This window comes from Mastigoproctus giganteus, chromosome 13 (assembly GCF_048544385.1).
Source record: "Mastigoproctus giganteus isolate SK-2022 chromosome 13, ASM4854438v1, whole genome shotgun sequence".
Taxonomy (NCBI): Eukaryota; Metazoa; Arthropoda; class Arachnida; order Uropygi; family Thelyphonidae; genus Mastigoproctus; species Mastigoproctus giganteus.
The window spans coordinates 5,260,072-5,332,160 of NC_143587.1; the positions used below are offsets into that span (position 1 = coordinate 5,260,072).

General features: G+C 39.1%; 3 protein-coding genes and 2 non-coding genes across 5 annotated transcripts; 3 read left to right on the forward strand and 2 right to left on the reverse strand.

The window, feature by feature from the left end:
* The first annotated feature begins 20,302 nt into the window (after positions 1–20,302).
* LOC150075731 (adult-specific rigid cuticular protein 15.5-like) lies at positions 20,303–30,495 on the forward strand. Its single transcript, XM_090388088.1, has 3 exons — positions 20,303–20,412; positions 24,592–24,681; positions 29,876–30,495. The coding sequence occupies exons 1-3, from the start codon at positions 20,401–20,403 to the stop codon at positions 30,323–30,325; spliced, it is 552 nt and encodes a 183-aa protein (XP_090244214.1). The 5' UTR covers positions 20,303–20,400; the 3' UTR covers positions 30,326–30,495.
* An 11,262-nt stretch (positions 30,496–41,757) lies between these two features.
* TRNAT-CGU (transfer RNA threonine (anticodon CGU)) lies at positions 41,758–41,830 on the forward strand. The gene has a single exon. It is a non-coding gene; the product is annotated as a tRNA-Thr (tRNA).
* Positions 41,831–43,141: 1,311 nt separating this feature from the next.
* Positions 43,142–43,214, forward strand: TRNAT-CGU (transfer RNA threonine (anticodon CGU)). Its single transcript has one exon. It is a non-coding gene; the product is annotated as a tRNA-Thr (tRNA).
* A 2,960-nt stretch (positions 43,215–46,174) lies between these two features.
* LOC150075734 (cuticle protein 16.8-like) lies at positions 46,175–49,431 on the reverse strand. Its single transcript, XM_090387855.1, has 2 exons — positions 49,420–49,431; positions 46,175–46,471 (listed from the first exon to the last, which is right to left on the reverse strand). The coding sequence occupies exons 1-2, from the start codon at positions 49,429–49,431 to the stop codon at positions 46,175–46,177; spliced, it is 309 nt and encodes a 102-aa protein (XP_090243981.1).
* A 17,908-nt stretch (positions 49,432–67,339) lies between these two features.
* Positions 67,340–70,525, reverse strand: LOC150075735 (adult-specific rigid cuticular protein 15.7-like). Its single transcript, XM_090387588.1, has 3 exons — positions 70,481–70,525; positions 68,831–68,923; positions 67,340–67,873 (listed from the first exon to the last, which is right to left on the reverse strand). The coding sequence occupies exons 1-3, from the start codon at positions 70,490–70,492 to the stop codon at positions 67,472–67,474; spliced, it is 507 nt and encodes a 168-aa protein (XP_090243714.1). The 5' UTR covers positions 70,493–70,525; the 3' UTR covers positions 67,340–67,471.
* Positions 70,526–72,089: the final 1,564 nt, after the last annotated feature.

Consider the following 72,089-nt stretch of genomic DNA (forward strand, 5'->3'; position numbering starts at 1 on the left):
GATATAAAAATTATTTTTTTGCATCCAGCCCCTTTGTAACCACATCATAATATCCTATCAAATTTGTCAGACAAGACTTTCCCTTAGCAAACCCATGCTGTGTCTGAATTATTGCTGCAGTCTTGTCTAGATGATCCTGCAATGCATCTTTAACCAGTGACTCCATTATTTTACCCGGAACAGAAGTTAAACTAACTGGTCTGTAATTACTCGTGTCACCCTTCGAACCTCCTTTGTGAATTGGGGATACAAAGGAGGTTCGAAGGGTGACACGAGTAATTACATCCCAGGTGATTATAAGGTAATGCATCTTGATTACAGATTCGAAGCCTCGTTTTTGGAAAGACGTAGATCTGTTGAAACAGGTACAAGGAGCATCGATATGTGTCAGGGGCATTAAAGGATCCTCTTACCAAGAAAAGGGTACTAAGCGTGACTCAGAATCTCTTCGGCAAATTTCTTGACTCTGTGTTAGTAAAAAGATTGCCTTCTTACCTCAATACTTTATTTTCACCTTCACTGTATGGTTTTCGACCTTGGAACTCCATGCTTATTAATTCGAATCAGTTTTGAAAGTACCTATGACCAATGTTGACGAAGATTTTCAGGTTGATGTCATCTGTCTGAACTGAGTCGAGTCGTCAATTCATCTCTTATAAAGGCTTATTAGTAAACATGAAACTTGATGGAATATGTGAACCACTACAAATCTGGCTCGAAACTATGTTCACAATAGGTTATTACCAAGTTTATATTTTTGATGCTAATTTCAATATATTTTCTTTGTTCCCAGGGAGCTCCGCCCTTGGCCGTTGACATTTCTTCTCACTGTGCGACCAAAGAAGCCCTTTCTGTTCATATCGCTTTATGAAGAGAAAAAAAAAAACTGTCATAGCAGAGCCATCTAACAGCTAATCATCTGCCCACATGTAATATGTCTATAAATTGATGTGTGTTCTGTGGTCGATTTGCCTCTTTCACTGGACAAAAAAAACCCCTTGCTGTCTACGCCTAAGACCAACTATTTCAGCCACGGAGTTAAAAAAAAAAAAAAAAAAAGCCCATAAAAGTTACTCATCATTGCTGAGATTCGAATCCGTACCTTTGCCACCCGGTGTGGGAAGAACGGCCATTACAACCACTGTTATACCCTCGCAGACTCAAATTAAAGACAGAATAACCCGAACGTTAGGTAATCAGGTAATCTCACCCCCTAAACCTTTGAAGCAGCATAAGATGAACCAGCTGGTCCACCTTATGCCTGCTCAAAGCTGCAACATCCAAAAAACAGCAAGAAATAACTTTCCACAAAAGACATTCAGTTCACACCTTTGACCCCAAATTTGTTTTCAATTTAAGAACTGAAAGAATATCCCCAAGTTTAAGGCTGTATTAAAACATTTTGACCTCGTACCAGGTCACTATCACACCATCAGCTACATCCACCTAAACGACTCCACCTAAAACATAACCTAATCTTCAGAATTCCATGCATCTCATCAATCATCAATCCCCCGCTTTGTTTGTCGGAAGTGCAACCTACAGTGGGGAGAACCGGGAGGTCAGATCATCGCGAATGCGCGAGTCTAAAAAACGGAGGGATGCTCTGAATTATTCATATGAACTGAATTGCAAAACAAGAACACACTTGCTAATCCACGATTTATTGAGGTCCATGATAGTTCTGAGTAACGTTCCTAAATAAGTTGAATTAAGTTCTAATCTCGTCCTAATGCTCAATAAAAAAAAAAAATTAAGTTCTCTTTCTTGACTAATCGCATTCCTGGACATGATATTCCCTACGGTCAATAGATGAGTATTCCGCTCACTTCCTGAGATCTAACTGTGCCTCGCACGTGGATCTGGTGAGCCTCCCTGTTGTTTAGACCTCACAGTTAGACGAGCTGTTTGTTTATTATTATTTTTTTTAAAGCGATAATTTACACACAAAGATTATTTTAGAGTTGAAATCGTACAAAAGAAAATCCATTTATCTCTCGACATCTATAGAAATTCGTCTTTCAGAAAATCTGTTTGTACTCCACCAGAGCTCGCTTCGTCTAAAAACAACACAAGTGCGTCTGTTGCTGCCCAAAACTTTCGGGATGAAATGCTTGCGAGTAGCATTTCGACCGCTCTGCGTACAGTATGTGCATCAACAGCTGTTTCTGTACTTTCCAGGACTTGGTTAGCGATTCTTTAGCAGCTCCGGGTGCAGTTTTCCAGAGAGAGAGAAGGATGGTTTAGTAAATTTCCTACACTTCCGTATGTTATTTTAAGAAATCCAAAATCCATTATACGCTAACTCCATCCTACCACCTCTCCATCTTTAAACTCATTGAGCTTTTTCGTTCGGCATGTCTTTTGTAAATGTATTCTATTCACACAATAATGTTTTAGTTTTGTAAAGGAAGTTTGTGGATATCCTGTATTTAAACCACCAACAGTTGTTGGTTATGTAAATATTAGATTATGTTCTGAGTAAGACCGTCTTCAGTATGATTCTCGCCGCTTCATATTTTGAAGGACTTTGTTTTAAGACAATGCTTCGGGATTTTCGCAGGTGTCTACGCCTTGGGCATTGGTGGACGCTGGTATCCGGTCGGTAGTCTTGCACTTTACCAGTGGATGTTTTTTTTTTATTTTTTTTTTAAGATTCATCTCAAACTTGCTTTGAGCATTTGGTACGGGACAGTCGACCTCGTGGGTAGCACAATTGGTAGAAGACAGTCGACCTCGTGGGTAGCACAATTGGTAGAAGACAGTCGACCTCGTGGGTAGCACAATTGGTAGAATCGCCGTCCTCCCCACACCGGGTGGAAAAGGTCTGAGTTCGAATCCCATCTATGACGTAAAGAATGCGCGTGAAACTCTACCACAACAACGGATAGTCGAGATCCACTACGGTCCAAGCTAAGTTGTGGCCCACCACCTCTTGATATAGACGGAACTAGACAGGCTTTCCAGATGACTGTCTTCCTGATTCAGAAACAACTAATAAACACACACACACACACACACACACACACACACACACACACACACACACACACACACACACACACACACACACACACACACACACACGCACCAAAACATTACACACATTTTTGTCGGTTTTACAGAGTTCTGTACCATCACAGTGTATCCCTGTTCTAGAGCCATGGTGTATATACAGGGTGTATTTAAATTGGTGTCAAATATTCTAGGGGCGTATTCCCCATCGACGAAACATTAAAACAAGTTCATATAAACGTGAGTCTAGAAACACTTAGTTTCTTCCCCGCACGCCTCGATACCTCTATCAAGTCATCTAAACACGATACTAGTAGAGACTCCACTGCTCAGCGGAAAAGATATCTGCAACTAGTAGTAGTGTTTTGTTTTGCTGATTGGCTTTTGCTTTGTTTACAAACATTAGTTGGTTGTGGAAGATATTGCAGATTACTTGGGATTAAAGAAATCGTAAAGAAAATGTATTCGGTGAGTGAAATGACAGAGATGCACTGCACTTATGGTCTTGCAGATGGGAATGCATTAAAAGCGCGTGAACTTTACTCAGAAAGGTACGACAGGCGCATACCTTGTCCACGAACATTCACACGAATCCACCAACGTTTGCGAGAGATGGGCTCATTTGAGAGAAGATCTTTTGACACTGGAAGACCAAAAGAGATACGAAATGCTGACTTTGAGGAACGAGTTGCTGACCTTGCTGTCCTCTCCTGAGTCCAGCTTACTGAGCCACCGAGTGAAAAAGCATATAAACGTTCTGTGCATTATTGATGGGATTTCATTCGGTATGAGGAGGATGATTTAATCACTAGGCTGGCCCTCGTTGGTAGCACAGTTAGTATAATCGCCGTCCTTATTGTGGACGAAAATCCATCAGATAGTACAAGAAGAATTGCAGTAATGGAAGGAGGAGTTAGTCATATGACTATTTGGAACATTCTCCATGAAAACCTTCTGTACCCCTATCACCTTCAACGGGGGCAAAGACTTCTGAGACAGACTTTCTGCCACGAAGAACATTGTGCCAACGCATTCAACAAAAGTGTGCTGTAGTCCTGAATTTCTTGGCATTTATCTTGTTCACTGATGAGGCCGGTTTTACACGTGATGGGGTCTTAAACTACCATAACAACCACATCTGGAGCGAGGACAACCCTCATGCAGCGCGACAGGATAACGTCAACATACGTTCAGTCTAAACGTTTGGGCTGGAAACGTGTATGATCATTTGAAAGAGCCCTATTTTTTACCTCCGCGTCTGACAGAAGACATTTATCTGCAGTTTCTTGAAAATGAATTGCACCATTTAATGGACAATGTACCTCTGAATGTCGTCCGACAAATGTGGTTCATGCACGAACCATATGGCTCCCCGCCCCACTTTAGTCAAAGAGTTCGTCAGCATTTGGATGGCCATTTTCCTCAAAGATGGATTGGTCGCGGGGGATCCATTGAATGGTCTGCTCGATCAACAGATTTGAACCCAATGGATTTTTATCTCTGGGGACATTTAAAGTCCATTGTTTATGCAACTCTTGTACCTGATGTTGACGTTTTAACAGAGCGTATCGTAAATGGATATGCAAATACGCAACACTCCAGGTGTATTCAACAGAGTACGACGAAACATGGAACGCAGGCTTAGAGGATGCATCGAAGCAGGAGGAAACCATTTTGAACAATTTTTGTAACAAAATGTTCTATCTTGTGTTTACTTTGTTTTTGTTAAACTTTGTCTTATTTAATTGCATTGCTTGTTCTGTTTGATTGCTTATTAATTGTTTCATATTGACTAATGTACAAGTTAGTGCAATTGCATCATTTCAGTACATGGCCAACTACTTAGGTAGTTATAAATTGGTATATCTCATATTGTGAACACCTTCACAGCGAGTTGCCATGATATTGCAGTATCTCGAATAAGTAACACTTCACATAGGAGAAGACTATTGTTACTTATTCTCAGCGGATACTCACCCATACGACACCGTTTGAAATATGGTATGGGATAAAGATCTCTGTTATCCTCATACTGTCCCTATTAGACTTAGGAAAGCAAAAAAGATGTAGAAAGGTGATAGTAGGAGAGGAAGAGGAAGAAATGCCGCCGAAGGAAGAAAGGGATAGTTACTCCTTCAACTCACGCCACTCAAAATCTCATAAATTCCTCGAATAGGCAATGCTTCCTCAGTAGAGAAGATTTTTGTTACCTATTCTCGGAAATTCCGTGGCCATCAGGCCCCTTCAGACGGCACCTTTGCGAAGTTTATTGGTTCCTCATCAGTGGGTGGGCAGGTACCTTGGTGTTGCAATGATGACAACCCAGTTGCGAAGTATAAATCCACAATATGAGAGATGCCTGATGGTGTGGAGAAATCACTACAGATGATCCTTCCCCTTTTTTTGCTGTGCTGACAGAATGGCACCCAGTTTAATCGTCAGCTGGAATGCTGCCGCCGTGAAAGGTATAATGAGTTATACTTTCTGAAATGGCTCTTTGGTTACCAAAACTAACCATGTTATACCACATGGTTTGCCTTTTGACTGAATATAGCTTTTCTGTTACCCTGCACGAGTCTTGTCGGCCTCCGCCCTGCCATTCTCATAAACAGGGTGACCAAAGGATTACCGTTAGTTAGATGTTATTTGGTTACTGAACAGAAAAAAAAACATTGTGATGTTAGGGTCACCCCAAAACTACCTCGTACACATATGCTTGTTATTTTCACAAATTGCGTACGTTCTCTGGTCGGTTTGCCGGTATTTTTCGTTGGACGAAAAACTCCAGTTTTCCGGGGGAGAAAATCTTGCTGTCTACACTGACTACTCAGCCACGGAATGAAAGAAGCCCATAAAAATTCCTCGCGCCATTGACGGGATTCAAATCCGGGGATTTTCCACCCACTGTGGGAAGGACTATGATTATAGCCACTGTGCTACCGCGAAGACTTGTTTTGGACAAATATTAGTACACAAGAGACACAGAGGTATGTGAAAAATGAAAAACCCAGCAAAGTTGCAGTTTCCGAGATAATCTGGCGCTGACTATCATGCCGCCTTTAAAGTCACTTAAATATTTCGTCTTTCGCTTTTCCATTCCGTTATGCTCTTATTGAAGTAGTGCTCCATTTCATTAAAAGAGCAGATGTGAAGAGTAGGAGTAGGTATTAGAATCAAAATGGTATAATCATGCAAGGAAATGAACTTGTGCAGCATCTATTAGCAACAAAAAAAAAATTCATATTCATTTCTATCATCAAAATGTGAGTCCAATTCTTCGAATTTCTTTCAAACTGTCTGCACCCTAGCAGACAACTTACCATAATTTCCAAATCTTACTCATCTTTTAATTATTCTCCCTTCAGTCTATAAACTACTCCTGGTTTTCTGCCCCTAAGTGCAATACTTTGTATTTGACAGCATTTGGCAACTTAGTTGCTATTTTACAAACGATACTTGCATTCAGTCCAAATCGTTTAGAAGTAACTTAGTTCGGTTCTGATCGTTAATCATTCTCCAACTTTTAAATGATCAGCAAAATTTGACAACCTTTCCTGTATTCCATGGTCAATATCACTTAGGAAGGAAATGAGAGGGAGCATCTTCTTGTTTCTCTTTTATATTTTGTATCTGAGCGCTGATCCCTGAGGGACCATTTGCTACTCCAGTCCACTCTGAATAATTCCTATGGCCACTGTCTGTCTCTTTTCCTTCGACGGACCTTTAATCCACTGATGGACCTTCCCTATTATTATGACCTGCTCTCAAAAGCCTTACTAAAATCAAGACATATTATGTCAAAATTGTATCTCGCGTCCACGGCAAAATGTACACTTCACATAAAACACATCTTGGCTTTTGATGGCTTTGTCGGAAAACCCTTAAGTAACAAGAACGACAACATCTTCACATCATGTGACCATGCTCAGACTCATTCAGGATGCCATTCTTGTCGTGACGGTCACGCATTACGTCTTTAACCATATACTGTACTCCCTAAACTTACCAACTAGAGAAGTCATACTGGTCTATAATTGGCCATTACTTCTTTGGCCCCTCCCTAATGGATTGGGGGAGATATGGGCACTTCTGAGGCCAAGGAAATAATCTCTGAATCTAATGATGATCTCATTAATTACTATGCATTCATCTGTTGCCTTTTTCCATATACATCGTCTAGTTATACTGAAAAGTGATATTGATAGCCCGCCCGTATATATATCACGTGCTAGCTTGTACTGCCCCATGCTTTTTTCTTTTGCTCAATTAAATCTTTCCGTTCTAACATGTAGGTTATTGCAAAAGCATCATTTTAACATAGCCATCTACCAAAGTAGTTAAATTAATTAATTAAATTGGCATCGTTTTGGTTATATCTCATATTTAATTAATTAATTTAACTACTTTAGTAGATGGCTACGTGAAATGATGCTTTAGCAGGTTAGTGCAAAGCATCATTAGTCATTCTACCTCGTAGCATGAGGCCTTTGCCCTTAAATATTTTATAGTCTTTCCGTTCTTTAATTATGTATTTTGTCATCTTTTGTGGTTCCTCTAAACTAGAACAAATGTGTTTTTGGGATTTATCCTGCAGGATTTCCTTAAATAGTTCTCATAAAGTATTATTATCAAACACATATAGACTCCAGCTAACAGAGTTCAAAAAATATCCGAGTCCACTCTAATCTCTCCTTAAAGCCCTGACATTTCCTTTTTACCACCGAAATCTCCTGACAGCACTCAGTATATATTATTATGATCACTTTTTGCTGAACTCTAATTTTTTGATACTGCTTACTTCCCTAGTGAGGATTAGATCGAAGATTTTTGACCCCCATTCTGGTTTTTCTAACGTGTTAAAATAAACAGCAGTCATCTAGTTGATTCAAAAAACTCCTCCTGCTCCTATTGCATGTCGACAATTTTTATTCTACAAGAGGGAAAGTAGAGTTGCCCATAATTATGCTCTCGCTCCTACTTGCCCACTCAAGTTCTTAAAGAGATTTTTATCGTATTCTTCGGAATCGCTTGGCTTGTAACAAACTCCCACTATCGTCTTCCCTATTCATTTCACTCCACACGGACTAAGCATCTGCCTGGACTCGATGATGCTCTGTAAACTGTCTTGTGGCTTTCAGGCAACCTTTGATAAGCAGCATAATCCCCCGACCCCTTCGTTCTTCCCTATCTCTTCTGAACCCACTGTACACACAGTAATGAAAATCTGTTAACCCCAATCTAGGGGTTGCACCACGTTTCAGCTCTCGCGGACAGTACGGTGGATACACCGCCTTCCCCACACCGCGTGCAAGAGACTCAGTTCGAATCCAGTCAATAATGTGAGGAATTTTTATGGGTCTTTTTCACAAAGTGACTGACTTAGTCGGTCTCAGGTGAGGGTAGCATGGTTCTTTCTGGACGAAACTGGGGTTTTTCGTCCAGAAAGCAGATTAATCACCATGCATGCAATTACAGACAATATACTGATGCCCCATAGCTTTAGTTGCTTGGTGCTTAACCATGTTTAAGTTATTCCTACAACATCTTCGTTAGTTAATGAAGTGGCCACTTAGTGTGCACTACACGGATTTGTGGAGCTGTTGTTTAAATGGTGTAAGCCATGTCTTTTTTTTTTTTTTTTTTTTATTATTATTTGATGTTTTATCAGTGAAGCTTCGCTTTAACAGTTCTGGAACAGCCCTGCCGTTCCTTGGAAATTACTTTTCTTTAATTCCACCTCGCTGTGTGGGACGCAACTGGTTGCCCTCGCCAGCTGACGATCCAGATATCATTGTGTGCTGTGGGAAAATCAGAGAAGTTGCCGAATGTGTTTTTTAATAAATCTTTGGTCATGCGAGAGTTGCGGCCAGAGATGTAGCCCGCTGCGCGTGTCCATTGCGATGAAACGCTTGGTAGCGTCATCTTAAGAATCTTTAGTATTCCGTTGTTTCCACCAACATCCGGCTGCCTGATATTTCCTGTTTTCGCAATGCCGTTACGATAAGATTCAACCTTTTCCCACGTGACACGAGAGTCTAATTCCACAGCGTTCTAATTTATTTCGAATCGTGAGGGGAGTTGCTCGTTCTAATGACTCACTTGCCACGACTCAGCTGGGAATGTGGGACGAAGTAAGGGAAGGTGTTTATGCCCTAATTTCCGTAACAGCGCAACAGTCGACACTGCACTCATCTCCAGGAAAAGGTCACTGAGAATTAATTGCCATCCTCTCAAAATGTAATGAAATGAAATGACGTACCTCTTATCCCCCCCTCCACCTCAGACCAAAGACAATTCCTTTTAGTGCTTCTTTCTGCTCAACCTTTCCCCTGTGGCGATATGTCTGTCCCACATGCAACACTCACGATGTACTCAAGGCCATTTTCTATTAGAAAAAAGTAATACTTCCATTACTTTGCCCGAATTTAAAGAATAATTTTGGCGAATTATTCATTTGCCAAAGGCACAAAAATTGTCGTGAAAGCACCACATTGAAATTATTGTTGTTGTCTAGAATGAAGGGTAAACTGAAACGCTCGCACTCTCACTATGAAGGAGCTGAGTGACATCAGTGGTTGTGTATTATTTTTCAATACAGTTTCCTTGGAACTGCATACATTTGTTCCAGAGATTCTGCAATGCGGTTATAAATGTCTTATTTATATTTGGCAACACCACTAGTTGAGAAGAGTTTACAATGAATACAATCGTTAATAGTACTTAGCAGTCACACGAGCATGAACCACTCGTCCACGTTGGATCCATTTTTGTAGAATGATTTGTCAAGGCCTGAAAATAAAAGTGCTTCTACTGCTGATACAGCGTTTTCTGACGTAGCCCAGTGGTCAGGAGCGAGAGTGCATAGCACGCGTTCCTTGAGTGAACCGGGGTTCAAGCCAGTGACTACTAAATACGATAAATATTTGTATTGACGATTTATTGTAAACTCTACTGACTTGGTTGTCGTGCCGGAGTATAAACAGAAAATTTATTTTATTTTATTGTGAATTTTCGTCAGCCACGCAAAATTTAAGTTTAAGGAACAAAAAAGAAAAAGAAGTCTGATGAGACCAGATCTGAATAAAGTGAGTGCGGAAGTAATTCATACCTACACTGGTGCATTTCTTCAGTCATTGCGATTGCATATGTGTCAGCGAGAGTTTATACATCAGCAATCGCAATGCCTGCTTATTTTGTGAAGATAAACCCCAGTTTTCGGGGAGAAAAAAACCTTGCTGACCTTGCTGTCCTCTCCTGAGTCCAGCTTACTGAGCCACCGAGTGAAAAAGCATATAAAAGTTCTGTGCATTATTGATGGGATTCCATTCGGTATGAGGAGGATGATTATAATCACTAGGCTGGCCCTCTTGGGTAGCACAGTTAGTATAATCGCCGTCCTCCCCAAACCGGGTGGAAAACACCTAAATTCGAATCCCGTCAATGACAAAAGGAATTTTTATGGGTATTTTTAGTGGTCTCTTTGCCGTTTGCTCGATGAAAAATCGGGTTTTTCGCTCAACAAACAGCAAAGAGACCACGGAACACACGCAATTTCCAGTCATCATATACCTGGTGCCATATAGCCTATGTTGCTCATTCGCCTAAAACCCTACAACGGCCGACTAGCCATAAGCACTGTGCTACTCCGAGGACCGTAATAGGTTTGTATAACATACTTCGAAGTGGTGGGCTATGTTCCTGTTGGAACTTAGCCCACTATTAAGGAAATGAGTTTCCGCTGTTTGGATTTCTGCTTTGACTCACGCTGATAACCATGAATCCATATCTTATCTATAACAAAAAAAATTTCCGAATCTGCTTCATAACTTCACAACAATCCTGAGGTCTGGTATTGATCATTTTTCATCACGTGTCACAAGCCTGTTCTGCAGAAACCTCTGATAAATCGAATTCCTTTTTCAAAGTATTTTGTACCCATCATATGCCTATAGCTAGGGCTATTTTGTGAATTGATGAGTACCACTCTACCATCGTCATATCATGAATTGTTTCGATGTTTTCTTGGAAATTAGCCTTTTTTGGTCACCCTCTGCGAGTGTTATTTTTGCTGCTCTCTCTTCCCCGTTTGAATTCTTCTGCCCATCTTTTCATCATAGCATATGATGGAGCAGATTGACCCAAGGTATGTACGATATCAGCATGGGTTTCATTTGACGTTGTTGTTGTTGTTGAATTTTAGGCGCATCAGTGACAAACCACATTGCGCCGTATGTAATATGTCTGTAAATTGCGTGTGGTCGATTTGCCTGTTTCCTGTTTTCTGGGAAATAATAGTTTCCGGAAGTAAAAACCAAGCTACCCTCGCCTGAGATTGACTAACTCATGTTGTGAAAAAGGCCCATAAATATTTCTTGCACCATTGATGGAGTTCGAACTTATGTATTTCCCACTCCGTGTGGGAATGGAAAACACCCGAGTGCAAAACATAAAAAAAATTACGAACTATATTTTTTGTTGAAGGGACCAAATAACCAAACATGATTTTATTCACAATTTCATTGTCAATATTTCTATACGAAAGTTAGCCGACCCTGTACATTCCGTTATTCTAACAGAGCGCTGAGCAGTGGGTCGAATGTTTTGCCAAGTAAAAGGGAATGTGGGGGCGACATCGTGCCACTCTTCGTGAATCAGGCATGACGGGTGTTGCCCAGTCATTCACACTTCGTTTGGGCACAGAGTAATGTAAACAGCGCAGTTGGAACCGCCAAAAGGTCTTCAGCTCGTTAATTCGTGGCCGCCCATCAAATGGTGGGTTTCTCTGCATGTGCGCGACAAAAGTAATCAATTCTGTTAATCGCAAATCTCACCAGCCCTGCTTCCCAAATTTCGTTAGTGAAAGGCTGCGAAATTAAAGTCCGCACGATTGTCTCCTGGTAGCTGCTTAAGACCTAAGACGCTGTCATCACATGCTGATGTCACGCAAGCTTGCATCATTCCTAATTTTCCTAATTTAAATGTAAAACCTCCCTCCCCTTTCTCCTCTGGTGCGATTATCTTCTAAGGAGGGTCTCGATCCGGCAAGGAGCCGGACGTAGTGGTTTGCTGGTATATTCCACGCCTATGTCGTACAATTTGTCCAGTTTAGCACTTGGTGTCGGCTAAAAAAAACCCTGAATATCTCATGGAGGAGCCCTGCTTCCTCTGCCTGAGATCAGCTTTTTATTAATCCTTCGTAGCAGTACAGTCACAGAGGACTCATGAAACCTAATAGTTTCACACATAATGTGAAAAATTGCTTTACGAGAAAAAGTCTAATTATGTAAGGGGGCTGTTTACAAATTATTTTTAAGCGATTTTTAACCCTTTGAATCTCTCCTGTAGTCCTCGTAGGTAGATCAGTTGGTAGGATCGCCGTCTTACCCTCACCTGGTGGAAAAGACCTGAGTTCTATGTTTCCTGTTGAACTCTGTAAACATAGAGTTCCTGTTGCATTTTTAAAACATACTCTTATCATATAGTGTACGATTAGAGGAAACAAAAACAAACAAGAAAAAAAAGCAGAAGTTTCTAAGTCAAAGTTTCAGTGGTTCCCCATCAATCTCCCCAGAGTCTTTGTAGTTTGAATAGATCTGTGCTCGTATTTGAAAGTAAATTTTTTTTTTTTTTCAATGTTTATTTCTGACTTTTTTGAGGTTTGGGAATTCCTCACGAGTAAGTAGCAACGGGTTCGTGGACTGCTGAATGATTTTGGTTCGGCCGAATTACTTTACATAATAAATTTCTTCAAAAAGCGGAAATTTTGCATTCAGCCAAAGGGTGGTTGACTTTTGGGATAAACTTCCATCTGATTTTTGTGGAAGTGGGTAGTTTGAATCAGAAAAATCATGATTGCTGTCTGATAGCAATCATGCTTTTTCTGGAGTGTTCAGGTGCTTTTTGTTCGCATGCACTTCCTTTCCGTGAATTTGATACAGATACCTTATACGGGAAACTGATTGAGGCTTATAAGTTATGAGAAAGAGAGAGAAAGAGAGAGAGTAGTAAAACAAATGAAGGCCAAATTTTCAGTGACTCTACAACCAGGAGGGTGCTGATATCCCTTAGTTGTAGTGTTACTATGAAAATTCGAAGTAAGAGAGAATAATAGTGTCATGTTAGGGCCACCTTAGAACTAAGTCAACCAATGCGCATTACGTGTTGTCTACAAATTGCGTGTGTTCTCTGGTCGATTTGCCTGTTTTGCTGGAGGAAAACCCGGTTTCTGCGGGGGAACCCTACTATCCATGCCGGAGTTTAAAAAAAAGCCCAGAAAAGTTCCTGACGTCAATGATGCGAGAAATTTCATGTTTTTTTTTTCTCCAAATACGCCGATTATTAATTAAATTCACCAGAGAAAGCAAGAAACTTAGAGACAAAATAAATTTGGGTGTTTGACCTGCAGCTCTGCTAACTATAACTTGAAAATGTTTGTAAGTTCCTTTATTTGTTAGCGTGGATAATGATTTTGTGTTTTCTGCAACTGGCTTCGTTGCTCCGTATAAGTAATGTAGAAGTAATGCCATCTTCCGAATTTTGCGTAAAAGGCGGGTCAGACAGCAGTGGCCCCGTTGGAGGAGTGTCTCCCCACAACTTGCTAGTCTGCTGCGATACTTGGGTGAACTGTGCTACTCGCCATAACAATACCGCTATATGAGTAGTCATTCTCATCAAGGACATTATTTTCGCCCGCCTTTCCCACGGTGCACCTTTAATAACTTCATACAGGCACCGTAGACTTTTGTTACATCACGTGAACCAGCACGTCAAGGGGCATTTCCTTTGCCGACGAGGAGGAGGAGGAGTGCAGATATAGAAACGTTGTAATACGAGGAATAATAGGGCAACGTAATTCCTACTCAGGTGTCAATAAATCCAAATTACAATGAGTTCCAGTATTCTCTGTACAGCTGTTTGGCGGTTTCCCATTGCTGTCCCAAGGCGCTGCAGGCCAGTTTCAGGCCCTCGTGGGTAACAGTTGGTAGGATTGCCGTTTCTTCGCACCGGGTGGAAAAGACCTGAGTTCGAATCCCTTCAATGGCATGAGGAATTTTTGCAGGCCTTTTTCACAATGTGGCTGAGCTAGTCGGTCTCAGGCAAGGATAGCGTGGTTTTTTCTCCCGGAAACTCGTGTTTTTCATCCACCAAACAGAAAATCGACCTCAGACCATACGCAATTTACAGACAATATACACGGAGCAACATGGCCTTAGTTGCCGATGCTCCTAAAAAAACCCACCCAACAACAACAGCCAGTTCCAGCTCTGGCTCTAACAGCGGAGAGAGCTGGAACTGGTTATAAATATTTCCAAACACACCGTGTACTTTTCCTACTGCTACGCGTCCCATGCTTGAGAACAATACATTATTTTCGCAATGATAAAAATAAAAAAAAATAAAAATGCTTTAAATGAACGCCACAACGAAATGATTCTCCGAAAACGAGTTTAAAATCCACTTTCACACGCGAAATTGGCGTGTGAAAAAATCATAAAAAGCAATTTTATTTGCTCGAGGGTATTTGCACGTCTGCATCCTGCGCTCCTTGAGTTTTCAGGGTGGCAGCTTCTCCGTCATTTACGAGGTGTTAATGAACTTTGTTAAAGACCCGTACTGGTCTTTCTGCCTCCCTGGTAAAGATCCCTGTAATGAGCAGACAGCAGCAGCCATAAAGCAAGGATGTTGGAGACGCATTAGGTAACCAGTGCTACGGGATACAACCTGGCAGGTGTGTCTTTTCATCGATAATTGCCTGTAGTAGGCGAACTCACCTTCAGGTGGTGCCACGCCTAGCGCAAACAACAGAAACGACCTCCAACTTACACACACACATACGCTTGTAGTGTACTCCTGTTCTTGGTATAGTCGCGTGGTAGTCATAAGAAACATTACTAATTCACACGTTTAAGAAAGAAAAGAGTTCCAGTAGACAATTCAGAAACACAGTACCCCTTTAAAAGGAGAATATATAAAAATAAATAAATGGTATTATTAATCCAAAACTCCATGGGATTCAAGTTCCATCCTGTAAGATGTGAATGTCATTAATGTGACGAATGACAGCCGTAACTGTATGTGAGCAGAATTATTGCGCTGGGAGTTCGAGGACATTTTATATCTCAGAAAAAAAAATCCCAAAAAAAAAAAAAAAAAAAATAGTCAGGTGGTACCTTTGATAAACTGTTTCAAAACTGATATCATTTTTGTTACATCTTTTTTATTTTTTATTTTAATGGTGACTTCGAACGCGAGACGCATTGTATCATACTTATAAGAGGTTACTGTATAAACTGAAACATGTTGGGATCACGGGTAACATCCTTACAAGGAAGAGTGGATGGATTTCTGTAGCAAAATGCAACAATTTATACTCGGAGAAAAGTAACCCCGAAATAACTTATACATGTTGCCAGACTGAATTAAAAATATTAGAAGAACAGAGGGATTTGGGAGTTATAATACGGACGGACAGGAAATTCTCCATGCAGTATAGACGGGCAGCAAGGAGGGTCCACGATGTCTTATCAACGATTTATTGAACAAATTTGCATAGTGCGTTCTGGAAAGCGCAACCGGTGGTTTCCCACATCTGCGCCGTGGTCCTTTGTGTAGAACCTCTGTAAAAGCGGCCGACCGGGCTAGCCGAGTGGGTAAAGTACCTGCCCGGCAACCCGAAGGTCGCGGGTTCGATTCCCGCCTCGGGCTTGGATCAAAGTACTGCAAAAACCTTGGGAGGTGCAATATGGCCACAGAAGCCGATGCGCCAACAACTACCAAATCAAAAAAAAAAAAAAAAAAAATCTGTAAAAGCCAGAAAAAGTGTAATTTTTGGTTTGTGTAAGTGGTGTTATGTTTTGTTGTTGTGTCTCTGGCTACTTGACAGCAAGATCCCTAGTGGGACTCTGCGTTGTCTATCACCACCTGTGGGAGGTGAGCCAGGCTGCTTATCATACTCTGACTGGCCTCCGCAGGATCGCCTGAGCTTCAGGCAGCTAAAATCCCTTCTGGGGTTATTCGTATCCTACCCCGGCTAGGGTTAGCAAATGGGATGTATAACACTCTTTGTGGATAGCGGACGAGATGTTCATCCCTCACTCGAGAATTCCCAAGAGCAGGGGTTTGGAAGAGATGATTCCACACTCTGATAGAAGTGTTAGCAAGTTTCATTAGGTGGTAGTGCTGTAGTCTCAGAGTTTATTGGTACTCCAGTTTGTCTTTGTAGGGTCAAGATCGCGTCACAGAACTTGGATTCATTTTTGCACTTTGGATATTTCTCAGGTGGGTAGTTTGTCTCCTTTGACAAACAGATTGAGTAGTAGCGTTCTTCCGTGCGGAACAGGTGCTCAGAGTTTCGTGGGTTATTTCGAATTCTGGTGATGAGTCTGGTCTGGAATTCATCATATTCAGGCAGAGGTACATGACGTGCTGCTAGGTCTCGTCTTCACCAGAAGTGCATTCTCAACTCGAAGCAGTTGTGCAAGACTTTTTCATCCTACTTTTAACTGGTACTGATCACACGAGTGGTATCATCTACCTGTCATGAGGTCACTAGAATTAACCATTATTCAAAGATGAGTTGTCCAAATACCTGCTGTGCGTATAGCAATATGTACCTATCAAACAGTTGCTATCGCTCTGTTGTTTCTAAATAAACACAATTTATTACTATTACTTTTTTTTTTTTTTTTTTCGCTTTAGCGTATTCAGCGAGATTTTAATGTGGAATTCTTTTAATTCAGACTGAAATGTCCCAGAGATTGATCACTGCAGTAAGAGCTAAAGCATTTGAAAATTCTGTAGCTCAATAATAAATATTTCGGCGGTGGTTGAGGAATGAAATATAAATAAATAAATAAAATGACAACTGGTTCTGTCCAGGATGAGGGCGAGAGTCTGCACGGGAGCACTGTGATTATAATCACCGTCCTAGAAAAGCCAGCCAAAGTGACTGCTTGTTGTGAAGATAAAATCATGCCCCCCCCCCCCTCGCTCGAGACCGATTAACTCGGCAATGTGAAGCAATGTGACAAAAGCTGATGAAAGTTCTTCCCATCCGGCCGGTACACCAAGTTTTTCTATACGGTGTGGAAAAACTGCGATCATAAACACTATACTAACCGAAAGGGGGACAGCTAAAAACAAAGGGAAGCTGGCAAAAAAAGTTATCAAATATCTTAAGATGTGAAGCAAGTTACCACGAGTTCCTTTTTTATAATATTTAAATAAAACGCGATGCTCCCTAAACATTTCTCACTACGGAGGGGTGCTGTTAATTTGAGCTGCAAAAATCGGGTAACCCTTGGAAATGAAAATGGTGAATTGACACAAAATTGGTTGAGGTACTCAGAAAAAAAAAGTCGTTTTTTCTAAGTACCTCACTAAAATAATTCCGTTTCTTTCTTCTCTATAAAGTATTGCAATTTTGTCAAGGAGAAAAACTGGCAAAAAATAAAGTCACATTTTAAATAGCTTCAATAGTCTCTATTTTGATGGTCATTGGTGAAACGAGGAGGTAGAGGTGCAAGGGTGCATTTTAACCCACCAAGAAACATATCAAGAATGACATTCGAGTTACGGTTATTGGTGAGTCAGTCTCCAAAGTTTCATCTCATACTGACCTGGGACTAACGTGGGATGAAGGCTTAAATTTTAAGGAACACTTCCTTAAGGCAAAGAAGACCTATGCTGCTTTCTGGGCTATCCGCCAGGAGCTCGCAGGCTGTCACAACACCAGACTGATGGACAATACATTAATAGATGTCTCACACCCATACCACTATATGCCTCAGAAATCTCGTCCTCTGCATCTACCTCTCGATGTAATAAATTTCTATCAACGGAATATTGGATTCTGCGGTGGCTGAACCGTCTGGGAGGGAACCCCTTCACCATCTCGAAATCCATTCTCCTAGTCAACCTAGGCCTGACCTCCTGGAAGCTCAATGTCCTCAAAAAAAATCTGTCAACGCTTACCAAGCTGCTAACTCGCCATATTGATGCCCCATCAATAGAAGATATCATCGCACTAACAAGAGGAAGAAATAGAAGCCATCACCCACGTAGAATGAAGCTATCAAACTTGGGCTCCCTAAAAGGAATGTTCCCATGTAACACCATTGAACACTTCAACACCTTCTCCATTGATCCGGTAAAGTTTGAAGTCAATAAAATCTAGAGAAGCCAAATTATAGACCAAATCTGGACTAAATCACCAGGATTGCTGTGAAAATTGAACAGTTTTTATTAGAAAATTGATGATATGAACAATTAAATGCAATAATGTAATGAATATAAATAAATCTGTTATGTTGGTTGCTGATAAAGAAGTCAACCTATGTATTTAACTCTTCAATTATCAAGATTTATGTTATTTCAAAGTGAATACAATTAAGCAAATGTATATATCTATTTAATAGTTATTATTATACAATAATTATATTGCAAAGATCTGAAAATTTGTACAAAAGTGTATAATGTATATTATAAAATTTCTGTACACCCTCCTAGCCCACTTGCTGTACAGGGGGTAACCTTGTGTTAATAAACTGATAGTAATTAAGTAAGTAAATATCTTTTATAATTATCATTTCAGATTATCACAAACGTCCTACTATTAGTTTTATTACCATCTACTTAAGATACTACCAAAAAATGAAAGTAGACTATAAATAGTTAAAATATAATTAGTTACGATAGTTCAATGCTGTTCAGTATTATGTACAATAACACTGAACAGTGTGAACTGTTAAATTTTTTTTGAATAGAATATGGTAAACCTTGTATATTATTAACGCTGATTTCGATTGTATCTTGTTCCAGCGATCAGTTTTTTGGTAGTTTCTAGACAGTTCTAGCCTACATGTTCTCAGATTTTACATATCATAAATATACTAAGCAAACCTCCCAGACAAGTCAGTCAGTCGGAATTATGTCTGAGTTAAAATTATTACGTATTACTAAACTCGTGTTCTTTTATACCTTTTGATGTCAACTGTAGTTGAACGTGCTTATGTTAGTGCGTTAGTTCACCAGGTAGTTTTTATTATGTACGCAGTGGTTACGAGATTAAATCTCCAGTTAGTATATAACACCCCTATTAGAGAAAGAGTATGAATCTTAATTCTGGTTGAAAATTAGGTGATTAGGACAAGTAGGGCTTCTCATATTGCCGCATATCTCCTCATATCTAGTTGTGCTTCTTGCATTGAAAAATAAACACAAAGTACATTCCATTCGCTCTTCCCCATGGTGTGACAGGAGCCAACTAATTATGGTGGAAGGTGGAAGCTTAGTATGCTGGCAGACTGTTGCTGGACGTTATAATTTTCCACCATTTATCAGATCCGCCCGAAGGTTGTATGGTTTGATCTCCTGGAAACTCGGGTTTTTCATTCAGCAAAGAGATAAAACCGACCGCAGGATACACGCAAATACGGACACAAGATACTGATGTATGTGGCTTTGCATACCTCAAGTATGTAAATTAAGTTTTTCATCAGTGATCCCTAGAAAACAAATCAGTGAAACAGCGATGGTGATTTATTGAATTTATTGTCGAGCTTTTTCCCAATTCAGTCTTATAGCGAGTGTCTCGGGATTGCTGTACAACTCTATGCTTAGGTTAATAGCAATACACGAAACATAATAATATCAATATAATATTCCACAATATCGATATTATGGAAATTTAATACGCATAAAGAAATCATGTTAACGTAATAGATTAAAATTAGTTCAATCTTTTAGATATAAAAAAAATCTAAATTTTTAACCTAGTTTTTCTTTCATTTTTCTCGCTCACCAAATAACAATTTAGCGCTCATTTCTCAAATGCCAATTTAATTAGGTTTACCTCGATAATTGTATTTTAAAAAGCAATTTAATTCCGTTTAAGCCTTTGTTTTAGCGCAGGTGTTTAGTCATATCGCTTAATTGACTTTAAACTCATAATTGTGACTTCATAATCCGCCCATATCTTCACTTGGCGCGTGAAGTAATTTATTGAGATCGAGGTACGCATGCGCTGGTATTTGTCGGAGTAAACGGATGAGTGATGTTCGGAGAAAGTGAAACCTTGGAATATTCTTCCCCCATCCCCCATCTTTTAAAGCGCATCCACCCGTTTTTATGTTGAACAATGAGGCGGAGTCTTCGTGCAACTCAGTATCGCATTGCTCGGCTCGACACAACACCCAACTGAGTCCACCCTAACCTTGTTATAATGAGGCCTAAGGTAGGCTTAACTTTTGACCAGGGGGTTCGACTTATGTGGGATCGCCATAAGATGGAGTGGAAATCCCGAGAATTTTTGCTCCTCCCTACGAAATATAAGGAGGCATGCGGTCAGTGTGTCAGTAGAGTGCTTGGTGTCTGCCAGAAGTCACAATGTTTGCTGCTGTAAGTTACTTTCATTTATGATTTTGGTTGGGCTTAGATTTTTACCGCCTTACGTACGTTTTAAACGTGGCTTATTTTTCGGTTTCTTACATTTTCATAATTTAAGTAATTTTATCTGCCTTAAAATCTTTTTTTAATTGTTAATGGTTGATTGGTAATTCGGAATAAGCGCTTATGCAACTAAGGCATCACAAACTATATTGTATTTCTTACTTTTTGGAATGAAAAATCGTACGATCTATACCCCTTGTACCGAATAAATCTGCCGTGACAAAAAGTCCATCTGATTCTGAGGGGGAATCGAATCCAGGTCTAATGCTAATATCAGTCGCAGCCGTTGTGCTAACCGCGAGGTCTTTCTTTCCAGAAGTTGCGCAGTTTCGCACAGTGAGTTTTAAAAAGCATTCTGTGTTTCGGATATCGGAAAACAGGATGGCGAATATGAGGTGTCTCGAGTCGCATGCAGTCTGTATACGTTTGTGAGGTCCAGATGAAGCAAACGTTTACGGGTCCACATGTTTTCTTAAATTAGCCGTTTAGCTAAGAGTTACTCTATCTTTACTAATTTTCTGCATTCTGTTGCGATGTTAGCTTTCAACTCATTGTTTCCCCAGTTTTAGTCTATATTGATAAACAGCTTTGGCACTTCAAATATCTCTACAGAAATCAAAGAAAGCAAGGCACGAAAAAAATCAGGACTTCGTGGGTGCATACAGCTGCATACTTCCTATCCATCTATTCCTCATGTTCTTATCCGACTACTCTCTGCGACTACACATATGAAATAAAGGGGACGCCATCCCTTGTTGAATTTAAAAAAAAATGTTGGATACCTGTTAGACATTTCATATATGCATCTTTCCACAACAAGTGATGGAACGAAATGATGCAATTTTCCAACACGCCTTGTCAGAAAACGCAAAATGTTTAGTGGAAAAGGATATAAAAAAAGTGTGGACCCATAATCATTTGTCCATAAAGGACTACCCACATCCGTGGATCAATTTGAGATTTGTAATCTGCAACTAACGAAGACTGTTATTGCTCCAGTGTCGTGTGTGCTAACAGTTCCATTCAAATGGTAGAAAGTTTCATCACTGAAGCAATATCTTAAAACGTACTTGGATTCTTTATCTACATTCGTGATCTTCCCTCGTAAAATTCAACTTTTCTGTTACTATTATCTGCGTATCGTTCCTCAAACTATGTATCATTTGAAGTAATGAAACATGAATTTTGTAAGCTCGTCGTCCATCTCCTGACTCCTCAGCGACTTTTCAAATACATGTATATCGAAGCAAACTGCGCACATATTTACATCGCATCTCCTGTGGGTTAGATGATGTCCAAAATGAGCTTTGTTTGCAGCGCTTCTAATATTTTTACAATATATAGTAATTCCCAATAAAGTTGGTTTAAAGCTTAACGGCAATATTTTTACTGCAATGTTTACTAATAGCATTCTTATGATAGTTAAATTCGCCTCATATTTGCATCCAAGTTTACCATTACTTGGAGAGAATTATATTTTGTTAATATGTTGAATATTTTAGGTGATTGTACTATGGTAATGATAAACTTGGACAGACGGATCGTTTTATGCCGAAAGGCGCTGACGAACTTCCAAGATTATCTGCATATATTCTTTCTAAAGTCTGCTTATGTGACAATAGATAATGCAAGATTTCAGTCCATTAATAACACATTGGCTGCTAGTGATCTGCAATGCATACCTCTAGATAACCAAATATTTATATCTGCTTAGAACCTTTCAGATTCTGTCGCATAACGTCATGACTTTTAGTCAAAGAGTACAAAGTATTTTTTACGATGAATCCTCTGCAGTATTGCGCAATCAAGACCAGGCGTTGAAGGGCACTGGAAAGCGTTCTGGTTTCTTTATAAACGACAAATATTTTCAAATATTCCACCATTAATTGGTGTGCTCTGTCACTGCGAATACTATAGCCACCGAATCAAAAGGAAGTCGGGACGAATTTCCCTAGCTGAACTGTGGTAAATAATTCATATGTATTTTCCGTTGTTTTATCTTTTTCGAATTATGATTCGTTTTTAGGGTCCAAAAAATGGAAATATATTTGCTGTAGATAATGCTAATGGAGGTTTAATTATATAATGGAGTCCACATGGAGTTTTAGGTATATAATATTCAGAACTGTATATTTATTGGAACAGTAAACCTTATTCAGCTGCTAAGTAAGGTTTAAAATATTTTTAATAATCTAAATAAAGTTTTGATTTGTTGTTTTACGAAGTGGATTGCGGTGTGGCACAATAACCCCCCCCCCCCTCAAGTCCTTCCAATTCAAATTTTATTTGAATTGGAAGGACTTGGCTAATATTTTGGCAATGATTCTGCTCTACCTATTCCATTCCTTTTATTGATAGTAGTATCAGTGATTTTCCAGAGTTTTAATTGATTTTATATAATTAATATATATTGCTCTACCAAAAGTATCGGAGCACCCCTTGTTCACATAAAAATTGCCTCTGGTAGCGTGACAAAACTAGTTACGAATAATTACAATATTAGTATTAGTATTAGTATTAGTAACGGCCGTATGGTGCAAGAAAGCCTATGGCTTATGCTGCACCAGCCAAAAAAAAAAAAAAAAATCCGAACAAAACAATGATAAAAACAAAAATTAAATAAATAATAATAATTAATAAATAAATAAAAATAATAAAATGAAATAAAAAATAAATAAAAAGGAAATTAATCCTATCATCCTATGCGCTTCCCTTACCCGAAAGTACTATCCAGATGACCTTTGAATTTCCCCAAACTGTCGGCCTCTACCACCCATGAAGGCAACTTATTCCAGTAATTTATAACTCGCTGGCTAAAATAAAACTTCCTGCAGTCCAATCTAAACATCTCCCCCCCGTAACTTGAATTTATGTCCCCTAGTTCTAGCATCATTTATAATCTTGAAAATTTTGTCCTCATTCATTTTACTGATGCCTCTCAGAGCCTTAAACACCTCAATCAAATCTCCTCTAAGGTGTCTAGTTTCCAAACTCTGCAACCCACATATTCGAAGTCTTTCTTCATAAGGACGCCCTTTTGCCGATCTCACCAGGCGAGTTACCCTTCTTTGCACCCTTTCAAGAAGCTCGATGTCTTTCTTTAAGTGCGGTCTCCATACTTGAACACAGTATTCCAAGTGTGGTCTAACATAGGCCTTATATAATGGGATATCCAATAAAACTAATAAGCAAGAACCATTAATTTCATCGTTATTCCAAGCGTAAGCGTTAATAAATTACATTAATTTTCTTCGTCATGAATAAAATTACCATTGTCCTGTAGAGAGCCCTTTATAGCCAGCCGTAATCGTTTCTTGTAATTTAATGTGACATCCTCGAAAAGATGACATTTGCCAGAAGCCCGGTTAGCCAGATTGGCTGGAAACTGCTTTTTTATTTTATTTTTCAGGATATATTTTCAGGGGCTCATAATTCGGGGTTCGTCCTTACCCAAGGAGCCTTTCGAATAACATGTCCGTTGAGCGCATTCTATGTGCGATTACGTTTTTAATGGATGAAATACTTGCATTTTTAGGATCAAAAGTCATGCACCTCTCTGCAGCATCGACTAATACGGCTAACAAAATCACAAAAGTTTCGTACTACAAGTTGGGAATCTAATCCACACCATTTCCAAACAGTGTGGAACTTCGTAGTTGCTGTGACTGCCGTGAAAGCACTCATCTTGGAGGATCTGATTCGCTAAAACAAAACTGTGAAGAAATGCTAATAATTACCAATTTTATATCTGATGAAGAAGCACTTTATAGGTGAACTTAGTACTAATTACTGTTCTGTTCTTCGAAAACAGCTACATCTTAAGATGCACTAATCATCACACCGTTACTAATTGTTGGTAGGGAGCAAAAGTTTCATGAGCAATGTTCTGTTAGAAGAACCAGAAACTAGGTTCTTCTAATAGGAAAACATATGAACCGACCAGAGAACACACACCATTTACAAACATTGATAGCACCGGCACAGATCATTCATTTTACTTATTATATTACAATGAGGCCTACAATCGCCTACCAAGTAGTGCAATATTTTAAGTATAAAATGATAAATGTACTATGTTTTGGTACAATTTCGACTGAAAAATGTTAAATCAATTTGGTATTTTTGTAGATCGTGTTGGTTTCCATCTTTGCCACTGCCGTAACGGGCCAGTCTGTGGTCCACCCTGATGGCACCAGCCAGACTGTCAGACAACAGGATGTAAGTATTTTCATCAGGAATATGTCGTGTGTGTGTGTGTGTGTGTGTGTGTGTGTGTGTGTGTGTGTGTGTGTGTGTGTGTGTGTGTGAGAGAGAGAGAGAGAGAGAGAGAGAGAGAGAGAGAGAGAGAGAGACGAAAAGAAAAATGTGCGAATGATTCTGTGAAAATTAAGAGGGGAAAATAACATTGCAGTCAGTTCCATTTCTTGAAATACCAGAAAGCGTTTAAACTGGCTTTTTTTAAATTTTGTTTTAGAAAATAAAATATTTTCTAAAACAAAATATTTTATTAATTTTGCTTTTAATACAGTGACCGTGCTCGAAATTGCCACACCTACGGCTTCACTTGAGAATTTGCCCACATAGCTGTGAAATATATGGACATAAACGATTAGCGTGTTAAGACAATCGGCACAGTTTTTTTTTTTTTTGGATGCATCGGTGACTTAGGCTATATTGCTCCGTATGTACTACACGTCTCTAAATTGCATGTGGTCCATTTGCCTGTTTGATGCCGAAAAACTGAGACCGACTAACTCAGTCACGTTCTGAAGAAGATCCATAAATTCCTCGCTTCACTGACGGGATTCGAACTCAGATCTTTTCCACCCGTTGTGGGGAGGACGGTGATTATACCAACTGTGCTACCCACGAGGGCTCGTTTTCCAGCTTCGCGGTTCAAAAGTTGTCTTACAGGCGCCGCCCTGTGGTACATTGTCATGCACAACGTGTGAAATGGTTCCGCTTTTGACACAGAGCTTCGAAAGCGGAAATGAATAAATGTGATGTACAAATGTATTGTTTATACGGGGATGGACCGAAAAGTAACGCCTAATATTGCATAACTTTTTAATGATGATAGATAAAACGAAAAAGAGAAATGTAGTTGTAGGTGAAAATGTTGTGTTTAATTTGAATATCATTTTTGTACATTCACTCCACCTAACACGATACATTTTGTCCAACGCTTAACAAGCTTTTGTCTACCGTTCAATTAAAATTCCTTCTGCTCAAAAGGCTTTATCACAGTAGTTATACATGTATCTGTTATCTTGGAAGTGTTAAGTTTTTTCGGGAACAAAATAGTTCCAGGCGACTATTTTGTTCCCGGGATATTATTATTATTCAATCCAAAATACACTATAATTGTACGGTTCTTAGGTGCCACACCGATTGGAAAAGACACGGTGTGAGGAGGACGGTGCTTATATCAACTGCGCTGCACGCGAGGGCAGTACACTCCAGGCATGTGCCCAATTGATGTGTACAGTAGAGCAATATCAATACACTAGCATACATAAAATTACAAGCACAAACGGAAATACCGTATAAATGAAATTTAAAAGTCATTAATGCGATAATACAATTGTCGTTTCTACCTGGAAATCAGTGGAATACGAGTAAAAGAATAAGATTTTTTCTTGGTTTTCTCTAGTCCTAAAAAGATGTCACGAAAGCAAGCTGTTTCAAGAGAGTGACATGTTAGAAATCATAACGCCATACATAGATGAAAACAGCTTCATTTAGGTACAACCGATCATCAAGACAACCTGTTAGAGATTCTTCTTCTTCTTCTTCAAGTTCTCTGTCCTCAAGCAGGTTCAGGGCTCCACTGACGCCATGCTTCTCTATCCTGTGCTTTCCTTTTAATTCCTGCATAATTTCTTCTTCCAATCCAATTCATCATTCCGATTCTCCTTCTGCCAACAGCTCTCTTTCCACACATCTCCCTCAATCACTATCCTCAACATACTTTCTCTTCTCAAAACATGTTCTATAAAGTTCTTTTATCTTCTTCTAAGTTCTTTTACTAACGTAAAAGAACTCTCTTCTCCTACTTTCCTCAATAAATCCTTATTATTCACTCTGTCCACCCATTTCACTCTTTCCATTCTCTTCCGCACCGACATCTCGAAAGCTTTTAGCCGTCTAATTTCTTCTCTTCCCAGTGTCCATGTCTCTGAGCCACAGAGTGCAACAGTCCATATTAATTTTCACCATTTGATTTCTTAATTCCTTCTTGAAATTTCTTCTCAATAGTTTTTTTTCTATTACTGCTTCTTTGTCCATTGCAATTCTTGTTTTTATTTCCTCCAGGCTCTTCCCATTTTCTGTCATTATGCTTCTCAAGTATCTGTATCTGTTCCAATCTTGTTCCATCTAATGTTACATCGATTCTTCTTCCTGGCCACTTTGAAACTAATATTATCTTGGTTTTCTTGTTGTTAATCTTCATATTGTACTCCTTTACTTTGCTGTTCAAGCTCTGTAATTCCTTCTCATTATTAGCAATCAATATCCGGTCGTCTGCAAATCTTATTGTCTTTATCCTCTCCCCTGCTATTTTTACACCTCCTTTCTGCTCTTTTTTATACTCTTTCATCAATGCTTCTGCATATATATTAAATTGTAAAGGGGACATGGAACGTCCTTGCCTTACACCCTTACCAATGTCTACTTCTTCTTCTGATTCCTCTCTATCAATCCGAACCTCCAGTCTGTCCCATGTAAAGTTCCCAAATTAGTTTTAAATCTCTTTTATCTAGGCTAATCTTTCCTAGGACTTCCATCAGCTTGACCCAATTCACTCTGTCAAAAGCATTTTCGAGAACAACAAAACAGATTGCCAGGCATCTTTTCCTATTTCCATGCTTCTTTCTGCTAGTGTTTTTAATATTCCTATTGCCTCTCTAGTGAATTCACACTCCTTCGCTTTTCCTTTAATGTCTTTTAAATAGTCAGTTTAAACAGAAGCACACACTAAGAACCGAGGATTTAACCCCAGGGGCTCATATTTGGTGAGTATGGGCTTGGCACACCCAGGGTCCTGAGATGGATATCATCATTCTTCTCTTTCTTGGTGATTCCCTTCTCTCTCTCTCTCTCTCTCTCTCTCTCTCTCTCTCTCTCTCTCTCTCTCTCTCTCTCTCTCTCTCTCTCTCTCTCTCTCAAAAGGTAATTCAGAATTTCTGTTTTTTTTGGCTAATGCAGCATAAGCCTCAGGCTTCCTTGCACCATATGGCTAATAATAATAATAATAATAATCAACACCAGAAACTATAGAAAATACATCGCAAAGGAGACCGGAATGTCAGATGACACATGTCGACGATGCCACCTGGCCTCAGAAACGATCCAGCACATCACAGGGGGATGCAAGGTGATCACTCAGACTGAGTACGTTCGTAGACACTACTACGTAGCCAGGATAAAACATCAGAAACTAGCAAGGAAATACCAGTTGACCAAAGAAAGTGTACCATACTACAAGTACGAACCACAGGCAGTACTAGAGACCCCAGCCCACAAGCTGTACTGGAACCGCGCCATAATAACGGATAAGACCATCCTGCACAACAGACCGGACATAACCCTTGTGGACAAGATGGAAAAGGCTTTCTACCTGATGGACATAGCGGTGTCCAACACCAGCAATGTCCAGAAAACCCATGAGGAAAAAATTAATAAGTACACGAACCTGAGACATGAGGTCAAGGAGATGTGGCATACGCAAGAAGTAACGACCATCCCTATCATCGTGTCAACCACCGGAATGGTGCCAAAGATCCTACACAGCAGCCTAGCAGCAATAGGTCTGCCAGAGAACACCTATAAGGAACTCCAGAAAGTCGCAATCCTGAACACCTGTAGGATAGTGAGAGAGTTACTCGACCAACAGTAACACCAAACATTACGACCACCCTGTGTACTTGATAGCAGTACCCGTCACGGAGTAGAATCCCCTAATCAGGGAGAAATAATATGAGCAATAATAATAATAGTAATAATAATAATAATATCTCCAATAAATGTGATTCCCAGATCATTTTCAGAAACTATAGGAAGTATGGTATCATTGACAGAATAGCGATCTTCTAAAAACATAGTTCTCCTTGGTTCTGCGAAAGTAACTGAACAGAATTTCTTCGAGTTGATGTTAAGACCATTTAAAGCAGCCAAATTAGCGAAAACATTTATTGTAGCCTGAAGGTTATGTGCATTGATTGGTGAGTAAAGTTTGACGTCATAAGCAAACATTTTGATACCACCTATCTCTACAAAGTGTGGTATGGAAAATGAGGAACATCTTCAAATTTCGATTCTTTTTTGAGCATGGGTATGTATCACTGTACCGGAGTGAACTGACTGTAGTCCCGTTCTCCAAAAATTCGGTGTGGATATACACACAGTCAACATCACTTTGTCGACCGATGCTTGAACTGTGAATATTTTCAGATACGAAGATGTTTACAATGAAATTACTGTCTCTTGTTTCCCGGATCGTAGCGATTATCACAAAACGTTTAAAAATACACTTTTTGCATTGGAAATGGAACAAAAGTTGCTAAAAGCTTCAATAACTATACGTTATTTAAACCGCATATCCAACGATGCTTCTTTTTAAAAGAATGTAACCTGTGACATTAGTTAGTGCATTTGCTTCATTACTACATAGTTGAATTGTTTTAGACAAACCGAAGTTTGTACATTGGTATCATTATTGTAACATCTCATACTGTGAAATCCTTCACGACTTGCCCTCCTTATACTTCAAATAAGTAACGCTTCCCATTAGAGAAGACTACTGTTACATAGGGGGGAAAAGCTGTCATGTAGAAGTGCTGCTCAAATTCCACTCTGATAAAAACATGAGCCGGACGTGATTCGAACACGCAACCTTCTGATCTGGAGTCAGGAGCGCTACTGGTGGTACTCATCCGAAAATAGGTAACAATAGTCTTCTCTAATGGGGGAAGCAATACTTATTTGAAGTATAAGGAAGGCAACTCGTTGTGGAAAATTTCACAACGTGAGATGTTACAATAATGATTCCAATATACAAACTTTGGTTTGTCTAAAAAATTCAAAAACGTAGTAGCGATTCAAATGCACTAACTAATGTTAGTTAGTGTATTTGAATTTTACATGTTTGAGGGCATCTGTTCTAAAATATTATTAACAAGGTAATCTGTGGACCAACGATGCACAGAAACACTGCTGAGCTCGTACTAACTAGAAACTATTAGGCTACATGAAGAAACTAGTTGGAACTTGTTGTGTCACCTAGCGCTAAAGTTATGAACTAAGAGAATTACTTTAAATGTGTTATTATGCACTGATAAATTAATTATTTATTCAATCAAATTTTGTAAATTTATTTATTAACTTTTATTGTGTCTTTATCTTCCCTTAGGACGCTGGAAGTTATGATTTCAATTACGATATCCACCGAGCCGATGGTTCTCGTGACTCCCGCAGCGAAAGGTCAGACATTTACAACAACAGGGTCGGCTCTTACAGCCTGCAAGACGTCGACGGTCGGAGTCGCACTGTGGATTACACGGCTGACGAGAACGGGTTCAGAGCGGTGATCAACACCAATGAACCAGGAACTGCCAACCAAAATCCCGCCGATATTCGCATCAACTCTGCCGGTTATCCTCAGAGTGGTGTTCCTGTTCGTCCTGTGACCCTACCCAGATTTCGCCCTGTGAGTACCCATCACGACCAGCCTGCTCGGTATTTATCCGGCTACAGAGCTTCCCCTTATTATGATGGACAGTACGATTATTACGCAAGGCAGCACAGCGGGTATTACGACCCAAGATATCACAGTCCTCACCATGGCAGACGTTACTATTAATTTTGAGATTGGCACAAGACCGCTTGTAATATGATATTGGAAATATATGTAAAAATGTTTGGGAGTATTGCAGTTGCAGCTTTTGTGGATAAAATGTTGCCTTTTCTCAGGGACTTTTCTGCTCCAGTACCTGGGATATGTACGATTGCCTAAATAAAGCAATACTTTGATCTTGTAGTCTTAGTATTACAGCACCAACACTCAGTAAGAAAGCTGTAGCGGTACTTATATATTCTCGTAATTTGCAATCAGTTAAAAGAGCCATCTTAAACAAAATAAGTAAACTTAGATTTTAACTTTTCTATATTTTTAATGGAGTCTTTCTTTCTGGTATCTTTCTGGAAGTACAAAGTTCTTTCATAAGTAAGGCCACCATTGGCCTTAATCATGTCCAATGGCGCAATGAAATAGTGGACATCCCCAAAGCAATTATTACTTGGTATGAAATAATAATGTATTCCAAAAGAACAAAATAAGTAAATATGAAATCAAAAATAATTAAAAGAGAAAAGAATCTCATGAGAATGGATTACGTGGCATAATGTTTTCAGTGAATAAAATTTGACTCCATGTTTATAAAGCAAACTTCTAGTTTATGTTACCTCGACTAAAATTTATGTTAAATGTGATTTTTCCATTTAACCAGTTAATCTTGAACAGAACAGACGTTTCGAATTCACTTTGGAATTCATTTAAATCTGGGATAATTAGAAATTCGACCTTCTCGCTAACAGACTTCGAACAGAATTACTCTTATTTGAAATTTAAAACTGACCGCAGAATTTACACGATTTGTAGACATGTTACATGAACCTTATGGTCTTAGCAACTTCTGCGCATACTCTATAAACGACCAAATCTTATTCTAGATGGCTTACTCCACTGGGCACCCATTTACAATCTTGTTCCAGTATTCAGTGTTCTTAGCTGCTTTTCTTTCTCAGTCTTGTTCTTCTTCCGATCGCTTCTGTTTTTTTGCGTGAACCAAAATCTGTTTCGTGTTCCACTTACTCAATGCCAAGATTGGTTTCTATAGTCGGCGCCTCAGATGAGCTGAGCAAGGATTTTTTTTTTTTTTTTTGTGGCTGATGCTATATAAGCTTGCTTCCTTGCATCGTTTGCCGCTACCTACAATGTGTGGTGTGGAAGGGTCTTTTGTGTTTTGCTTTTTTTTCTTAATTTATTACGATACATCGATATCCTTCGATTTCACCCATCCCCAGGAGAATAGCAATGCCACTATCTTAGAAGATAGAGTCAATCATGGAAAAACTTTGACAACTACACTACATTGTTAAAAGTAGTGTAGTTGCATGTTTTGGATGTTTGTTTGTTATTTGGTTTTTAGGAGCATTGGCAACTAAGGCCATGCTCCGGGAATATGCGGTGGTCGTTCCCTGACCTTTCCGCATCCTCCGTATTTGGTGGTGGGCTCGAACCTCGGTCTAATCAAGAAGCGTGTGCTACGCACTGCTGCTCCTTCCCACCTAGCTACGGAGGCGCCCATGTTTTGGACACCTGCATGTTTTGAAGAACCTTTTATTATTGTTGTGGTTGTTGTAGTTGGGTTTCAGAAGCATCAGCGACTAAGGCCATGTTGATTCAATGGAGCCCAAACGGAGTTGATTCTCGCCCTTTATTGTTCTGTTGATTCAACAGTACAATAATGTCCTTCTGATTTCCACCAGACCCAACCCAAACATAGCCATAACATCAGAAAACCATGTACCATAATGCTCTCTCTCTCTCTCTCTCTCTCTCTCTCTCTCTCTCTCTCTCTCTAACACAGGTTCTCAATGTTCCATGGAAGGGACCAATTACGATGGATTGTGCATCAAGCAAGTCGAGGCTGCGCATTACGTGCAACGATGTTTGTTCTTCATCTCATTGGGAAAATCTGATGCGATGCAGCGACCCACGCATCGTCCTTGTACTAATATTGCTTCATGTGCCCACCCTGAACTCCTTTTTGTCATTATTCGTTGAGAAATGACGGGATCTAAATAATATTGTTCTGAGCGTCCTCGTCTCTTCCTCTTAATTTCAGCGTCTGCTAGAGCGTTTGCTGTACGCGGTCACACTTGTTATTTCACGCGGTGATTATGTCAGCCACCGGCGTTGCACATTTGCTGAAATGGCACGGACAGATTGTTTCCTAACATGACTCCCACATCGGATTGTCTAAGCCCAACGTCTCGATCCATGTACTACATTTTGTTGATCTGCTTGATTTTAGCATGAATGCAGTTGCTTTTACAGCTCGTGTTGTTGTTATCGTTGGGTTTTGGGAGCATCAGCGACTAAGGAATCAGCGAACATATTGTTTCGTGTATATTGTCTGTAAATTGCGTGTGTTCTGAGATCGATTTTTTATTTGCTGGACGAAATAACCCAAGTTTCCGGGAGAAATGCTACCCTTGTCTGAGACCGACTAACCCAGCCACGTGGTGAAAAAGATCCATCAAAATTCCTCACGTCATCGACGAGACTCGAACTCAGGTCTTTTCCACCTGGTGTGGGTAGGACGGCGATCCTACCAACTGTGCTACCCAGCTGTACTCTGGGATGTTAATGGAAGGTATTTTTCCCAAATCTCACAGGTGTCCAAACACAACAGCACACACATTTCGCAAACATAGCACTACACTCATTTCTGGACATTGTACAGAGTCTTGTATATTATCACAGAGAACCATGACGGAGATGAACTAACGTTTAGGGGCCGCGATGAAGTCAGAAAATATACTTTCTCACTTTCGCGTCTCTCCAAACTGTCTTGATGGTTCAATTATCGTTGCTTGAACTTGTATTATAGCTGTATTTTTGCCAATTTGTTCCTGCGCTGCAGAAACACAGCTATAATACAGGCAAGCGCCTGGTTCTGGCTTGCAAAGAAGATGCGCTACGATCTAATCCAAATTACTGTATATTCCATTCAATGTCAAATGTATTTGGCGATGTACAGGACCTTCAAGACTGTGCATCTGCTCCTGCCGTGCAAGTTCTTAAAGTCCACCTTCCTCTTGTTCTATTTATTTTGTACCGAGACGTGTTTCTATATCAGGCATGCTGTACCTGTCCCAGTGACTTTCTTGGATATTACCATCAATGTCATTTCAGAACCCGAGGCGGGGAAAACGCGTTGTTAGAATCCTGTGTTGCAGCATTAGCAAAGCAGCTGGTCCACTGCCTCCAAGGGTCTTGTTACTCTATAAAGTTTATCCCTAACGTTACATTTGCAACGTCTGAATCAACTCAAAATTGATTTCATCCCAGTTTATATACTCTACTTATTTTCACGAGCTATATTTAATGCCAAGCTTGCAAGTTTTGACCCTGTTGAATCATAACTTTGTATCTGCAGTTCGCCAGAGGTTTCCATTTAAGATACCATATGTTCAACCATTCCCTAGGCCGAAGCCTATCCATGGCTTGGGACATATTGTTTTCTTAATGTCTGAGTTTTAGAGTTCAAAAACGGTTAGTTATAAAAATTTAAACATAAACGAACGAAACAAAATTTCGTTACTGCCACTTAGCCTTCTCTGAACAGAACATATCTTGACAACTTTTTAATCAATATATTTTAGTCAAAGGAGTTTCCATCCCCTTCCGCAAGGAGGCTGGCATCTATCTAGTAATAAGTTTTCCGTCTTCTAAACACAGCACTTAAAAAGTCATTAAAATACTTAAACAATCTTTTCTCTGTGGACAATACCCAGAGAGCCTCTTTTATCTCCAGAAGACATCTGCAAGTTTAGTCTTAAATAATTTCCACATTCCAACATAATATGTTGAGAAGTTTCCTCCTGTGCGCATTGACAAGTTCCTTGCTGTTTTAAACCTTGTTGGAACAATCTATATGCAAAACTGTGTCCTGTTATTAGAAATGTTGCATTTAAGTCGAACTTAAGTCGATTAGTAAATAAAAAGAAGCCTTGGCTTCTTTTTATTTACTAATCCAACTTGGGGGAAGAATAGATATGTCTGTCTTCCTTTATTAGAATTTTGCCAGTCATTTTGCCATAAAGCCATCAGTTCTTGCAATATTTGGGCTTTCTCAGTTATAAGATCTGACCGTACATGAACTTTATTTTCATCTGGGCAAGATGACCCTCCCAGAACAGTCTTTCTTATAATTTTCTTGGTTTATCATAATAAACCAGTCAACACTATAACATACTTAACAGGCATTTTCTCAGATATTATCTGTAGGGACTCTGAGCAAACAGTTCTACATGCCCTGGTCACACCCAATAAGGCAAATATCTGTGCCTGTAAAGTATATTTTTGCATTACCACCTTACTTATTCTATGTACCCAAGCTCCTGAGGCATATGCCATGATGGAGACAAATAGACATTGATACTAACGGTTTATTGCCCGGTCTTTTATGTCCCAATCAGACCTTTAACCTTCCAGAGCTTGGCGTACAATGTTCGAATCTTATTCTTAAGATATTTAGCATGCTCAGTAAAGAACAGCCTTTCTTCAACTTGTATTCTTAAATATTTTGTGACTTTGACATACCGAACTGCACCCCCATTCAGCCTGACAGCCGATGCTCTATTCATGCTTAACTTACCTTTCAATAGCATTTGCACGGTCTTTTCTTGTGAAACCTGCAACTTATTTATCCTTGACCATCTGTACAATTCTGTTAACACATTTTCAGCTCTGTTCTCTAATTGAGAACGAGAATTCCCAGTAATCAGAATTGCTAAATCATCGGAATGGGCTATATATCTTGTTATATATGTACTTGTTTAAGAATTCGTCTAAGTCAATATTCCAGACGAAGGGACCTATCACCGAGTCTCGAGGACATTCACATAATACACTTCATGTAATTTCTTCCTCTACTATCTTTAGTTCAACCTCCCTAATTGTATAGAGTTCCGCTAGGTGGCGAAGGTCAGTGAGTTACTGAATTATGTGCTCCTAAAAATACTCAAATACCTAAGTTAACCTGAAAGGATCATAAATGAACTGCATATTAACAGAGAGCTTATGAGAAGTGGAATCTGGATATAGTGTCTACTAATGGAATCCTGAACAGGTAATATGTCTAATCTTGATTTTAAGCATTCATACTTCGGGTAATAGTTGAAAGGAACGGTTGGTTTATAGCTATTCAGTGCAGCGGAACATAGCAATATTCTGCTTAAGGCAATACGGCACTTAAGCTCTGAACAAGGTCAAGCGGTGACAAAGTTAGGGATTAAAACCTCCCCCATTTCCACCTGCATATTTCATAGGCTAGTCATCGAACGATAGAAGTGCCCTATCTTGTTGTACTAAAGACTACCTGCCTCGAAATTACTGAAATTCCAGCCCCCATTTGCATTTCAGAATGACAGATTTCAGCGCATCAGCCGTGCCGCTTACTTGCTGCATATGTCTGACCAATGATGACTTCATAATTAAATGCGTTACTTGTCACAAAAACTATTGCAATAAGCCTGATTGTACTTCTGTAGATATTAAGAAATTAAACAAAACTAGAAAACGCAAGTTTGAATGTAACGCCTGTAGGCAACAAACAGGGAAAAATAATGAAGAATTACCCAATGAAGTCATTTGTGAAGATTCTTGCACAGAACAGATTAATGACCTTGAACAAGCAACAAGAGAAATCCTCTCGCAGACTGACCTTGGAAATGGCATCTTGGGCCATCCTGAAGGATCAATTTTTGAAACCTTGGGATGCGATATTTGCCCGGAAGACTGCGAGCACTCTGAAGGGGGTTTCGCTAGAAAGAGGAGCAATCATAGCCCGGATGAAAGGCAGGAAGAGAACCGTAAAGAATATGTCTCGCTTACGGAATTAAAGGATATCCTTGCAGACTGCATCAGCCCCTTTTCGATGCAGGCTGTGGAATACGCTGAAAACCTCGCGAGCAATTTCATCCCTGTACATAAAATGCTACAGGAACTGCAGGAAGAGAATTTTCTTCTCAAAGAACAAAACAGTAAAATATTGCACACCCTTAAACGACTGGAGGAAAAGCTAGGATGCTTTGAATCCGTCCTCGTTGCACAAGGTGGCTCAACGGCTCCCGTAACCGACGAAACTTGCTATGCGAGGCAGAGCTACCCAAAGAAAAGTAGAAGTGATATGCATGGATTGTACAGGAGGACAGAAAGCATTGAAAATCACAAACAGAAGACAAGAAAAGAATTGAATTCGGAGGAAAACAAATCAGAAAGAATTGCAAAACTACAAGACAGCCAAATAATATGTGAATCTCAAGCCCAGCCGCGAACTGTCTGTTTGCAGCAGGACCTCGCAAGCAATAGCACCAAACCCAGTGAAACTTTAGGGGCAGCACAAGGAAATGGCTCCACACATTCCACTAGGAAAAGTCGAAACCAAAATAAAGAAGCCTCAGAAATATTAGGACAACAGGAATCAACTGAAATGATTGGAGCATGCATGTATTCCAAGAGTACGAACTCCAGAGTTGCATCTTCCCCCTCAAATCATGTTCCTGCAAACCCACTCACTTATGCGCACATCACTATGCTACCTAAAAAGCATAACACTTTTGAGGGTAGAAAAACCCGCCCATCCCAAAATTTCATGCCTACTCTCGCCGAGGACAGCCGACGACGTAATCCAGTTCACAGAGAAAGTATTAACGTGTCTTCCTGTAACACACCTGAAACAAACAAACGGTTTTCTGAAATGTACAACATTACTTCCGTTGCAACCAGAGAGCAAATTTTTGTATCAAGGCTGGGACCCACAACACAGCCCAGAAACATTAAAGCCATGTGTGAGGGCGAACATGGGATAACTGTGGAAGTAAAGCAGGTGAAAACACGACACCCAGCTTACTCCTCCTTTATAATCTCTTGTCCACCAGATAAAGCAACTCGCCTACAAGACGTAAGCGCCTGGCCAGTAGGTACCTTAGTCAAGCCCTACAGAGACAGATGGGCCAGACCACTGGTTAAAAATGATGCAAGGAATCGGGCTCAATAGCAATCAAGAAAACTACCCCCAGCTGGGAATGCAGAACATCACATCCACCTGTTTGTACAAAACGTGAGGAGCATCTCAAATAAGCTCCACACCCTACAAACGATGATGATGTACGAGGACCTGGATTTCATTTGCCTAATCGAAACCTGGTTGGGAAATGGAAAACAGTTAGATCGGCTAACTGCGGCAGCAAACTGCAAATGTGTGGGAACCGGAAGAACAGATAAGCGAGGAGGGGGAGTTCTAATTTGCTACCAAAATAAATACCAGCCTATAAGAGAACGAAAAACCAATTCAAATAATTTTGAAGGGATTTGCGTTACCTTTTCAAAGGAGCACGTGAAAATACAGTTATGCATCATATACCTCCCACCTGAGCACTCAAAGGAGACAAGAAACGAACTCTATGCTTGGCTTGCTGCAAATCTAAAGCCATCAGTCGACACAATAATAGCGGGAGATTTTAATTTGCCTTTTCCGAAACACAGGGAGGCCAAGAAAGAGCTGGATGCTACATTGGGTGCATTGCACTTAACGCAGCTTCCGACACCAGTGACAAGGGGAATGCAGCAACTTGACCTGTTGTATCATAGTTCCTTAGACATAAGGCTAGCGCAAAACTGCATAAAATTTAAGTCGGACCACAATCCCATTGAAATAGAAGCAGCACTGAAGATACACAAATACATGCAGGGTAACCACACGAACTGGGAAAAGCAAAGTAAGTATCTTTTCTCCGTGAAGTATATTAAATCAGAGGTCATTCTCAGTCACCTGACTAGTTACAACTGGAATGACCTGCAAGAAAAGCCAGTAGACGAAGCTTTAGAAATGATCACTAAAAAGCTATACCAAACAGCATTGGAAGGAGCAGCAAAAGAAATCAAAATATCTGAGAGAACAAAAGAATGGTTTAACCCACAACTGAAAGCAAGTTTCCTCAGGAAGCAAAAACTGTATAGAAAATGGCAAAGAACGGGTCATCCTGCCGATCACATTCGTTATAAGAAAGAAAGAGCACATTTCATCAAAGCAAAAAGACAGGCACACTGCAGTGTTGTTCATAATAAACTAAAAAGAGCAAAAAGAATTACTAGCAATAGAAATAGCACAGAGAATATGACCGAATGCATTTTCAAGGAATGGGCTAATAACACTTTTAGTAACCTGCATGGACTGAATCAAATTGAGAACACTGATAATGGTAACAAAATTTTTGAATTCCTGAAAGATTTAAACAAGCGAAACCATTCGGCAATAGAGGAACCAACAAGACCTCCTTTGAGTGAAATACAAATCACCAAAGAGAGCGTAATGAAAGCAATCAACGATCTGCCCAATAAGGCCACTGTTGGACCAGACAAATTTCCAATGTTCATCCTTAAGATAAGTAGCCCATTTATAATAGATCTATTACTGCACATCTATCAGGAAATCATCAGGTCAGGAGCTTTCCCGCAAGCCTGGAAAAATTACATTGTAACCCCAATACCAAAGATTAAACACCCAAAATTGGCTAAGGATTACAGACCAATTTCTGTCAGCTGCACCCTACAGAAGGTATTCGAAAAAGCACTGCTTCCCACCATCAATCAACACTGCTTCAGCCATAGACCACCGCATTTGCACTCAGTTATTTCGGGTAGATCAACAATAACAAACTTACTGGAAACCCTTTTTCGCGTGCAGAGAGCACTAAATGAGAAGGAGCAAATTGATATTATTTTTTTGGATATCTCCGCAGCCTACGACAACGTCTCAATTCCAGCGCTCATTGCGATTTTAAAGAATTATTTTAATGTAAGAGGAAATTTGTTAACTATAATAACCAGCCTGCTAGAACATAGAAAACTTATTGTTAAGCACCAAAAGCTACAATCTTGCTTTACCATCTCGCGAGGAGTGCCACAAGGGGGAGTTCTTTCGGCTACTCTCTTCGCGGCCGCCCTGGAGCCGTTTCTTGCACGGTACTACAATTTTATAACATATGCTGACGATGTAAAATTCTTCATCACTTCCAAAGACCATGAATCAGCAGAAGGTATTTGTCAGATGGCAAATAGCACAATCAGAGAATTTGAGAGCTACCTGGATTGCATCGGGCTCCGTATTAATGCGCAGAAGTCTGCCCAAATGACCATAACTTGCAAGCAGAATAAAAATGACATCTCGATCTCTGTGAACGGGTCTAATGTGGTAAAAGTGCACTCTCACCTGGACCTGGGTCTTAAGTGGGATGACAGACTCACCTTTGCTCAACACTTCGCCCATATGAAGACAAAAATATTCGCCGCTTTATGGGCTACTAGACAGGAACTGGTAGGAATTAGGGATCCTCAGCTAGCGACCAAGTACATTTTAAGGTGTGTCCTGCCAATTGCAATGTATGCCTCGCAAATCTGGTCATCAGCTCCAGATTCACATTATAAGTCCGTCCTTGGGATCGAGTACTGGTTCTTGCGATGGCTTAACAGAATTGCTGGCCACCCTTTTACTATCTCAAGGGCCATTCTCTACTCAAACCTTAACATCACACCCTGGATGCAGCGGACAATTAACAGGAACATACACACTCTCGCACAAATGCTCACAGGCAGAGTGGATGCTCCAGTCCTGGATAATATTCTAGTCAAACCGCGTATCACTGCTAGACGTTGCGGGGAAGTAAATAATCCACTGCGTCCAGTCCTGAACAATCTTAGTAGCCTGCAAAGATTCTTCCCATCAAATGCAGCGAAAATATTTAACTCACTACACATAGATGCCGAAAAACTGTGTGAGGATGCAACATACCGGAAAGAGATCTTCCAGGATTCGTACAGACTTACCAAAATATGAATCGGCTGCAAAGTACCAAAGAATTTAGAGTAAAAGAGAAACTTTCTGCTTTCAGAACAATAATAATTTGTTGACTGGAAAAATATACCTTCTGTAACAGTTATGTAAATATGTAAGTTATAGATGGAATTATTAGTGAATTGTAAATATATCAGTTGTATAATGTATGTACAGAATCATCAATGTGTAAATACTATATATATTAAACATAAAATGTGTATATAATATTTCGGGACGAGACTACGTGTTCAGTATATGTAACCCACTGCACGTAGTATCTCGTACCCTGATTTGTACTTAGCACCCTCCTGGCACTTTGCCGTCCCGGGGTGGTTTCCTTATGGAAATAAACGGATAATAATAATAATAATAATAAGTTATTTTGGTGGTTGCATTCCCCAAGACCTTACATTCTGCTGCGGCCGCAATAAAACACAGCCACAACTTTTTGACCATCCTTTAAGCCTATTCGAGTCATCCTGAAGAAGCGCTGACCACTGACTACTCTTCCAATCTACATCATTAGCAGATTTTGATGACTTTATTATTTATTCGCACTTTAGTATTTATTCGCATTTTAGCAGACTTGCTAAAATGCGAATAAATACTGCTAAACTTACTTTCTTCCTATATCCAGCTGAAGACTGACCCTGTCAAAACAGCTAACCAGGTTAGGTTATCAGCATGATTTTTTTCTCTTAACTAAACTGTGTTGTATTATTCAGCGTCCAGTGATTTTGATCACAAAAGCTTCAAGATTGGATAAAACACACTAGCTTAAATCTATTATCAGTAATAGTACAGTATTACAGCAGTAGTGGCAAATTATACAAGAAAGAAAGCTAATACAGCATCAGCCAAAAAAAAAAAAAAAAAATCGCATTTCACCTATCCATCCCCTCCAACAGTACTTTATTTAGTTCTTTCTTGAATCTATTCAAGCTATCCACTCCCACAATAACGGATAGAAGCTTGTTCCAGCAATAAACCACTCGTTGACTGAAGACAAACTTCTGCACATCTATGAATTGTACATGTTTATGCGCTCCGTCCAAATTAAAATCCAAAGAGTTAGCACATCATCCAACATCCTTAAGAACAATCTACATATTTTGACTAAGATAATTCCTTTCTTGAAATTATTATACTATTTGTTCGATTTAGTTTTTTTTTTTAGCATTTCGGTATTAAAAGTATTCCTAGTTCACTCTGCATTAATTCTATGCAGTGTTTGTTTTGCATTTTAAAACGGGCGTGTAGTAAATTGTAATGATTTCTTAATATCAAATAAACAATCTATTATTATCCGTGACATCTAGTTTCATACAACCAGACATCACGGGCAATAAAAACCCATGAAGCCTGCTAGAGGTTAAAAACTTCGTTTTCCTCAGGTGACGCATGAAGTTTTCAACCCCTAACTCTGTATTATTTATACTAAATCAACTTTCGAATTATCCTGGCTACTGTGTGTAATTAGGGTTCCCCATGTACTGTGAAAACAATACAGACAAAATTATCGATCCCCGTATCGGTCAGAATTTACACGTGATCATAACTCCACTACTCCAGTAATTCCTTTCTAATTCGAAGGGCATAGCTAACTGCCGCCGTAGCTCAGTGGCAAGAGCACTGGTCTCGTAAACCAGGGGTCATGAGTTCGAATCTCATCGGTGGCTGTGACTTAAGTTTCACTTTCTATTTTATCGTTTCTTCATTAAGTGTATTGACACCCTAATAATTTCCTCGAGCAATTTTAACAAAGTTTAAAGTCTTTTCTTTTTATTATCTTATCTTATACTTGTACAAAGAATGCAATGCTGCTTCCATCTAAGTACAAAATTTTATATTTTAAACATTCATCGAGGTCTAAAAAGCATTTCTTCCCTAATTACAGTTTTTCACCACTCTGCAAAAGAAGTGTTTGTTTTCGTACTTACTTCAGTCAAGTTTTGGACATGAGGCTAACATCAAGGGAAACTTCGACAGAAACCTCAATTCAAAATGCAAGTTATCTATAATTCCATTCACTTATCTTTTATTTAACGTTACGAAGCATAAATGCGCTATTCGGGACATTAAATAGGATAAAAAAACATTCCAATGAACAAATGTCTAAAATGTCTAAATATTCCAATTAACACTATAGAATAGCATTAACTACTGACACCCTCTAGTGACATTTTTACAAAATGAATGCGTGAGAATATAATAAAATATTTCTTTAAATACGTTAAAATGCATTTTCCGTATATTATTAATGATAAAATCAGTTAAGTTAAATTTTTGAAATCAATAATCTTCACTATCTTACTGAAACAATTTCAAAATGAATTATTAAAAAAAAAAACCATAATAATTCTGTAGTATTGTTTTTAAATTTATTTATAATAGCCAGAATGAAATTTGTATGATGTATGTTTAACTGGATAAAATTCAACCGATCAGAAACTTAAAGGATTTTATGCGTTATTTATTCCTGGCGGAAGTGTCGATTTCTATAATGAATCGCAATAGTGAACTTCAAATATTTAATACTGAAACACCTATATTGCTAATATGTAGAGTGGTTAAAAAGTCGTTACCCACTTTTAAAAATTAAGAGCTCAAAATTACAACTACAGTTTGCAACGCAAAATTACAGATTACAATCAAATAACAATTACAGATTACAATTAAATTACAATTACAGATTACATTTACATTACAATTAAATTACAATTACAGATTACATTTACATTACAATTACAGGTTACAATGCAAAACATTTTTTTTTAAATATGAATATTGAAAAACAGTGTTTTGCATTGTAATCAATACACAGGGAGTTTATTGTTTTAATAAAAAAATGAATTATTAATTAGGTTTCCCAATGTGCTGTGAAAATAATACAGAAAAAATTAACGATTCTTATATCGATCAGAATTTACACGTGATCATAAATCGACTATTCCAGTAATTCTTTTCTAATTCGAAAGCAATAACCAGTTGCCGCTGTAGCTCAGTGGTTAGAGCACTGGTCTCGTAAACCAGGGGTCGTGAGTTCAAATCTCATCAGCGGCACTAGTTCAATTTCTTACTATTTTATCATAAGGGCTGAGCGATTTTTCAATACAATAAACGACCATGTGGGTAGCACAGTTGGTATAATCACCGTCCTCCCTACACCGGGTAGTAAAGATCTGAGTTCGAATCCTATCAATTTTTGGGTATTTCTCACAAAGTGGCTGCGTTCGTCGGTCACAGGCGAGGATAGCATGGGTTTTCCGGCCAAATATGGCCTAAGTTGCTCATGCGATTACAATAAACAAATTAGTTTTTGCGTTCGTTATTAAAAGGAATGACTGATTCTAAGATCGGAGAATTCGAGTATTTGCTGGTCATCACATTATTCTTCATCGCCAAAATAAAAAGCTTGAAGCTGTGGATCTAATTTAAGTAACCAGGTCCAGTCACGTTGCTTTTAAAATGTTGCCTAAAAATAAAGCGCTTTTAATTAAACTTTATTATTAAAATAACGATACGGTTATTGCAGCCAGAATGTATTAAATATAGAACAATATCCGAGAAATTCTTTCTTCAAAAAGAACCAGATTAAACATTTTGAGGTGTTTTCACATAAAGCTACCTTCCTCCTAGGCATAGAAGCAGTTGCAGTTTCGTCAGCATGGGAAAAAGTAATTCAAAGAATGATGAGGAACAACAGCTGTTTCAGATTTGAGATTAAATCAGTCAGTAAACAGCAAATATTCCATTGAAAAATTTAAGTGTTCACTAGGATTGAAATTTATTTTGCATTACTTGACTCTAAAATACTCTGTACATGTATAGTCTGGAGCAGTGTTTTTGAACCGGCGGTAGCCTATCTCTGGGTATACACCACACAACCGAAACTGAGAAAACTGTATGCAGCAAAAATTATATTTTATGTGTCAAAATTGTAGGTCCCACTTGATGTCGGTGATTTAACTGTTGACAATCCTGCTCGGGTCGCTGACAAAGTGAATAGGTATTTTGCATCTACGTTCAAAATTAGTTCTTTAGAGAAGGAAATGCCAGAAGTTCATCAAAATCTAACACGGAGTTAAATAATTTTGTGATGAGAGGAAAGTGGAAGAGTAATTGTTGAAGCTTAACATAAGTAATAACCTTATCCATAATTATGAGAGCATCCTTGGATTCAGAGGAGATCCCCACCACATATTATAATGTAAAACTCCTGGCCATGTTGCCGTGATGAGTATTATTGTCTCCAGTACATGTTCTGTACTTATCAGCAATAAAGAATTTATATATTTATATAGACTGGCGATGTGCGAATGTATATTCAATTCGCAAAGGGGGATCAAAGGGTGGCACAAGTAATTACAAACCTGTTAGTTTAACTTCTTTTCCAGGGATAATAATGGAGTAACTGGTTAAAGAAGTAATGCAGAACCATCTGGATAAGAATGCAATTATACTGCAATCACAGCAGCATGAATTTGTTAAGGAGCAATTGTGTCTGACCAATCTTTTTTGAGTTATGGGTTACCCAAATTTAATATTCGAACTGGAATGAAAGAATAATGTTGATATTATATACTTGGATTTAAGGAAAGCTTTTGATGGCGTTACATAAAAATACTGCTATACAAATTGGAGCAGTGTGACATTAAGGTCACGTTACTATTCTGGATAAAGGGATGGTTGAGTGGGAGAAGAGAGAGAGAGAAGTTATTAATGGACACTGCTCTTTTGGACTAATGTTATTAGTGGATTATCCCAGGGTTCAGTGTTGGGCTCATTGTTATTTTCTGTATTTATTAATGGTATTTATGAAGGTATATCAAGCTTAGTGATATGTAAGTTGGCACGATGGTTAATGACAGTAATCAGGGTAAGCTATGCAACAAGATCTAAAAAAATTAGGCAGATGGCTGAGAAATGGCAGTTGAAGTTTAACATTGACAAATGCGAGATACTGCATATGGATAGTAATCCCAGATTAATGTGCCAACTGTGTACTACACTCAGGATAGTGGAAAATGAAAAAGACCTGGGGTACTTGTGTTAACCAGATATGAAATTCTCTGACAGTGCAGACGTGCTGCTAAGACAGCTCATGGGGTTTGTCAATGATATTCAGGAATTTTTTCAGCTGGGAGAGGGAGGTGATTATTTCTTTGTGTAAGCAATGGTTAAGCCACTTCTTGAAGATATATTTATAAATAACAAAAGGCAATAAGATTACTTATTTTAAGGTAAAGATACTTTGGCGATCGTTAATGCCATTAAATAATTGAACATTACGTGATCGTTGCATATTTATTGATATAATTAAAACTATTATGCCTTTGAAATTATTTAAGTAATAACCTATAATACGTGCCATAGCTAAACTATAAATTGTGTTTATGTACTAGCATGCCTAATGCACCAATTACTTATATGCAACTCAGGGTAATAGTGAAGGAAGGTAAATGGGGACTTTAAAACTAACATTAGCAAAATAAATACCAGATTAATATTATTAATTTTAAAATTTGTCACCTGCTGATTACAGCCTGTAATCAGCATTCACTTGAGTGCCCACCAATCTATCATATTATAGGTTATTACTTAAATTGATGAGCGTTCACTTGAGTGCCCACCAATCTATCGTATTATTGGTTATTACTCAAATAATTTCAACGGCATAATAGTTTTAATTATATCAATATGTACTGTATATACAGACACACGTATGTATACAACATTTGATCTAGTGTGATTGTCTTTTGAAAGTCCAGCTGAATTAAATTAGAAACTACAGTTAAAAAAAAAAACTCAAAGATGTTTACATTGGAGACACTGGAACAGATGTAGAAAATCCTTTTATTAAGCAGAGCAACTATTGTATATATACAGATTAGCACTCACACACATTGGCAACCTTGCAATAGCGAAGAGAATTAACACTACAGTTAATGTTTTAGTTTCAACCATACCACGCAAGTATTAATAATTTCAGGGTAGACATTTAATCTTCTTGAAAGCTCTGTTCAGGGGTGGTGTGGAACAACGACGGGTCGGTGGTGGTCAAAGTGATGAGCGGCGGCACCAGAAGAAAGACGAACATCGGCTGGACTCTGGTTGGCAGTGCCGGGTTCGTTCGTGTTGATCACAGCACGGAAACCATCGATGTCGGCGACGTATTCCACGGTCCTGGAACGTCCATCGGCATCTGTCAAACTGTAAGATCCTGTGCGGGCATTGTTGACGTCGGCATTCTCCCGACGGGAGTTCTTGGATCCATCAGCACGCGAGATATCGTAGCCAAAGTTGTAGCTCCCGGTGTCCTGGATTAAAAGGAAAGAACGGCATTAGTTGGACTTTATAAATTTTATTATTTTTTTTTTCCTATTCCATTAAACAAGCAGAACCACAATAATATTTTTTCGAAAAAGCCCAAGATGTGTTTTTGGAAGCAGCATTAATATATCATTTTAATAATTTAATAATTAAGTATTTAAAAATTAAAATTAAGAAAAAAATTCAACTACTTTTAGATCTCATAAAGGAAGTAATAGCTTCAGTGAACAGTTTATTACATTTTATAATGGGCATACATACATAATTTGCTTGTGAGTGTCATCTAATAGTCATTTAGTTTGAAAGAAAGGTTTTGGTGTGTTGGACAGAAAACTAGAAATCAATTTGGTCCGATAATGTGCATTTTCGTCCATGTTGCGCTTGCGTGTAACAATCAAATTATTACCACATTAGGTAATAATTTCATTAAATTATTAAAATTAAGCCTTATTGACAAATGCAACTTATCTAGCAGTGCTAGATAAGTTACTTTTAACTGCATGTCTTTAGGGTGTTCTAAAATTAGCTTGATTTATTTAAAAAAATAATTCAACCTGGATCAAATTTTACAAAGGCTCGCCTGTGGGGGTAGGGATTCTGGTAGGAAAATTTTTCTATTTACTCGTTAATCATGTGATCCAAGGAGATGGAAATATCTTCCGACTGAGAGGGCAAAGGAAACATCCTTTCACTACCTTTCAGAAAAGAATGGTGTCGCTGACATCAGGCCATAACCATCAAGCAAGACAGTTATGAGATGAAAAATGAGGAGGAACATTCTTTCTGAAATATGATTGCTTTCGCCCATTCGTCAAACGTCACGTGAAGATATTTGTGAGACCTCTGCCCCCGCTAGTTTAGCAGATGGGTTGCCTCCTTTGTTTTCCTTGTGGGAGGTATTTTTGAAACCAATAATTAGTAGTCCTTGCACGTTTTACTACCCATAAGCCAACAAACGGTTTAACGTATCTCCCACTAGGTGGAGCTAAAACAGTTATCGTTATTTAGATATAGGCTGGCTAAAGGTTTGCCCCTGTCAACACCTGTCAAGGCAACGAGACTTACCCATCTGGTTTTGGACTGCAGTTCGAGTTACTCCACGGATGGTTTGGGCTGGGTCGTTTAAAATGAGAACCTAGGAAACTAAGATCACACAGTATTTACAACACCGAGGAAGACTACTGTTTGATTTGTATACTTAAGCGTTGTATGTTCATAGATGGATAGTTCACACTGAACCAGAAACGAAGCCTTAACGGAGTGAAAATGGCGAATAAAAATGATTACTCACATCTTGGTGTCTGACAGCGTTGCTGCTCCCATCTGGATGGCTAACAGACTGGCTGTTGATGGCACCAAGGCAGAAAAAGAACACGATTATCACCTGAAAGTAAGGAGGCAAACTAAGTTAGCATATCTACACGAACAAGTTGAAATTACATTGCTTACCTTATCCACGGTTACTCCAACACTGTGGCCACAGAAGTTTACGAGTGCATACTCCAATTACGGCTTGCTCACGATCATGAATATTATCCACGCAGTCCTGTTTGATCACAGTCTCCTACACATCGCATTAGAAGACAAGAGAGTTATTCACTGTTTAGTTCATTGGCAGGCTGATGATTGCCATGCATTTCACAAAGAAGCCACCGAAGAAATCACTGCTGGCGTGAGGAATGCTGGTCATGTGCAATTTTGGTAGGAATTGATATGAGAGAATTTCAGATCGGCATTTCTGTATTGCACAATTTTTTCAAAAATTGTTATTGTTGCTGGTTATGGCATTTATAATATTAAGGATCTCTCTTTATCTCTCTGTTTGTCTCATTCTATGTGAGGCATAGCGTTAAAGACAAAATATAAATCAAAACTATAAAGTAATTGACACTTAACTCCATGTAAAGTTTGAGCTTAAATTGTGAGATTTAACAGACACCGAGCGATTCTAATGCACTTAACGACTAATGAGTAAATTGATCGTTAAGTGTAATAGTATATATTCTATAAAATTCGTTCTATTAATAAAAAGGCCTGTTGAATCGGAATGCGGATAATAGAAAACAGATTGTATATTGCTGATTGCTTTCACTTTCACATTCATGGGTGTTGGTCCCTGTTGGGTGCCCATCAATGTATACACAGGCTCTAATCAGCAGGTGATAAATTTAAATATTAATCTGGTATTTATTTTGTTAAATGCTAGTTTTAAAATCCCTTTTAACCTTCTTCACTATTACCCTCAATTGCATATAAGTAATTGGTGCATTAGACATGCCACTACATGAACACAATTTATAATTTAGCTATGGCACGTATTATAGGTTTATTACTCAAACAAATTTCAACGGCATAATAGTTTTAATTATATCAATAGTATATGTATAGTATTACGATATTTATAAAATTTCAATAAAATTTAACATAAACTTGAAAAATTACTTTTACGATCATGCAAAAGAGTTAATATCTGAACTACAAATTCCGATATTTCAGACAATCACAAAAAACTAATAGATAATATATAAGAAATGTACAGAAAAGCAAGTTGAAACAGGAATCCCCCCCCCGAACGATCATAGGAGTGGATTAAAATTATTGGGGGAAGGGAAGGGGATTATCGGGTCTATTAACTTGTACATGCATACTAGCGAAAAAGCTAGCTAGCATGAAACAGTCTAAAAGTGAGGGCAACGTTTAGCCAAAAACGAATTGCGAGGATTATTAGGAGGCTAAGGAAATATCACTCTGATAGGAATGGTAACTTGACAGGTGCTTACATTATAACCTCTCAAAGAATCAGTGGAGGAAGAGCTTGGTCGTTGGGTGCCCAATATTGACCATTAAAAATATCTCAGGCCACAGTAAAGTTATTTTCAAGCCCTTGATATAGCACTTGATTTACGGCACTTGATATAGCGTAAAGTCAACTTACCTTTGCGAGCATGTTGATTTCGGGCTGAGAGGACGTCTTGAGGGATGCTGAGGTTGTCGGTGAGGAGCCACGTCCCGCCTGAGTGTATATATAGAGGGTGAAAGCGTAACCCACCCAGTCGAGTCATCCCTCTCGATAAGAAGGAGGTCATGCAGCAGTCCTAAAGAGCAAGGCGAGGGCGGTGGCGATTGAACAGCGCCGGGGGAAATGTGTGGAATGTGGCAGTCAAGGTTCGACAACCCATCACCAGAGGTGTCTTGCTGAATCGAGGCTGCGTATCAGGTGATTAATGGGGGCTGGCGGGGCTTCTCTGCGACATCGTAATTAACCATAATGAGACAAATTAGTAGCAAGGTTATCTCCGAGAGGGGCTTTCGGATTTCATTGGTTTCCAGATGACCTCTGAATTCCATAATATTGCGCTGACAGACCATGAGCATTTCGTTGGAAATTCCTTTCTACGTTATGAGGGAAACAGTGCCCTTACTTGTTGCTATTTTCTATTAGTAGATTCTGTTGACAACTAAAAATAAAACATTGAAATTAAAATATTCTACGAACTGTGGATACTGTCACATCAAATCCGTGCTTTTTAATTCTCGATGCATAACTTACCAATTTCTCTGCTACTGCTGGCGAAAGGAAGAGGTCTTCTTCAAACTTCAACCAGAACAGATTACATTTTTCGTTACATTCAGTGACAGCGAGACTGCAACATTTTTATATTTTTCCTGAACTTTGTAACGTTGTCTTCATCTTGTCGTTTTCAAGAGACAGCTTCCTATCTGCCATCATTTGGATAGAACCAGTGGATTCATCGTACTGTCTCACTGTTGGAATCTGTTTAAAACTGGTACAGTTCCTAGTCTTTTAGCATTCGAGAAGGTGAAATAGTGAAGGACAAGACAGAAAGAAGGAGCTGCAGGTTACTCGTACTATTTCTTTATTTCTAGTTCTTTTTGCTTCGAGTTGATTTTTCTCTTTGTCATAGCGTATACTCATAGCAGTTGAAAAACCTTCTGGTCTGAAAACATTAAAAAATATCAAGAGGATCAAGATAATCAGTGTCAATAACGGTTAAGTTAAAAGTTACCATTCTTTATTACAAACAACTTACACATGCATGCAGTCGATCTACTAAGTATAACACTATTCTGCCTTTTGAAAAAAAAATCACTGATGTTATCTCAATAAAGGATGTCACTGAATCCTTTTCTAATGCTGATTTAAAAAATGACTACCATTTGTTTCCATCATGTCACGTTTCTTCAAAAGTCACGAAATAAAATTTGATTTTTCCTAAATTTTTATTAATTTTGACAGATTTGTGCACTGAAATTATAACAAAATGCTACTATTTTACAGACTTTTATATCTAAATACATGTTGAAAACACTACTAAAAAGGCCAGTGTGGTAAACACTCAGTTCTCATTTTAAAAACTGATCTACGATGGGTCAAATTTTCGCTTCTTTGATTTTCTTACAGTCCCTATTCGGCATCCAGCAATGGTCAGCCATCATGTTGATATTCCATTTCCCCTGGTAACTCTTCTCCATGTCCTGATGAAAACTCTCGCCCTGTTCTTCACTAACACTTCCTAGATTTTCTGGGAAGCAGTCGATGTGGGAGTGTAAAAAATGTACCTTCACACTTATGTTGCAGTCCAACTTCTTGAAGTTTGCCAATGTATTTTAAACGACATTCTTGTAGTCTGCATCCTTGTTTTCCTTAAGAAGTTCTCAAAAACACACCTAAAGGTAATCCATGCCTGTTTTTCTCTTTTATTCATGGTTCCCTCTAACCTCAGTCCCTCATCAGTTTGCGAATTTGAGGTCCAACAAAAAATAGCTTGTTTCAGCTTCTCTTGTGTGATCGATGGGAATTTAGTACAAAGATAGTTGAAGGGGAGCCATCCTGAAGTATGGCTTTCAAAAACTGTTTCATCAAACCCAGTTTGTTGTGCAACTTCACTACTTCACTGGATCCACTAAAGAAAATTTAGTGGATCCAGTGAAGATTTTCCTTCCACCTCTAGCCATTAAACATGGCCTAATGACGAATTTTTTTTTGAAAGAGATGGATATGATGAATTTGAAAGGATTTTAGTACTTAAGTGAGAAAATTTTCGAATATCAGTGTAGTGAAAATGAGAGAGAGAATTCTTGTGAGCCTCAAATCACTAGAGTTCTGATTTCCGGCCCGCACTTCAAATTTGTCAAAATTGTTGGCATTTATCAAAGTATTCAACTTTAACAAGTTAAAGTGAGAAAAACAACAAACGGCTGAAGGCCACTCAGTAGGTTTTGAAATGAAAAAAAAAAAAAAAAAAAAAAAAAATGCTAAAAGCCCAACTGGAAGCAATGGGCAAAACGCAAACTTTAAGCATGGTTCGCGAAATTCCAGTATCGGTTGACCTCTTTTTGGGGTGGTTCCTGCACAGCCAGTTAATGCCACTCGAATGAAAACATATGCGACTTTATGGGTTGTGAAACAGGAAATATCCAACTTTCACAATCCACACCTTATCACCAACTATATTCTTCAATGCATAATCCCAATCCCTTTATATATTATATGATCCCCTTTACCCTCAATTATATGATCCCCTTTACCCTCATCTAACCAAACCAGGTTCTTATTCCTGGAATATTGGATCTTAAAATGACTAAATAAGATCGCCTGTCTAACACCTACAATCTCAAATTCTGTCCTGGTCGCCAAAATGTCTACCATTTGCCTTATAAATTGGAATTATCATCCTTCCAGTTGCACGAGTTCGAAATGTGCATTTTCGTACATGCACAATAGAACTAATGTTTTTATAAGTACACATTTCTGTATAACTTCATGTTAAGAGAAAGAAAAAGAAACGTACCCACTACAATACAGCTTCGTGTGAATCTCATGTGGTCAACCGAGCATCTGCAGAACAATCTGCAACCGCTCATATCAGGTATTACTGTGTTTAATACAAACAAGGACTTAATTAGACAGTGGTAATAAGTCCTTTCTCACTTTTGCAAATTAATAACTTGAAATTTTTAGGCTGAATCGAAAAACATTTTTTTTCCCGTTGTAATCAGTATATGTGTTATTTTTTAAATAATAAAAAAAATTTCTTCGAAATTTGACCATCAGGAGGATAAGCAGTGTATTCACTACAATTCAATCCTTTCTGTGTTCGTTACAAAATAAAAAACGGACTGACTCTGGGACCGAGTGTTTTTGACGTGGTAACTTCAGCCCTAACTTAAGCAACCAAGTCCAGTTGGATTCGTTTTAAAATGGTGCACAAAAATAAAGAAATTTTAATTAAACTTCATTACAAGAATGGATGGCGACAGTGTTATTGTAGCCCTCAAAGACAGAAAAATATCTCGAGGCCTCCTTTTTAGAGAAGAACCGCATTAAGCATTGTAATGTGTTTTGAAGAAGGCCTACTAACCCCTGAGCTCAGACGTTTATTTAAAATGCGAAGTCATTTAGATTTGTAGATGTTTCTAACGTTTTTTTTTTTTACCATGATTTTTATTAAGGGCACAGTTTGACATCCTTAAGGCCGATTTTTGAAACATTATTGTGTTTTCAGTAGTATTGATATTATTAATGAGTCTCCGATCTCTAGGAGTCATCAATGTGACCCGAAAACAAACGCGAACAAAGAATTCCGTTTTAATGGAGGAGGATCACTACGATGGCTAACGCAGAATACTGTACTTTCCTTCTCATAAATTTACAGTAATTTCTGGCAGTCTCAAACCGGTGTCCCCCACCCCCATGGGTGCGACAATAACGGAAGCTATTATGTTTTGGAAGTAAAGACCTCCCCTGCGTATTTATTTGTCACTGCGCCCACACACCCGCCTGGTGCACTTCTTTAATTTACTCCACATTCCTGTTTTTCAAGACTGTGTCATCTGCAGGTATTTTTAGCTGTTTACCAGCTGTAAACTCGTTGCGATGCTCCTTTTTCGTAGTTATTATCTCCATATTACGCTAACGCAAGCTTTCTTAAACCATATTTTATCTTCTTTGTCTTTGGAATTCTTGTACGCAGCAACTTCAGAGTCTGAAGTTGGGGAGGCTCTACAGTACCTTATTACCGTGCATGGCTGTAGGTGGAGAACACAGGACAGATACTTGTTCAATTTGGCTGGAATTTCTGTACGTTGTAACTTTTGGGAAATGCCTGTGAAGGAAAGTTGTTCCAGAGAACAGAAGAGAAAAAAATGAGGAAGACCACATGTGAATTTGAAATTCGGCGGTTAATGAATCTGTTTCTTTAGAGAGAGAGACTGACGTAACTTCTGATCTGAATTTCAATACTCAAAAATTTTCCCTGTCCACCGAGCAACAGAAGTTGGTTTTCTACTGAAAGGTCTTCAACCACCTTCACTCTCTAAGAAAACCTGATTTGTAAATAAATAACTATGAATGGATTGAGTAAGCTGAATGCTGATAGCATCCTTCCTCTTGCTCGGACTACACACATGTAGGGGGGAGCACGGATTCAAGTTGAAGACAGGATAGATGTGCGGAAGTTGCTTTCAGTCAGCTGGTAGTTGATTGTTGGAATAAATTTCCATCTGATGTTTTGAAAGCGGGTAGTTTCAATAAATTCAAGGAAGAGCTAGACAAAGCGTTAGAGGGGGGATGGATGGACTGTGATATCGAATTTTTTTTTTTTTGAGTGATGATAACTTGTTTTCTTGCATCATTTGCCAGCATTAATACTAATACTAATTCCAGAATAATATGCCAATTAGTACTCAGTTAGGTAGTCGAGAACAATAGAGACCAAGGGTACTGTACAGTCCGACATGAAGTTCTTTGAAGCAGTGCACACAGGCCACATCTTGAGTACTAAATTCAGGTCTGAAGGATCATTTTAAGAAAGGTGTAGATCTCTTGGAGTGAGTGGAGAGAAGAGCAACCTGATTAGTCAAGAACAGAAACGGATACTCACTGTGGAAGATCTCGGTTCCGTTGCAAAACCTAGGAAATTGAAAATTAGGTATTTCCGAGAAGACATGACCGAAGTGTTTCAGGTTCTGAATGGATTGAGCAAGTTTATTGCTGATGGCATTCTTCTTCTTGCTCAGCCTACATACATGAGGGCATAACTTAAAATTGAGGAAGTATGATTGGCAGAAGAGATATGCGAAACAACTCGGCTAGCGGGTTGTTGATCGTTGGAACAAACTTCCATTTGGTGTGGGTAATTTGAATAAATTGTTACAGTGGATGGACAATAATAATAAAGTCGCCGTTTGTTATGGAATTCGGTCGAAGGCCGATCAGTCGGAGACGCGCCAATCCGATAAATCCGTGTAAACACTTTTGTTTTATCAAATTGTTATGTGTTTTTCAATAAAGTTTATTGGATGTTTCCACTTCTATTAGTTTTTTTTAAAGATATCCCTAAATATGGGTCCTCCACTAGCCAGGCACTTCTTCTGATCTTTTCAAATGCACTTATTCTATTATTATTTAATATTTATCGTGTAATACAGGTGATCTACAACGGGCAGACAAAAAAAAAAAAAAAAAAAAGAAAAAGAAAAATAGAAAAAATAACGCGTTGGAGTTCCCATGCTTCGATAACTGCTACTATACGACATGCCAATGAAGTAAAAAGAGGTCGAACGTAGCCCAAGAGTCCGTTCCTCCAGAGAGACAATATACCAAAAGTGAGAGATCGAAGTACAGTTTCCAGTTGATTGATTCTTCTCTCTAGGATGCCCACATGTGGTCTGTAGGATTGAGATCAGAAAACTGTAGAGGTAGGACATTGCAGTTCATATTAGTATTTGCCATATGGTACAAGGAGGGCCATTGGCTTTTGATGCTTTAGCCAAATACTATATCATGTAGTAGCAGTAGTGGTGCCAAATGATGCAAGAAAGAAAAAGCTTATACGGCATCAGCCAAGCACACACACACACACACACACACACACACACACACACACACACACACACACACACACACACACACACACACACACACACACACACACACACACACACTTCACCCATCGGTGCCTCCGTAGCCAGGTGGGCAGGAGCAGCAGTGCGTAGCACACGCTTCTTGATTAGACTGGGATTCGAGCCCGTGACCACCAAATACGGGGGATGCGGAAAGGTCAGGGAATGACCACCGCATATTCCCAGAGCAATATGGCCTTCCTCTTGTTGCCCAGAGCAACAAGAGGAAGAACGCCATTCACATTCAGCTTGCTCAATTCATTGAAGGCCTTAAACATCTCAATCAGAGGCACCTCCGCAGCCAGGTGGGCAGGAGCAGCAGTGCGTAGCGCACGCTTCTTGATTAGACTGGGGTTCGAGCCCGTGACCACCAAATACGGAGATGTGGAAAGGTCAGGGAATGACCACTGCATATTCCCAGAGCAATATGGCCTTGGTTGCTAATGCTCCTAAAAACCAAATAACAACAATAATCTCAATCAGATCACCCCTCAAGTGCATAGTCTCCAGTTTGCAGAAGTGAAGCTTTTCTAGGTAAGAGCACGCTTTTGTTCCCTTCTCTTTGCACCCATTCGAACAGATCTACATCCTTCGTAAAGTGAGTCCTCCAGACCTGTATACAGTACTCAAGATGCGGCCTTATACAAAGGGATAATTACCTCCTTATCCCTATTAGCAAAGTTTCTGTATATCGTTGATAAAACCCTATGAGCTGTTCTGGCAGCACGTCTGCACTGCTCTGAGAATTTCATATCTGACTACACAATAACCCTCACGTCTTTTTCATTTTCTACTACCCTGAGTGTAGTTCCACGCAGTGCAAGCTTTCGTGTGGTTTTCAAGAGTTCGCCCTACAGTCATCGTGGATTAGCATAAATTTTGATTCATTGAATCAGAATCATTGGTGAGCAATCCAAAATCTCTGCTGCAGAAACAATAGTGGGCGGTGTTTTCTATTTATTCGATAAATTAGAGATTTTTGATGAGGTACACTGCTGTGAATTCCCTGGTTATGCAGTTCTAATATTCTTGTCAAAACAGTTACTTCGTATCTCTATTGAATGATCAGAGAATCTTCCCTAGCTTGTTTATCGCGTAAAATGACGGTTCCTGTCATCAAGCTCTGCTGCCTTTTGGTCATTATGGATGCAGTTGCACATTTGTTCTTCCGGTTTCCATATGGGGAATACTTTAGGGCTGTCTTCGCTGAGACACCTGCTAAATTCGCTGTATAATTGTCTTAGATACTCGAGTCCCGAAATTAAGTTGCTTTAGAGGTCACTAATGACCTGTTCACACTCACTGCTTATCCCGAATGGCGAGTTGCCATTTCACGCATGCTTATATACGTTATTTGAGTACTGATTGAGTCCCAAGCATACGTGTGAAGTCCATTTTTGGTACACACATCGCCGATTCTCCAATTTTTTGTCTAAGCATTGTACAAGTGAGAATGTGCGAGAAAATTCAAAGAGTACAACAAATCACAATTACGCGACATTGAAAATAAATAATTAAAACCTTAAACAACTGCTTTATAGCGTGCTGTTTGATTTGTCGAGAGTTTTGATTTTTATATTGGATAGAAGAGGGACAAGTAATAACAATGAACTCAAAAATTGGCAAAATTATTTCAACAAATAATGTTCTGTAAAAAAAATTCAAAAGGAAAAAAATAAATCTTAACTTAAACACAGTTGTTACAGTGCTATCAACATACTGTTACTGTCATCTGGATTGGAGAAGCTCTAAATTCTCCCCAATTCACAGAAAAGGTGCGAAAGACGTGATGAGCAACTATAGACCAGTGAGCTCGATTTCAGTGGTGGGTAAGACCATGAACCCTCTGATTAAGGATATAATGCCGAATCATTTCGATAGAAATGATATCCTCAATGGATTACAGCATGGCTTCGTGAAGGGGAGTCTCGTTTGACCAATCTAGTTTATTATTATGACGAAGTCATAAAATAGCTGGATGCGAGAAACAACTTTGATGTTTTTAAAGCAAAATTAAATAAAGCTGCAAGCTTATGACAAACTATGGTATCAAATAATTTAGTCAATGAGTAACGAGCCATTAAATTTCAACTTGGAAAAAATTTAGTGGATTGGATGAATAAATCGAGTTTAAATGTAGCGAACAGATGTCAAAGAAACATCGAATAAAGTCGTTGTAAACGTAGTGAGAGCTGAAAATCGTCATTTTCATTTCACATTCATAAACAGATGTCGCCAATTAGATTTGTTTTTAAATTCTTCGCAACGTCGGGAGGTGTCTCAGAAAGAGATAACGGCTTTCACTTCTATGCTTCTCCACCCCTTCGTCCTTTCGCTTTGAGAATGTGAGTACAGTTCCGCACTGTATGAAGACTGTTGCTCAACAGTTTCGTAACAGAATGGTTGAGCAACAGTTCCGTTATGGAACTGTTAAAAAATAACGGAAATTTTTATAAAATCTTCATCTGACCGTAATTTTCTTTTCTGTTTTTTTCTCTCAGGGAAGGAAGGAATGGCAAATCACCTGGACCTGGAGGAGTTTACATGGAACTTCTGAAATATGGAGGAAGAGGATGAAAAGCTTGTTTTACTCTTTGAGTTATTCAAGTTCAAAGAGCGTTCCGGGCAGAGGAACATAAAATTATTTTCCTTTTAACTGCGAATATATACGCTATTTGAGTCATTAATATTTCGTCCGTTAAACAGATCACTAAAATATTGCCAGTTTATTTTCTTAAAAATATCCTTATATAAAAATAAATTTATCTTTGGAAGACCACACTTAGTCAAGGGTTTACAATTTAGCCACAGAATAATGTGTAAGTAATATTCGAGAAGAGAATGAAGAAAATAAAATATTGGGGCTCAGTACTCGTGCGTAAATTTGCTGGATCAGATTACAGGACACTTAAGTCTGAAATATAAATTAAAAATTTTCTTCAATTGCTTTATGAGGGTATCGCAACGAGACCAAATAAACTATTTATTTGTAATGCGTGCCTCCCATCTGCAATGTTCGTGTCATTAGAAATAATTCTACTCCCCTTAGGGGAACTGCTGTAAAGTACAACTGCGGAGCATCTCGTTGGAGTTCCCTCGCAATGAGATCACTCTACGATGAGTTTAGTTTTGGAGAGGTCTAACTCAATTTGTCATCGGTAGTTGTATTGTTTTCTAAATTCGTTTTCAAAAAGGTCTGTATCAATGAATCATAGCTCTAATCCAATTAGATTTGAATAGGACAACCCTTCAGAGTAGGGTTTAATTAAGTTAGGTTAGTAGGTATGTGGCGACACCATACCGTGTCTGTAATTGCGTTTAATTCAATCAGTTTGTCGTTTTTCTGGATGAAAAACGCAAATTTGCGGATTTTGCAACTCTCGCTTGACACCGACTGAGCCAGGCCGTGAAAAGGCCCATAAAAATGAACTAATAATCAGAACTAGCATTTGTTAAATATAAAGGCTGTCAATCGCTACTTGACTTAAGCAGAATTATTTAACTCATTCTGATTATTTTCCGTTGTTGACTTAACTTCATCTGCTTGTTTGCCTTCAGGTAATCTGCTCGATTACCTGAAGGCAAACCCATCTTAATGGCAACGCTTTGGTTAACTACCGGTTTGGTTAAGTACAGTATTATCACCTCCTCCCACCACCGAGTGGAAAAGGACCGGGTTCGAATACTGTTAATTACGCGAGAAACTTTTATGGGCTTTTTCTCATTCCGAGAGTTAATCGGTGTCAGGCGTGGACACGGTTCCTCCCCTCACCCTCTAAAAACTGTGTTTTTTTTTTTTTTTTTTCTTGTCCAGCAAATCAAGGAATATATGCAATTTAGGGACATATTACGTGTGGGCAGATTAGTTATTTCTGGAGTGGCCCAAATATGACAAATCTTTTTATCTCTATCTGTTCTCAGCGCATTTCATTAGACTGTTTTTTTTTTTTTATGAAAACCCCAAATGGTATTCTCCACCTTGTCGCGGTGGGGGGTCTTGCGTGTCCCGATGACCCGGAGAACTAAGTCGGCGGTAGCTTAGCTACTGATAGGGCCTCCCAAGTCGGACAGATCAAAGGGTAGGGGCCAGACTAAGAGAGATACCCCGGCCCTTCAGGTTGGGGGGTTGCTGCAACGGGCTAGCTCCTCCGTTCAGTGAAAAAAAAAAAATACACAAATGATAAACGACCTACAAGTGAAAATGAAAACGGACTGCATTTTCGAAAACGACTCGGCAAACGGAAAAGGACAATGATTTTCATTGACCTTCAAAGGACAAAGGACAAATATTCAAGGCCTTTCAACTAAAAGAAACTTTCTTCCGGATGAACTGCAAAAATTCAAGTTAGACATCGTCGTCGTCAGAGACAAAGAAAAAGGGATGTGGAGAGGAAATAATGGGAGAATACTACCGTTTTTGGAGTGGAGTCGATAAGAGTGAAGGAGCAAGAGCAGGAGTTTCTATTGCTGTTAAAGAGAAATTGAGACACAACATCAAAAACTGGCAATTTATTAATGAAAGAATGATCTCATTGGAACTGAAAATGTATGGGAGAGAAATATGTATTTTGGGAATATATGCCCCGACTAATGACACGGCTGATACCTTGAAGGATGAATTTTGGGAGGATCTGAGAGAACTAATAGAAAAAATCCCTAAGAACAAAGAGATATTTCTTATGAGAGATTTCAATGCAAGAGTAGGAACTAAACAAAATAGCAAAGTTATTGGAAGATTGGAGAGAGAGAGAGAGAGGAACGACAACGGAGATAGACTATGCCATCTTTGTGAACAGTTCGACTTGAGAATAAACAACACATTTTTCCAACACAATGATATCCATAAATATACGTGGTCACAGGAGACAAGAAAAATTAGATCAGTTATAGATTAAATTATTCCAAAACATTCAGGGACATACGTATCGGAAGATGTCAGAGTTTATAGAGGAGCCGAATGTGGATCTGACCATTTTCTTGTTAAAACAACACTGAGGTGGAACTGGATTAAGAAAATAAGCATGGACAATCAACAATGCAGGGAAGGAGAAATGCTACAAATGGATCAATTTAACGTTGATCTACTCCAGGACGACAGCATTAGAAACAACTTCACCGGGAGACTGGATGCTGCAAATTAACATAGAAATAAAAGGTAATACTGAAGAAATCTACGAATATTTAAAAAATACTGTTAAAAAAAATAGCTCATGAAATCCTAGGCAAAAAGAAGAGCCAAGGATCAAAAAAGACCTGGATTACAGAGAAAGTAAGAGCTGCTGTAGAGGAAAAGAAACTTGCATATCAGAAATGGCTGGGTGATAGGAATGGTGCATATAGGAACATTTATGTTGAAAAGAAGAAAGTAGCCAATCGGTTGGTAGTAGAAGCGAAAAATGAAGAATGAGAAAGGAAATGGGCAACTATTAATAGCAAATTGGGCTTCAAGCAATCAGCGGAATCGTGGAAGGTCCTTAAAGACTTGAGAAAACAGAATAAACACAACCCTGGTTTGCAATTAATACCTTTGAAAGACTGGACGGAGTACTATGAAGGACTTTTAAAAGAAGACCGGGAAGAGTTCAAGACGATGGAGGATTTAGAAGACTCGGGCTTAAAAGTTTCTGTTAGAAAAGTGGAACTCCTGCTAAAGGAAGGAAGGAATGGCAAATCACCTGGACCTGGAGGAGTTTACATGGAACTTCTGAAATATGGAGGAAGAGGAGTGGCTGTTCTGATACAAAAACTGTTAAATAGTATACTGAGAGGAGAAGAAATACCGAAAGAAATGATAACAGGATATATTACATCAATTTATAAGAAGGGCAATCGGAAAAGCTGTTCAAATTACAGATGAATATGTTTCCTGAACCCGCTGTTAAAGATCCTTGGAAAATGGATCAGGAACCATTTAGAAGCCCGAATCGAGATATCAGAAGAACAAAGTGGTTTTTCAGCCGGGAGGTTATGTATAGACCATAGCTCAACAGTACGATAGATCCTTGAAAAATGCCAATCAAAAGGGAAAAAAATCTTTATGATTTTCATTGACCTTGAAAAGGCATATGACAGTGTTCCAAGAAAACTCTTATGGGAAGCACTGAAAGAGGCAAATATTGGTGGACAACTAATTAACATATTTTATGGGAATTTACAGGAATAGATGCAGAATTAAAGTGGGATCAGCTTTGTCACCTGAATTCCACACATCAAAAGGCTTATTACAAGGTTGTTGCATGTCGCCAACACTTTTCAAAAATTTATATTGACATCTGCCTAAGATCCTGGTCAAAAAAATGTAATAAAATGGGATTGCTGATTAATAAGAACACCTATATTCACAATTTACTTTTTGCAGATGATCAGGTGGTGATAGCACAAGACTTAGAAGATGCAAAGTATGCATGTCGTCAATTGTTTGAGGAATATAAACAATGGGGTCTAAAAATCAATTTTAGCAAGACTGAAATGTTGTCATCAGGGCCAGGACACGTTCTAAATATTGCAGGTTTTAAAATCAAACAAGTCGATAAATTCAAATATCTGGGGTCAATCTTACAAAGTGATGGAGCATCCCAAGCAGAGATCAATAAGAGAATTACAGACGGCAGAAAGGCTATCGGCATGTCAAACCCTGTTCTGTGGAGCAAAAATATCCTAAATAATTTCAAACGATTGTACAAAGTCTTCTATTTTATGGAGCGGAAACCTGGACATTGAATAGGCGAGCGGAAAACAAATTGCTCTCCACAGAAATGGTTTTTGGAGACGCTCAGCAAGAACTTCTAGAAGAGACAGAAAACGGAATGAAGACATAAGGGAAAAAATGAAAGTGAAAAAGACTATTATTGACACCATCAAAGACAAGCGTCTAACATGGTATGGACATGTAAAACGGATGCAAGAAAACAGATATCCAAAGGCTATCCTGGAATACCTCCTGGAAGAAGGAGAAGGAGAAGGAGATATCTCCTTCTCCTTCTTCCAGGATACCTCCTGGAAGAAGGAGAAGGAGAAGGAGAAGGAGAAGAGGAAGACCTAGGAGCACATGGATGGATGGAGTACGGGAGCGCATGACAGCCCGAGGCTTAACCGACCAAGACACCCAGAACCGCACTTTATGGCGGGACAAAATTCCTACCAAGAAATAACTTGTAAGCTGAGAAAACCCGTTATAAATGGAAACACTTCTCTTGAAGAAGAAGATGTAGGAACAATATTCCACGGTAGGGCGGTTTTGCAATTTCTCCAGAGTGAACAGCTGTTTGGAAGGAAAGTAACGCCGAGAGCGAAAGAGAAAACCAAGTTTTTTAGATGCAGAGGAACCAACACTTGTAATGTGCTTGTGCCAAGAGAGAGAGATTAGAAGTCAGGGTTATCCCCAAAAGAGATATATTATTTTGCCTAGAAATCGGAGTGTCACTAAAGATAAGCATAGGAGCAGAAGAATCCTTTTTTGCGAGATATAAGGCAAGGTTGAGTTTTAGGAGGATTGAAATCAACTAAGTTGTCTTTGCCCCACTGGAGGATTACCTGAAGATCCGCATTTAAGGAATTGGTAGCAGATTTTTTGAGAAGTTGAAGCTGATTAAGCAGGGCAAGGTTTCTCAAAATGGAAATTGAAATGCAATGTGCTATCATCGGCAAAACTATGGATAGGATTTAGAGTCAATGGAAGAAGGTCATTAATATACAAGAGGAAAAGAGTGGGGAAATGAATTGAACCTTGGAGGACACCAGCATTAGTGGAGAAGTTAGAAGACAGAGAGCCATCTACCATCACCCTCAGTGAGCGATCACAGAGAAAACTAGATAACCAATTACTAAAAACAGTTGGCAAACCATAAGATGGAAGCTTGTTTAGAAGACCTTTATGCCAAACACGATCGAAAGCCGTTGAGATGTCTAGAGCAATTGCTTGTGTTTCACCGAACTTTTCCAATGAATTTGTCCATAAATGGGTAACATAAGCCAGAATATCACCAGTGGATCGACACTGACGGAATCCATACTGGCGATCGTTGATCAGACGGAAGGTTTCTAGGTAGTTTAAGAGTTGGCGGTTAATTGATTTCTCCATTACTTTAGAAAGAGTAGAAGTAATTGCAATGGGACGATAATTGGATGAGAGGGATTTGTCACCCTTTTTAGGAACTCGCTGGATATGAGCAAATTTCCAAGCAGAAGGAAAACACCTTTGGAATAAGAGAGTGAAAAAAGGCGGTAAAGTTCAGGAGTAAGTTCAGGAGCACATAGGTTTTTGAGAACAAGTGGAGAAATACCATAAGGACCTGGTATTTCCGACATCCTTTTGACGGAAGACCACAGAAGGCATTGAATGGAGTGCGTGTTGGGAATGGTGGGAGGTGTTTTTATCAAGATCATTAACACATGAGTTGGAAGAAAAATGGGATGCTAGCAGGTCAGCTTTATCCTTGGCTGAAGTGACAACAGAACCATCTGGTTGTGACAGAGGTGTGAACAGAGATGGGCAAAAGTTGCGGCCAATAGCTTTGGTAAGAGACCAGAATGCTCGGCTACCATTAGGGCAAGAAGCAAGTTTTCTACTCTTAGCCTGTTCAAACTCTAGTTTTGACTGATTAATAACTGCTTTACAATTGTTGGGAGCTTTGGCGTAGGCAGAAAATGAAACTGAAGAATGGAAACAAGTTCTTCTCTTGAACAGCCTTAGCACATTTATTGGAAAATCAAGGTTTAGATAAAGGACGAGATTTTAAAGTGGAGTGTGGAATAAAGGATTCTATTCCTACAAGAACAATTTCACTGACACGATCTGAGCAAACGTTGATATCAGAAGTTTTGAAACAGTAATCCAACCAAGGAAAAGAAGAAAAGAAGTCTCGTAGGTCAACGTGTTGTTTGGCATTCTTGTAATGCCAAACAACACGTTGGGAATAGCATGAGATAAAGGCTCTATTGGAGAAGAGACAATCACCAGGTTGTGATCTGCGGTGATTAAAGGACCACTCACTTCGACCGTGTACTTAGAAGGGAAAAAGATCAAGCGTGTTGGCTGTATAGTTAGGATTGTCCGGTATTCTTGTAGGTAAATGAACAATCTGTGCAAGGTCATTAGTAATTGCAAAAACCTCAAATCTCTACCAGCTGGATCAGTGTGACTAGAAAACGGAAGCCAGCTGGAGTTGTGAACATTAAAATCACCAAGGAAAATTACCTCACCGTTAGGAAGTTGGACTGGAGAAAGTCAAGTTACAAAGAGAGGAAGTCAAAAAACTCCAAGTGATTAGTGGAGTTGGGAGAACGGCAGCGACAACAGATGAATTTGACACAATGAGGTAGAGCGATTTTAAGCCAGAGAAGTCGAAGAGAGGAGATTCCAAATTACCAAGTCTGTGACACGGAATATCGGAAAATGACATATGCATAAGTACAACCTTTCAGGCGAAAGGAATCATACAGTGAATAATTTGGGCAACTGAGATGAGCAGTAGTTGAATCAACCGATAACTGAGATTCTCTCAAGAAAAGGTACATGAGGTTTGGCAGACTGTAAGTGGAAATGGACATCGTTGAGATTAAAATTGAGACCACGTATATTTGTGAAATGAATTAGGAAGTGTTTGGGAGGGTTAGATCTTTTCGCAGATAAGCTTGCTATATTAGTTTGACAATTCATGGTGTATTCAATAGTAAGAAAAAGTGGGTGGGACATGTTGTATGAAGTAATGAAATTTTTGGATATGGCGTACACGTGGTAAGAATATACCCAGATCTTTGACATATCGTGGCCTCGACAATGCTCCCCGCATACACACTACTCGGACTCCCTCCAGTCACTATCTGGCAGAGTAGAGGTAGCAAGATTATACACTTGCTGATCCGGAAGCCTCCTAAAGAGTTACCAATAGTTTCAGTCCGGTGTACTATCTAGCGGCCGGCCTGCGAACACCGTTTTAGAGCTGTACCCTCGAAATGTAAGGAATATTGGATCTCGCCACGATGTTCATCATAACCTCAAAGTCATCAATCATACTGCATGATGGAAGAGATGGGGAAGGGTTGGCTGGAACTTGGCTCTGGCGACTAAACATGGGTTCCTCCACTTCAAGCCTCCAATAAGCAAAGTGGTGGTATTGCACCGGTTGATGAGAGTCATCTACCACCTAGTATTGCCTAGGAACACAGAGGGGTGGCATTCTTCCATGTGGTTTGGGCGCCACACCTCGACCCCTGCTTACGTTGGTTCACACCTGGGTGGTCACCAACAGTGCTTGTGCATGGAAGTTATACCCAGGATTACAAACAGTCCCACCATCGTGAAGGTGCAAGCAGAGGATTTGGCTGTCACAGATAGTCCGGATTTCGGCGAAGTCCGGACTATCTGTCACAGATAGTCCGGACTTCGCCGAAATTGGATCCACTTGACTTGAATGTCACCCGAATATCAGTTCCATCAGTGTTTTAGACTCTCAGGTAGCAAGTATAGTTTGTCTGGCATATCTGAGAGAATGTCTGTGACAACCTCAAGGACCTGTTTGTGCAGGGTGTCCAGTTTAAAAGTAAACCCAAAAACAATCGACGGAAAATGCAATTTAGGATTAGGATAATTAGGAAGTAATAGTTTATAAATAATGCTGGAGGTGTCCACGTTGTTAGCAAAAAAATTCACTCTTTTGATCATATTGCGAGCGATTCGACAAAAAAGTTTGAGTGTCGATACATTCATGACTGTGTTTTGAACTCTTCTTGGATTGCTCTCGTAAGCTTTCTGTTTTAACAACCCCCATGATTTAACATTTCCCCCCAGTCTGGGGGATGTTAAATCAGGATAAAAAATCAGGTAGCCAATGTCCTTGTGAAATGGATTCGATTCCAAAAAAAAAAAAAAAAAAAAACAATTCGCAAAATTTCAGTGGTTAAACGCACGGTATGGTGTGTTGCCCCGTTTTGTTGGAGCCAGATGACTCTTTCGATTTCCTCTAGCAATGCAATGCCTACTACGTTGCCTTGGTAAACATCAGAGGCGATTGTTTGTTCAAAAACATATGGGCTCACCTATCCTCCTTCTTTCTTCAAGATATGCCACAGAAAATTGGGGGATATACAGACAGAGGTGAATGTGATTCTTGCATTGCTACTATTGGTACCTGTAGCAGCCCGAAAAGCAATGTGTCTGGGTATGAGGTCCTGCTCGTTACTTGGTAGCGTTGTACTTCTAAAATGAATGTGAAGTTACAAGATCTTCATATACAAGGTTGACTAGTCCTGTTTATCCATTATCTTAAGTTATTTGCCCAGAAGTTAACGCTCGTAGACATTTTACTTTCGAAATTTTAGTCTGTCTCTCCAACTTCATGCTACAGTTCCATCATTCACAATGAATGACTAATCATAGATTAGTCATTGAAAACAAAACAAAATCGAAGTGCTTCTACAATACTTTCTATCTCTGGTACCGTACAAGTATTTGTTCTTACTTTTGTTTGATTGCTTAACTTCTCTCGCATTGATTTACTTTGTTCCCCAACTCGGTTGTTCATGTAAATGCATGAATAACAGAGTTTGGTGGTGAACCTTAAAGATAATGAACAAAAAATCATATCATATTATATGATTACAGTTTTACTCAGATTGTACTTTGTGTTCGTTTGTCTGTATGTTCATCACTACTGTCGTATTTAACGTTTCGTTGAGACAGCCTATAATGAATGCTTTATGTAATAATTAAAAGTCTTTGAACTGTTGTCCGAAAGGTACAAACTTAAAAACAGAAACTAACTAAAGTGTAGATGGTTAAAAAATTCACAGTGCAGAACAAATTGATGTAGAGATCTTCCTCTGACGAATCAAATCCAGCATGAAAAAGCGTGACAATTCTTAAGACACAAATTTGAATAAAAGTGTGAATAAATAATCTCGAAACACTATACGTTGCGGTAGACCTTTTATTTTCCATAGCAGCATATATACAATGTTATCGAGATAATAATGAACCAACCAACAGCACCACCTATTAGCTATTTAGGGAGTTATTGGGAATTCCGACTCCTCGTTCTATATCCATATTCCAGAGGGTGCCACTAGTAGTGATGTAGTCCAGAGCGATAATAGTACGGAATGGGGTTGTAGCCCAGAGCGTGGGAGGCGGCGTGGGGGGCGGCGTGGTAACCCTCTGAGTGGTGGACGGGGGCACGATGTACCAGCCCGTGAGATGCAGGACGATGGTGGGTGCCGTGGTGAGCTCCCGCATTAATGCGCACATCGGCGGGGTTCTGGTTGGCCGTGCCGGGCTCGTTGGTGTTGATGGAAGCGCGGAACCCGTCCTCGTTGGCCACGTAGTCCACCGTTCTGGAGCGACCGTCGCTGTCCTGGATGCTGTACGATCCGGTCCTAGAGTTGTATGCGTCGGAGGTTTCTCTGCGAGAGTTTCTGGATCCATCGGCCCGAGAGATGTCGTAGCCAAACTCGTAGGCGCCGCTCTCCTTCAGAAAGAAAGAAAGAAAACAAATTAATAAAGAAGATTGCAGATCAAAGATTAAACAGTATGGAATGAGCAAGGCGATAGTCCAAACTAACTAACCCATCCCCAACCCTATCTAGTCTTGCATAAAAAAGTTTTTATATACCGATTACGCATAGATTAGAAGGGTCTGCAGCTAACCATTTAACAAGAACATTATCAAGAACCGTATTTTGTAGTCACCTGGCTTCAAATCGCCTGGACTCAAACATTTTCTGCAGTATTGCATTTAATTTGACCACTCAGCCATCTTTACATCATACTCGCATTTAAATATGGTTGGAAACCCATGCAACCATAATGTATTCGTCTAACCACATATAATACCTAAAAGTGTTAATTCTACTTTCATACACCACAATGTAAAAATCTACAAAATTATTAAAAAATTAAATTAAAGAGCAAGTAATTAAAAATCGATAACTCTTTCTAACAGCACATTGCAAAGATGGCAATGGAACCATAGGGTTGTTTGTTTGTTATTTGGTTTTTAGGAGCATTAGCAACTAAGGCCATATTGCTCCGGGGATATGCGGTGGACATTCCCTGACCTTTCCGCATCATCCGTATTTGATGGTGACGGGCTCGAACCCCGGTCTAAATCAAGAAGCGTATGCTACGCACTGCTGCTCCTTCCCACCTGGCTACGGAGGCGCCCCATAGGGTTGTACGTTTATATTTAGAACGCTCAATTTTACTTTATGCATCTCTTGAATATTACAATCTACATAAATTCAACTTCATAATTAATTATTTCCAAATCTTCAACCCATCAAACCCTACCAACAGACAGCAGAAATTTCACCAAACTGTCTTATGTGAGAAATCTGTTAATTGTGCCTAAAATTGTGCAATCGCTGTAAAACGCAATGGCATAGCCCCTATACGAATATCTGGGTTTAGCAGAAGGAATACTTACATCTTGATGTCGAAAGGTGTTGCTGGATCCATCCAAGTGTAGCACGGACTGGGAGAACACCGTGCCCACGGAGAGCAGAACAAAGATTACGACCTACAGAAAAAGAAGGTAATTTAAGAAATTCTGTCAAGAAAAGCCCTGTTAAAGATACAACTTTTCGGCTAATGCCACTAATTAGACACTTATTTAAAAATATTGCTTCTGTACTTTAAAGTACAGAAGCAATATTTTTAGATACTAATATTAATCGTAGATGGCAATAACATTGGATCATCATAACATATTGTACTTCAGCTCTCTGAATTTTAAATGAATGGCTCTCTGAAGAACGGTTTTTTCTCCCGGAAATTGAAATTGAGATCGCAGAAAGGATCTTTAACTGCAGAATGCTTTAAAACTTTACTTATGAATTAAAACTTATTAATTAATGTTCCGTTTTTAATAGGATCTCCTAAGCAAAAAACCTTACGTCCATACTCCGCCGATTGAAGACCTAATTTTTCTCAGAAACAAGGGCATTCAGAACTTTTCCAACGATTTTGCCGATGAAAAACAATTCCGTTCGCAATTTTCTAATTTTTTTTTTTTTTTTTTGAAAGTTATAAAAGTTAAAAGTCTTCTGCCATGACCGACACGATACAGTTTCTAATATTCTGATGGGTACCAATTACAGCAGAAATTAGTTTTAGTTTCTTTTGAAGTAAACTTTTTGCGAATAACAGATGACATCTGACAGATTCAACTGTTAATTTTTAATGAAACTTCAGACTTTTAAGTCTGAACTAGTTAAGTTGTACTCTCATGACCGGAATTCAAAGTTCCCCAAAAGTTGCTTCCGTCCCAGACACGAAGTATTTTTAAAAGAAGTCTGGGTTTAGTAGGAAACATCTGGGAGTTAATCAAAAGTAGCATAACTGATTACAGACAGACGAAGGTAAACGTTTATCTAAGCACATCCAAACGGCTCTCTTTTGTTCTGATGTGATCAGCTGCACATCTCAGTAGCCTTTGTGCTGACCTGTCGCCAGATGTCCGCTCCATGAGTGTAACTTAAGCGAAAAAATAGAACAGCTGTAATCCGATATGCAACCGATGCCCAAAGCGGTTCGGCCGACTACATCTTGTCTGAAATTAAGTCTTTAGTTTGGCTGTGGAGACTGTATCCTGTTGCCCATACTGTAATTTGAAAGACTAGAATTAAGAAAGCTTACCCTACCATTAAAAGGAAACATTGGCATGCTGTGGGGAACCGCTGACCAGCTGCCTTACTTGTTCATAGTTCAGAATTGAGATTTGTGAAACCTAGACCTCAGAATCTGGAGATTTTTTACAATTAGAATCCTTAGACCGCTGATGATTAAATTGTCATTTATAATTTTTAAAATCCATACTTGCCCCTCATTGAATTTTAAATTAATTTTAAGTGGTTAAAGATACAAGTAGCGAAAATTCGGCAGAATATCTTCAATTTGCCCAATCTTTCAGGGAGAAATTTTCGCCATTTGCAGTTTTGAAGGACTTCGGGTGCTCAGAAACTGTAACTGAGGAATCATCCCATCAGTCTCTCTCTCTCTCTCTCTCTCTCTCTCTCTCTCTCTCTCTCTCTCTCTCTCTCTCTCTCTCTCTCTAAATGCAAACTTACGAACTTACCTTTGAAAGCATGTCTGTGGCTGTGATGACACCGGAACTTGTTGATCTTCAGACCTGTCGCATCTCCTATTTATACAAACAGAGCAGCAACATCATTACACTCTACAAATTCTGCAGACGGGGAAGAGAAGCAGGTCACGGAATACCCCTCCGACACCAAGGTTAGGGTGGTGAGGCGATCGACACCTTGCCGTAGCTAGGAGAGGGTGGTCCCTAAAGTCTGGAATTTTCCGCCTCAAGGTTTGTCATCTCGCTCACCGAGAACTCATTCACGGGGAGTAAAGGGCGAGGAAGAATGTACAGTGATGAATCCACCGGAAGGCTAAACTTCCAGGGCCATTCGTAGGTAGGATGATCGAAAATATTAACAGAAAGTTATCTGGTTGAACGAGTTGACAAAAATCCATACCTAATGATGGTGACACGACTGTGGGGCTGTGCGTATCAAAACGTATGAAATGTTTGTTGTGCGTTAATTAGCAGAACCTGGATTCACCCCTTCTCATTTGATACGCACGAGGGAGATCGAATGAGATTTAAAAAAAAAGGGGTGCTTAAAAGTGTCTTGCGGTAATTCGACTTCATTTAAAACATTTAAAGGATGTTGAAATCTTTGATCTCTTACTTTGACATTAGATCTTATACTTATAATTCTTATATAATTAAATATAAAATCAATCAGCGTTCCGAGTATAAATAAAAAGTACAGTATACTTAGGATCGAAAATAAGAAAATGAAACTGTGCTATTAAAAACGAATTACAGATAAAGCCGTTTGATGCTATCCTTTACAGGCATGCGCTGGGAGGTTTATGAGGTTCACAGCTGTTTTGACTGGCTAATAAGATTACATTAATATAAGGAATTATAAATACGATTTTATATAAGACATTACATTAAATACATACATTTGATATAATCCGTTTGCAATAATATAATATAAAATTATACTCAGCTGCATGAGTTTATGCTTATTTTGGAGTTAAAAATGGAAGCGGCTTCAGTTAGGTGAAATAATCATCACACTTTCATACTATTAAATAAATAAATTTTCTCTTTATACTCTGGGACGACCAAACGGTGAGAGAAGTTCACAAGATAGACAGAATACAAGAAACAGCACCGTTATTTATACTTTACTTTCATATAATTACGAGTATATATCACTATACTATATAGTATTCTGTTTGCTGACATTCGGAATGATCAGGGGGAAAGTTTACGATGCCATGATTATGGGGGCGTCCTTGGAACAAGGCCTCCGTAGCCGAGTGGTTAGGAGCGGGAGTGCAGTAGCACACGCTCCTTGAGTAGACCGGGGTTTAAGCCCCTGACTACTAAATACGGTCGATCTGCCAACCCGCACTGGACCAGCGTAGCAGATTATGGTCCATTTCCCTCAACGTGAATTGTTGAGGAGGCTTCCATCCTACAGTCAGTTGATAATGGCTGCAGTTTACCTTGGAACTTAGGGGAGGTGCCCACGGACTGGAGATGTGCAAATGTATCGCCAATTCACAAAGGGGGATCAAAGGGTGACATGAGTAATTACGGACCTGTTAATTTGACTTCTTTATCGAGGAAAATGATGGAGTCACTGGTTAATGAA

Bases quoted from the DNA above. Each gene is read 5' to 3' on its own strand.
- LOC150075735 (XM_090387588.1), bottom strand. The intron at 67,874-68,830 runs GTAAGTATTCCT...TTCTTTCTGAAG, and splicing joins ACACCTTTCGACATCAAGAT to GAGAGCGGCGCCTACGAGTT.
- LOC150075731 (XM_090388088.1), top strand. The intron at 24,682-29,875 runs GTAAGTATTTTC...ATCTTCCCTTAG, and splicing joins AGACTGTCAGACAACAGGAT to GACGCTGGAAGTTATGATTT.